Below are 72,089 nucleotides of genomic sequence, written 5' to 3' on the forward strand. Positions count from 1 at the left end.
AATGAAGGTCTCCGCGGAGACTGATGCATTGATGTTGAGTAGTTATCGTTGCTGCCAACTTAAAAAATGTTGGCTAAGTTGTTTCCTAAAGTAAACTGTTTTATTTAAGAAACGTGAAGATGGATTTTTCTGCTCTTCTAATGTTTAATATTATTCGATAACATTGTTCTTTAAATACATTTATTTCTTTTAGTGAAATAATTAGTGCAGGGCTAACCATAAGCTTAACATCAATAAAGAATGTGGGACAAACAAGATTACTGCCAAGTATTAGAAAATAGCTTATGCTTCTCGCTGCAGAAAGGAGTTTGTTGCTCAGTTTAAACTAAATAAACATGGAACTAACACTTCCTTCCAATAGCTTTGTGCAATTTTCGCTGTCAGGATCTGCCGTTCATCTATTTAATTCATTGAGGAGGTGACTAACCACATGTAAAACTTCTGAGTAAATGATGTGAAATAAAAGTAATTGAGCAAAAACAGCAGGATATCAAACTAATATTACAGTGTACATTGTATTGCCTTGACAGCCTGCATTTATCAGATGACAGTCATATGGTGCTAACAGAATTAGAATCCTAGGGGAAGATTTTCTCTGTGCACTAAAGTCCTGATTTTCTGAGCTCCTGCCGGTGGTGTGGCACCTTGCTGGCGGTGGTGGTGGGTGGTGATTTTGGGGCAGGCGAAGTGGCCATGCGGTCGGCAAGTGCAAGCCTCAATTAAATGGAAATTTGATGCAAATCAAATCCCATGCAGAATTTCATGGCTCTAGCGGGGCTCGGCCCCAGTGAACAGCTCATGCATATAAAATGGGCAAATCACAGGGAGGCAGGCCTAACCTGTTTTGGAGTTTTTCCTGCAGCAGAGTTGTTGTTGTTTCATGGACTATTGGGCCTGGATTTTCCAACATTTTTATATCAGATATCAGGTGTTTTTTGGGGTGGGCAAGAGCACATCATGGGGTGGGGAGGAATAACACCATGATCCCCAACCTTGGAAAAAACACTAAAGAGGGCATTTTAACTCCCTGTACAAGAAGTCCGCCCAGAAGTCTCCAAGGGATGTCCGGCCGATATTAACGGATGGACCTCATTTACACCCCACCGGCACCTATAGCAGAAGTGCATGCCGAATATGAAATCTGGATTCAAACCAACATTTAGATATGGCTGCAATCTAGAGCTGGAACAGTGTAAATAGCTACACAGTCTCAACAGTAATTATTCTTCTGGGCCTCATGACCATGAACATGAAAGGAAATTGCAGTAATGCCTGAAAGTGAGATACAGAGACAGAATTGTGTCTTGCTATACCATTAATAAATCATTAAGATATGGTGATTTTAAGAGCATTATATAGACTAGTGAAATAGAACAGGCAGGAATGTAATTTGGTATCACTAAACTAACAATTTTTAATGCTTGGAGGTGGCATTTACATATTTACTGGGGGCGATTTTCCCCAGATACTTTAGGTGCTAAAGAGCCTCCGAGGAGGCCAAGATGGGGTCTTAAGCCGAAACATCGGCTTAGCTTTGTAAGGGGTGGTGTTTGGGTTCAGTCAGCTTCACCTCTGACTCCCTGAGTGGTTCGAATCGTTCCCACTCCCTTTGGTTCTAGACTTTGGACTTATTTGGGGGTTGTAATGAATTGCAACAGACACCTGGGTTGGTCAAAAAGAATTGAGATTTTTATTTTGAGACAGGAAAATATACAATACAATAAAAACTTATGCTCTAAAAGGGTGGGGAACACTCGGAATAAGCAAGGGAGAATTACAATATACAAAATCCCTTACCCTCCCAACCCCACTACACTAACTAGGCTGGAATCCAGAGGACCAGGAAATGCTCACCAAAACGACTTTCTTGACAGATTGTAGAGGTTCGCGATTTTGGGGTTCTCCTTAGTTGTGGCGGTTGGGGCCTGCCGTACCCCGGACGTGGTAGAAGACTGCATCTGCATTGGGTCTTCAGTTTGGGTTGGTCCACTGATGCGGTTAGTCATGCAGTTGGATGTATCGGGTAAGGACCCAATTTTCTTTGGTTAGGGCAAGTTTTAGGGTCTTTTTTGTCCAAATCTTACCCAGGGGTAAGTCAGACTAGCCTGTAGAGTGGAAACAATGCTTTGGTTTGTGAATTTTCGGCGGTTGGTTTCTTGTTGGTCGCGGTGGCCCAATATTACCTGGTTGTGGTAATATTGGTGGTTGTTGGTTTCTGTAGGCCTTTGGTTGCCGCGATCTCCATTTCTTCTTCCTTCCTTCAAGTCTCCGATCTGGTCTTGGTGATCCATTGAACTGTACTATGCTGTTTCTTGAACTCTCGCTGACTGAACTGAACCGTTTCTTGAACTGAACTGCCTCTGAAAAAGCAGGCCTCAATTATACTAGTTTGAGGCCTGGCTTATCTGACTGCCAAATCTCGGGTTTCTTTGTTAAATTTGGCAGGCTCATTATTTTTAATAGGTTTTTAAAAATTTAACGAGCTTCGGGGATGGCCCCTCTAAACTTAACGAGTTTCGGGGACTGTCCATCTAACCCTTAATCAGCCTTTAACTGGTTCCGGGATTGCCTTGAAACTAGTTTAAAATGCAAAATGTTTGTCACTCTCTTTGATTGGTTTTTGGACTGCTGTTTGATTGTTGTATCCTGTTGGGCTATGTTCTTTCCTTTGTGTTGCTGGGGGTATGTACTGTTTTATTCATGTGCCTTGGCTCTGTGTTTTTCAGCGGGAGACAGGTTTTATTGTCCTTATATAAAAGCTGAGGTGGCCCAAGACATTCCCAGACTGTCCAATATCCAAACTCGGGGGCCCACCCCACCTTCCCTGTGTCACAGCCTTTTGCAAGTCTGAACATGCCTTTTAAACCTGCCAAATCTTCCTGGGATTTTTATTTTTAAATCCCTTTGGCCCAATAATTCCTTAAAACAGTCCAAAATCTCTTCGTTCCTTACATTTAGAGAAAATGTGTAATTTAACTCTTTGAATTCTTCTGTTAGGCCCAACCATACATTTTATCATTTTTACAGATTTCTTCTGTGATGGTCCAAAATCGTTTTAAATAAGATTATTCTTCTGTTTTGGGGTTTTGCAGAATTTTGCGAACCTTACAGCTTACATTTAGCGCAAGACGTCATCTTGGTAAAGGAGTAGGAATGGCCACCCAGAGGATTGTTAAGCAGCTGATTGCAATGTAAATTGCCTGCTAGCGCTCAGCAAGGAGGCAGCACAGTATTTTAGTGGCTCGCCCTTGACCCAATGCCCTCTCCCAACAGTGACCAGCTGATGGGGAGTAAACGAGGATTTTGAGTGCTACTTAAAGGTACATCACCGTATACTGTTCACTTGCTTCTAGAGGTTTAAAAAGGACTTTTAAAACAAATCGGGAGACTTTCTGCGACACATTGTCAAGGCTTCACCAACATTCTATCAACATTTATTCTGGAAATTCTCTGAGGACTTCACCTCAAAAGAGTAAGTGCTGTGCTATTCCACCTTATTGGATACCTCATAGAAGTCACCAGGAGATAGGGAGTGCTTGATCATGGGCATCTTGCTAGGGGCCCCCCTTGGTCTGGAGGTGGACTGGGAGGAGGACATGAGGCCAGGCTGAGCAGCACCAGCTGCTGCAAGAGAGAAGGACAGGAGGGACAGGAGGGCGAGGTGGACTCTTTCTCTGCTGTGGGTACAGAGCATCCCTCCTCCTCTGGACCACTTCCACCAGGATCTCCAGTACTGTGTCTGAGAACTTGTGCACCCTCTCACTCGGTCCCTCAGCCATTCTGAAATGTGCTGCTGTGTGTCAGCCAGCACACTCCACACCTTCAGTGGAAGTGGGTGCGTGGAGTCCACAAAAATGGTGTCTAATCAGCGCTTGAGTGCTAAACCTGCAGGTGTCTGTTTTCACACCTCCAGGCAAGTTCAAATTATGGTAATCAGCAATTAGGATACAAATTAAGTGCTAAAACCAGACTTTCAAACAGGCGTGTCTTATTAGCACCCATTTTGCACCTGTTTTCACTCTTTCACCAAAATAACCCCCTCTGTGTTTTAACTACGTGTAGCTACTGCAATTCTTTACTATTCAACAAGGCCATAGTGCATTTCCCCGATTATCAAAATATACAACAAGGCCTTGGACAATGTGGACCACTTTCCATACCTCGGGAGCCAACTGTCAACAAGGGCAGACGTCAATGATGAAGTCCAACACCACCTTCAGTGTGCCAGTGCAGCCTTTGGTTGCCTGAGGAAGAGAGTGTTTGAAGACCAGGACCTCAAACCCGGCACCAAGCTCATGGTCTACAGAGCAGCAGTGATACCCGTCCTCCTGTATGCTTCAGAGACATGGACCATGTACAGCAGGCACCTCAAAGCACTGGAGAGGCACCACCAATGCTGCCTCCGCAAGATCCTGCAAATCCATTGACAGGATAGGTGCAACAACGTCAGTGTTCTTGCTCAGGCCAACATCCCCAGCATCGAAGCTTTGATCACGCTCGATCAGCTCCGATGGACGGGTCACATCGTCCGCATGCCCGATATGAGACTCCCAAAACAAGCACTCTACTCGGAGCTCTGACATGGCAAGAGAGCCCCAGGTGGGCAGAGGAAACGCTTCAAGGATACCCTCAAAGCCACCTTGAAAAAGTGCAACATCCCCACCGACACCTGGGAATCCCTGGCCCAAGACCGCACAAAGTGAAGGAGAAGCATGGGGGAAGGCACCGAACATCTCGAGTCTCTTCACCGGGAGCAAGCGGAAGCCAAGCGCAAGCAGCCCAAGGAGCGCACATCAACCGAAGCACTCCACCCACCCGCCCCTTCAACCACCGTCTGTCCCACCTGTGACAGAGACTGTAGGTCCCGCATTGGACTCATCAAAAAAGCTCATTTTTAATGTGGGAGTAAGTCATCCTCAGTTCCGAGGGACTGCCTAAGAGAAGAAAGAAGAAGAAAAGTGCATTTTCCATCCTGTCAGTGCAGCAGAGAAGACAAAAGTCTAACTGTCAGGGAACTAGTGGAAATGAAATCGTTTGTTATGGTAAAAAACTGATCATAATATTAGGACATAGGTAAGCACCAGTTATAAGCTCAAAAATTATGAGTTTCTGCTCCCAGCATGGAGTCTTGCTCAATGAAAGCAGAAGTCAGAAAATCAGGTATGGAAATCAACACCTCCAATTAACGGCACTCACAAGTTACTGGCCATGCTGATGGCTGCACCCAATTCACTGGTCTGCTCTCCCGTAGACCAGGACTCCCTGGCGGAAGCAGAGTGAGCAGCCTGTGGTAGCATCCATTCTGGTTATTTATGGCCTTAGAGTCAAGGCTGGGCTATACCAACTTTGTAAAACCACAATGTCCATTTATTATCCCATGAAGGAGGCACATATCTTAAGTGTTATGTTTATATTATAATCCCTGTGTGGATGCCATAAATTACATATACAGTATACAGGCCGGACTGGTTGCACCGCAACAGAGCCGGGACCAATATCCTCGCCGGGGGTGGGGGGGAGGGGGGGTGGGCGGGGGGACAGGGGTGGAAGGGGGGTTTGCTAGTGCTGTTGGGGAGGGTTTAAACTAATTTGGCAGGGGGATGGGCACCAGGATGTAGCATTAGAAGTGAGAAACAAGGTGCACAAAGGATTGGGAGAGACAGATAGCACCAGAATAAGAAATAGTATGGCATTGGTGGAGTCAGACTAAGAGAGAATACAAGAAGGTCTAAGACAGGTTTAAAGTGCATGTGTGTAAATGCATGATGCGTGGTAAATAAGGCTGGTGAGCTGCAGGCGCAAATAGACACATGGGAATATGATGCGGTGATAATGGAGACCTGGCTCAAAAATGGGCAGGATTGGGTACTAAATATTCCTGGATATAAGGTGTTCAGGAAAGATAGGGAAAGAAAGTTGGTGGGGTGGCGATATTGATTAAGGAGAATATTACAGTGCTGGAGAGAGAGGATGTCCTGGAGGGGTGAAGGACAGAATCTATTTGGCTAGAGTTGAGAAACAATAGAGGTGCCATTACACTACTAGGTGTATTCTATAGGTCACCAACTAGTGGGGAGGATATAGAGGAGCAAATTTGCAGGAAATTACAGAGAGGTGCAAGAACTATAGAGTAGTGATAATGGGGGACTTCAACTATCCTAATATAGACTGGGATAGTAATAGTGCAAAGGGCAGAGAGGGGGAAGCATTTCTGAAGTGTGTTCAGAAGAACTTTTTTGATCAGTATGGCTCCAGCCCAACGAGGGAGGAGGCATTGCTGGATCTGGTTCTGGGGAATGAGGTGGGTCGAGTGGAGCAGGTGTCAATAGGGGAACATTTAGGGAACAGTGATCACAGTAACATAAGGCTTAGATTAGCTATGGAAAAGGAAATGGAGCAGCCTAGAGTAAAAATACTTCATTGGAGGAAGGACAATTTCAGTGGGTTAAAATTGATCTGGCCCAGGTAAATTGGAATCAAAGATTGGCAGGCAAAACTGTAATTGAACAATGGGCTACCTTTAAAGAGGAGGTGGTTCGAGGTACAGTCGAAGTACATTCCCATGAGGGGGAAAGGTTCGGCAACCAAAAGTCAGAGCTCCGTGGATGATGAAATAGATAGAGAGTAACATGAAGCAGAAAAAGGGGGCGTATGACAGATGTCAGGTTGAGAATACAAGTGAGAACTAGGCTGAATATAGAAAGTTCAGAGGGGAAGTGAAAAAGGAAAGAAGAGGGGCAAAGAGAGAGTATGAGAATAGATTGGCAGCTAACATAAAAGAGAATCCAAAAGTCTTCTATAGGCATATAAATAGTAAACAGGTAGTAAGAGGAGGGGTGGGGCCAATTAGGGACCAAAATGGAAACTTAAGCATGGAGGCAGAGGGCATAGCTAAGGTACCAAATGAGTACTTTGCATCTGTCTTTACCAAGGAAGAAGGTGCTGCCAAAGTCATAGTGAAAGAGGAGGTAGTTGAGATACAGGATGGGCTAAAAATTGATAAAGAGGAGGTACTAGAAAGGTTGGCTGCACTTAAAGTAGAGAAGTCACCAGGACCGGATGGGATGCGTCCTAGGACACTGAGGGAAGTAAAGGTGGAAATTGCGGAGGTACTGGCCTTAATCTTCCAATCCTCCTTAGATACAGGGGTGGTGCCAGAGGACTGGTGAATTGCAAATATTTACACTCTTGTTCAAAAAAGGGTGTAAAGATAAACCCAGCAACCATAGGCTGGTCAGCTTAACCTCCGTGATGGGGAAGCTTTTAGAAACGATAATCAGGGACAAAATTAACAGCCACTTGGACAAGTGTGGATTAATTAAGGAAAGCCAGCATGGATTTGTTAAAGGCAAGTTGTGTTCAACTAACTTGATTGTGTTTTTTAATGAGGTAACAGAGAGGGTTGATAAGGGCAATGCGGTTGATGTGGTGTACATGGACTTCCAAAAACTGTTTGATAAAGTGCCACATAATAGGCTTTCCAGCAAAGTTGAAGCCCATGGAATAAAAGGGACAATGGCAGCATGGATACAAAATTGGCTAAGTGACAGGAAACAGAGAGCAGTGGTGAATGGTTATTTTTCAGACTGGAGGAAGGTGTATAGTGGTGTTCCCCAGGGGTCGGTACTAGGACAACTGCTTTTCTTAATATATATTAATTACTTGGACTTGGGTGTACAGGGCATAATTTCAAAATTTGCAGATGACACAAAACTTGTAAGTATAGTGAACAGTGAGGGGGATAGTGATAGACTTCAAGAGGACATAGACAGGCTGGTGAAATGGGCGGACACGTGGCAGATGAAATTTAACGCAGAAAAGTGAGAAGTGATACATTTTGGTAGGAAGAATGAGAAGAGGCAGTATAAACTAAAGGGTACAATTCTAAAGTGGGTGCATGAACAAAGAGACCTGGGGGTATAGGTGCACAAATCGTTGAAGGTGGCAGGGCAGGTTGAGAAAACGATTAAATAAGCATACGGGATCCTGGGCTTCATAAATAGAGGCATAGAGTACAAAAGCAAGGAAGCTATGATGAATCTTTATAAAACACTGGTCCGACCTCAAATGGAGTATTGTGTCCAATTCTGGGAACCGCACTTCAGGAAGGATGTGAAGGCCTCAGAGAGAGTGCAGAAAAGATTTACAAGATTGGTTCCAGGGATGAGGGACTTCAGTTATGTGGATAGGCTGGAGAAGCTGGGGTTTGTTCTCCTTAGAGCAGAGAAAGTTGAGAGATTTGGCAGAGGTGTTCAAAATCATGAGGGATCTGGACAGAGTAGATAGAGAGAAATTGTTGCCATTGGTGGAAGGGTTTGAGAACCAGAGGACACAAATTTAAGGTGATTAGCAGAAGAACCAAAGGCGACATGAGGAAAAACTTTTTTATGCAGCGAGTGGTTAGGATCTTGGATACAATGCCTGAAAGTGTGGTGGAGAAAGATTCAATCATGGCTTTCAAAATGGAATTAGATAAGTACATGAAGGGAAAAAATTTGCAGGGCTACGGGGAAAGGGCAGGGGAATGGGACTATCTGAAGTGCATGGGCTCGATGGGCTGAATGGCCTCCTTCTGTGCTGCAACCATTCTATGATTCTGTGATTTTATTCTAATAGTAAGTATAAGGACTGAGTGGTCCATCCTCTTTCCTGTTAGGCACAGATTCACATCTAGCCCAGACAGATGGAGGTGTCCTCTGTCTCTCTCTCTCTCTCTTGGGTGTAAGGGTTGTATGTGAAATGAATTTGGCCAGTTTAAACCCAATCTACAACATAACCTACCCATATTATTAATTGCTACTCTCACTTTGGTCACAAGGAAAGATGAGGTATGAACATAATTACTATTTTAAGGCTTGTTAATATGTGAAATCAAGGAGTTTTATGGGCAAGTTTTGTCTCACTGCTACCCTGTTTTTCAGCATGATCAGGATGGCAGCAAACCAAAATCTGGGGAAAAAGACTCATTGCCGAGATTCTGCCCGAAGCCCTGCTGTTGCAGTTTTCGAGCAGGCCTCTATTTAAGCGACCAGCGACCAGCTGGAAATAGGGGTCCTAGGATGTATTTAGGACCACGATGTAAATTTGGGCTTTTACTAGGTGGAGTATGTGCTGCACAAGTCCCGTCCAGCAGAACTGAACTTTAAGTGGTCAAACCAGTGGTTCACAAAAAGACCGATGGAGGCTGCTTGGAAAACATGAATCTGCTTTCTGCTGCTCCTGGCCCCACAGAAATTGCCGTGCCCACTGCCAATCACTCTACAGCCCAATGCCCGCAATTGCATGCCCCCCTTTTAGGTGTCCCCACCGGCTTGGCTTGTGAGAAGCCCCTGGACATCCCATACCACTCGCCCTCCCCACTCGGTGAGCTGCTCGGCAGTGCTCACTTAGCGCTGGCATCTTGCCGATTTTACTTAAGCGAGGCCTGATCACCAAAATCGAACTGGCCATCTGCTGATGACACCTTGTGGGCAGTGTGATTGTTCCATGCACTGCCCAGCCAATGTACACTCCAAGTGAATATCGCCCCCTTTTAATCTAGGCCACTGTAGAGCAAAGAAAACCACATTGAACAGGAACTGGGCAAAGGATGAAAGTGGCATTTAAGGTGTAGTTGCAGATGTCTGCATGTACGTAACTATTTTGATGCACGGCGTCAACCACATACCAAAAAAAATAAAAATGTACAAATATTATAGGCTGTCCAGTTTATCTTCCAATATTTTTTGGGTGTTTAGGACTGGTGTTAGTCTTGGCGCAGTGGCTGAAGTCACGCCTCTGAGTCAGAAGATTGTAGGTTTATATCCCACATAATCTAGGCTAATGCTTCAGTGCATTACTGAGGGAGTGCTGCACTGTCGGAGATGCTGCCTTTTGGATGAGATGTTACTCTGAGGTCCTGTCTGCCCTCTTCAGTGGATGTAAAAGATCCCATGGCACTATTCAAAGAAGAACAGGGGAGTTATCCCGTTGTCCTGGCCAATATTTATCCCTTAGTTTACATCACTAAAAAACAAATGATTTGATAATTATTTCATTGCTGTTTATGAGACCTTGCTGTGTGCAAATTGGCTGCCACATTTCCCTCCATTACAACAGTGACATTTCAAAAGTACTTGATTGGCTGTAAAGTGCTTTGGGACGTCCTGAGGTCATGAAAGGCGCTATATAAATGCAAGTTCTTTCTTTAGGGCTTGTTTCATTCACATTGTTTCACTATTAAGCGCACCTATTGTGCCTCTACTCTTATGATTCAACACTGTTGCTGATAGACTTTATATTCTATTCTGTCATTTCTATTACTATGGAAAATATGACTGACATGATGTTAGAAGACTGCATTTATATTAATGGTTATTTATTTTATGGAAACAATTCCATTTAATTTACAATTTAACCTTCCTTTTAAAATAAATTAGTACAGATAAGACAGCCTTTGACTGCTTGTCTTCTTTAGTTTATAGTTTGCAGAATCTGTAATATATAAAGTGAAGCAGTAGAATGCAAAACAACCCCATGTTCTTTAAACAAGATGAACAAACGCACTTGTCAGTTGAATAAACTAACTGCTAATTGAAGCTTTTATTGAAACAGCTTGGACAAATAGTTGCTTTAGAGGAAATACCTTGTTGCTTGCCAGGGCCCAATGTTAGTTTTATGAATACTTGTCCAAAATGCCTTACCTGCAGTTATGTATGCATTAACACAATTATTTATTTTACATTTTCCAATTAAATCCTATTGTTCAAATGTAGCTTACAGTTGTAGCGCCATCTAGAGGATAATATCAGTCATGCTGAGCAGTATCCTGGATTCATAATGTTTCAAATTGTTTTCCTGTTTTGTTTCTGAAATTGGAAATATCAGGTGACCACACTATATAAGACTGCAGTGTATGTACCTTGGCGTGGCACTGCAGAAAGTGGCAGCATTTGAACTTTGGGATTTAACTTATATGGGGAAAATTAATAATAGGCAATAGAGTCGACCCATAATTGTTCTTCCTTCTCCACCACCTCTAATCTCTTCCCTCAGTTACATTATGGTTCTATGTGAATCCTTCATGAATTTGTCCCAGATTCTCATGTATGTCCTGCTTCTGATTCATCAACCCAGGATTTCATCGGAACTGTTCCTGCCCTGCCACTGTAATGTCGCCAGACGTGCAGTGGAAACCCCGTTTACCGCAGCTCTGAGGAAATTCTGGGCCATCTCTTCCTCGTGTTTGCCTCTGATTCCTTCCACTATATCTGACACAGAACCATAGATGTTTACAGCCCCGAATGTGTAGAACCATATAAGTTTGCAGCACAGAAAGGGGCCATTGTGTTTGTACTGGCTCTTTTCTAGAGCAATCCAAAAATAATCCTTCTGTCCAGCTCTCTTTCCATAGTCCTGTTCCTTACTCTGTTTCAAATATTTATCCACTTTTGCGTTAAGAGATGCAACTGTCTTTGCCTCAACTCCCTGTGGCAAGGCAGTCTGTGCTCTAACAGCCCTTGGTCTAAAAACAATCTCTCTTAGCCTCTCTCTTCATTCTCTTGGTGACAATTTTAAGTTGATGTCCCTCTTTATTATTGACTCCCCAACCAGAGGAAATATTCTGACCCTGTTCATCTTATCAAAAATCTCCATAATTTTGCAAACTTCTATTAAATTTCCTCTTAGCCTTCTCTGCTCCAGTGGAAAATGTCCCAGCAGTTCAAGTCTCCCAACTATAGTTTCTCATCCTTTGTGTCACCCTGACAAATCTACGCTGTGCGCGCTCTTTGGATTTAATGTCCTTTTTATAATAGGGCACCCAATACATTAACTGTGGCCTCTCCATTGCCTCCTACAAATGTATTATTACCTCTTTACTTTTGTACTCTATGGCTCCTTTTATAAAACCCAACATGCCATTATGGCTTTATCTACCCGCTCTCGCATTTGCAAGGGATTCTGAGGTCATTTTCAACCTCACCGCCTGTGCAGTAATATGGCGGAACGGATCACCCGCCCATTCTGGAAATTGTCTGATTTTCATTCCATTCTTCTTTCTTGAACAGAGGTGTTACATTATCTACCCTCTAGTCCCGGTAAAATTTGCATATCCAAGGAAGATTGGAAAGTTGTGATCAGATTATCTGTTATCTCCTCTCTGACTTCCTTTGACAGCCTAAGGTGTAATGGAATCAGTCCCAATGACTTATTCATCAAGAGTTCTGCTGTTTTATATTCAGAACCAGATCCTTTCTTACCTTTAATATTTTTTCCACCTGGGTCTAGTCCTAACTCCCAGAATTTAGAGAGGGTGCAGTAGAGATTTACTAGAATGGTACCAGGGATGAAGGACTTCAGTTATGTGGTGAGACTGAAGAAGCTGGGGTTGTTCTCAATAGAGCAGTGAAGGTCAAGAGGAGATTTTATAGAGGTATTCAAAATCACGAAGGGTTTTAATAGAGGATAAGGAGAAACTGTTTCCAGTGGCAGAAGGGTCGGTAACCAAGAGGACAGATTTAAGGTAATTGGCAAAAGAACCAGAGGCGACATGAGGAAATATTTTTTTACACAGTGAGTTGTTGTGATCTGGAATATACTGCCTGAAAGGGTGGTGGAAGCAGATTCAATAACAACTTTCAAAATGGAATTGGATAAGTACTTGAAGCGAAAAAATTTACAGGGCTATGGGGAAAGACCTGAACCCGCCCACTTCCGGTTTTAACAGAGGCTCGATGGGAAGCAGGAGGGGGGTGGGCAACCAACCCGCCCCCAGGAGGTGGGACATCAATTTAAATGTAATAGTGAGGCAGGAAGCCTCTTTTTTAACCTCCATTTTGTTTTTTATTGCATGCGGACGTGTTTTACATACTTCGTAAAACCCGGCAGTTACAGCAAGGTGGGGACTGCTGCATCCAGGAGGTAAGTGCCTTTATAACAACCTCCTGGATCAAGGGTCTTTTCTAACACACTCCCTGCGTTCGGAGACCCCCCTCACGAGGCCTCCAATTACCGCCCCACCCAGGCCTCCACACCCCCCACTGATGATGCTGAGGCCGACCACGACCCTCTGGTGGCTGGCCACGATCTTCGCTTCATCCCCTCGCCTCCAACCACCCCCCCCCACCCGATCCTCTGCCCAACACCCCTCCCCACCCGATCCTTTTAACAGCCCGGCCCGACCCCTGATCCTCTACCCGCTCCCCCCCCCACCCGATCCTTTTAATGGCCCGACCCCTGATCCTCGACCCGCTACCCCCCCACCCGATCCTTTTAATGGCCCAACCCCTGATCCTCTACCAGCTCCCCCTCCCCACCTGGTCCTTTTAATGGCCCGGCCCCCAGGCGAACCCTCCCTCCCTCCCTCCTCTGTGTAGCCTAGTGCTGCAGGCCTACCTGCCCGCAACAAACTTCTCAATCTGGCTGGCTGCGGGCGAGAAACCAAGGCCTTACATGTAAATCAGGCCCTGCCATTAAAGTTGGCAGGGCCTGCGGGAAACCCGGCCTCCTGGGTTTCCCGGCTGCCTCAGAGCCCCACGCCCCCGACCCTCCTTTCTCCTTAAAATCTAGGTCAAAGTGTCTGTTCTTATATAATTCTGCGCCTGTAGTGAACTCGAATTTGCCTCTTTTCCCTTGATTGGATTCCTTCTGTCACCTGACTTAGCATGGCCTCTTCCCTCCAGTACATTTCCATTACAGCCAGCCGAGCCCAAAGACTAAGCTTCATGGCATGTAACATGTCCCTTATCTCATCTGCTCCAAGCTCTTAATTGGCCTGCTTTTCTGTGTGAACAATGGAGTCTTACTTATTATACTGTTTGCAGCTGTATGTCCAATTAGGTTTCCCACGCAACTATCCAAAAAGCTCTTCTTTGGCAAGGTTTTTTAAAGTCCAGGTACAATGTCTTTTGTTCAATTAACTGTTGCTAACAAGTTTACACACACATTATCTATGGATTATTATGATGGTGCTAATTAGACAGAGACAAGGCTTAGGCTCCCCTTATCTTTGTTTTTACCTTCCTACAAACTTTCTTTATTCAACAGTTATGAACATACGAACATACAAACAATGGCGGACAGATAAAGACCCTTTGGTCCATCAAGCCCGTCCCACACAATTGCGATACCTTGTACATCACAATATACAAGGTATCGCAGGGGGTTGAAAATTGCAGGGTGGTAAGGGAAGATCATGGGGGTGTCGAAGATCATGGGAGGGTCGGGGAAGGTCGTGCGGGGTCGAAGATTGTGGGGGGATCAGGGAGGATCGCGTGGGTTGGCGGGAGATCAGATTGGAGGGAGTGATGGGGGGGTCAGGGGTAGAGTTGGAGATCGCGGGGGAGATCCAGGGGCTGGTGATAGGGGGTGTCGGGAGGGAGATCATGGAGGTGGGTCTTTACAGTACAGTTTGTTGGGCCTGGAGGAAACACTTCCACTCCCCCTGGCTCACAAACGGTACTGTAAAGGCACTTACCTGATGGATCCATCCCTTCTCGCCTCCTTTTGCCTGCCGGGTATCCTGAGCTCTGAGGAACCAGGCCAACATGGGTTAAAAATAGAAACCCTGTAAAAATAGAAGCACGCAGCCTCCTTAAATGGTTTCAATGAACAACCCGCCTCCTGGGAGTGGATTGGTTGCCCGCCCCTCATCCTGCCTCCGTTAAAACCGGAAGTGGGCACGTTCGAGGCGGGCTGGGTTCCTGTTTCAGATCTTTAACATTTTAACCTCCCACTCGACCTAAACCCACCCTTTTTGGGGGTTAAAATTACCTCCTGCTTGTTTCAGTAAGGATTCTTCATTCTGATTGGTTAAGGAGACACACCATTCCTTGCCCTGTTCGCACAGGTCCCAGATCCCCTGTAGCGAGCCCAGCACTGTTTTTGCTCTCTAATAATTGCAAGTTCTAGTGCAAAAGCCCACAGAAATTTTGTGTGGCAAGTGTAAGTGTAATGAACGGCATGTGCACCGATCGTTCACCACTGACTGTGAAATCCGGGCCAATACTGTAGCCTGCACTGTCTCCTCATTGATGTCACCCTCCCCTTTCTCAACCACATGCTCAGTTTATGTGGTTCCTGGAGGTTGTTCAATACTTCTATTCTTTTAATTATCTATTGATTTTCTCAGCTTTCTTACCACTTCCCCATATTTTTAAGCAACCACTTCCCTTCTGCCTCCTGTATAAGTTCTCGAACAGACACTATTTACTCGTCTCCATTACTTCTATACGTTTGCTCAGAATCTTAATTAACTGACAGTGCTCACCACAAAATTTTGTGTTTGACCTCCACAGCACTGACCAGAGCAAACATGCCACAACAAACACAAATCATGAGGCAGATTTCATGTTGCATCTCCTATATTACTATTCCATCTGTTGTTTATACATTTACACATCAGTTCAGTCATTGCTTACAGGTCTGTCGCTGTGCTAATTGTCTCTTCACTCATTAATAAGCAGGTAAAGGTTAAGAATAAATTATATAGAAAATAAATTACCTGTAGTGTCCCTGCTCCACACAGGTAGCTGTAATTTGAAACAAAGCTGTGTGTTGCAATTACTCATGGTCTATTGAATAACTTTGTATCACAATATAACATCACATTGTGTGATGTTGGTTTGTTTGCAAATGCTGCAGTTGAGTTAAATGTAAAAGCTCTCTCAATGCACATCGGCACAGACACCAGTAAAACAAGGTTGCTGAACATTCTTGCAGTTGCATCATAATTACATCATAGCGTTGCATTTAGAGCTGAACCAATTTATAACCTAAAGTGATTTACACTGGGTCATTTAGAGTTCAGCCACAATTGGCTGTGTTTCACACAATTCAAATCAGACTGGGTTTGGCTTCAGCTTTGTGTTCAGTTTCAGGATTGGGTTCATCTGGCGCTTTTTTAAGAAGTGTTGGTGAGCATGCAGAAAAGATGACGGGTACGATTTTCAACACTAGCCATATGTTCTTGCCTGAAAAATGGCCGCCTTATACCCCCAAGGCCCATCTGATGCGATTTGCAAACGTGCCTGTAAATGGGCGGACAGCATGTCCACCTGTTTAGGGCAGGAGGGTGTTCAGATATGCAAATTAGTGTCCTACGCCAATGTAAGGCCCGATTATAACTCTGAAGCATATACATGCAGGGCATATGTGTACAAGACAGTGAGCAGCCTAACCAGGTGCCCTTTAAGGGACGGCTGGTGGCTGCTCCAGAAAAGGGCCTCTGTCTTGTTTTTTATGTTTGTGGGGCCAGAGGGAGCAGGAGTGCTCTTCCGCCAAAATTGCCAATAATAGCACCCATGATAAGCAGATAGAGCTTACTGAGGTTAAGTGAGGCAAAAAATATCAGGAAGAAGCAATCTGAAAGCTGAAAACTCTCCTGGCAATCACAACAGCACACAGATCCTATGATCCAATTAGCTGCAGGTGAGCACCCCTTTTAAATACCGCTTTAGTGGCTCTGAGATTCCAATCGAATTAAGTATTACAGGAGTGTTGGGGGCTGGGCATTTTGCATTAAAATGGCGTTGGGGTCTTAATTGCATTATAGAAGCCCGATTCGCACGTGTTCTATGCCTCTGGTGGCCTCCGATGTCTGCTGAAAAAACTGTGTGCTTTAAATGACCTTGTTCTTCAGTCCTTGTTCTAGGCCCTTCAGCCAATTCAGGTCCTGCAGCTGCTCAGAAAAACGGGGGCAACCCTCCTGAAGAGCCACCATCACTCACTCATTCCCTTCTATGCTCCACCACAGAAATTGGCACCCTGGGTGGTATAGAGAGTGAGTTAGAGCGATTCCGTGAGCACAAACTGTGTCAGGTGGAAAGGACAACCCAGGAAACAGATAGAAAGATAGATAGATATGCACCTGGGAACAATTAAAATGCACTAGGACAGCGCAATAAATGTGTAGAAAAAAAATCAGGAATGAGCATTCATTTGTTTTGCAAATCTTCAAAGTCAGAATGCTAATCCTTACATTTGATTATATTGAATCCAAAGTCAGCCTTCTGTGCATATCCAAATGCAATTTTAAGATACCATTGAAACCAATGTGAGATGCAGTGGAGGAATCTGGCCATCAGAGGGCAGCAGTCATTTCCACTGTGCTGTGATACTGCTGCTGAGTAGGGGGAAATTTCCTCTGTGTGCAGAGTGTAATGAAATCATAAAACCATTCTTTGTAAATGGAATTATAATTTCACTACAGCAGCACGCAGATAAAAATGTTTTCTCCAATCTCATCTTGAAACAAGTGCCTTCTCTGTAGACATTTTCTTCAAATCCATTTAAGATTTTGACATTGAAGCGTTCAACTTTCATGAAAAAAGTGTTTGTCCGTCCTCTTTTATTAGGGAGAGGGGAGGAGGGAGTTTGGAGGGAGAGAATAGATGAACCGCTGAATATTATTTTCATCACAATGATGGTACAGGAAACTTTCTGGTATCCGGCACGGATGGGACCGAGCTGGTGCCGGTCTATCAACAATGCCAGAGAATCGAGCGCTATAGTTAAAAGATATGGAGCTCAGCGCTCCGTCTAAAGCAACAAACCCTGCAACAGCTTCAAAACTATCAGCACAGCTTGCAAGCGTCTCTGTAGCTTAGCAACAGCTTCAGTTAGACGCTTGCACAGCCAGAAATGAGTTAAAAAAAAGTAACTAAAAGTAAAAAAAGTTATCTGAACCGACTCCTGAATTTTGCCGGTTAACTGACATTTCCGGTTATTTAGTGGCCGGTTAATCGAAAGTTTCCTGTATTCTCAAATTGTATCATCACAAACAGGAAAGGATTTATCATACTCGATTTCTCCATAGTTAATGTCTTTCCTCCTCTTCTGTAGCCACTAATTCACATGAGGGTGTAGCTTCATGGGAACGGATGCCGTGTAGCACCTAAATCAAAATGGACAGCCTTCATATGTTTATGCCGTTTACTCTGTCGTTTCTCGGGGGATCTTCTGCCAAATTCATGGCGGATGATCAGGAGAAACCCCCCAGATGTTCAACCCCAATGTGCCTCTATGCTTGTGTGCCACCATTTTATCTAACCTGCTATAAATTTCTTCACCACTGTGGTCGCTGGCAGGCAAAGGATATTGCCAGTGGCTGCAGCTGCAGCAACAACAGAGCTTAGTTTATTTGACATTTACAAGCTTAGTTCATTTTCTGGCAGCCCAGCAATGGGCATTTGGCTCCGTATCATTCAGCCTTACTTTATTGGTGATGCGTCTGTGATTCCTGGCAGTCTCCAAAGGCTAGTGAAGAAGCCTGCTGTAATCAGAATTGGTCTTTAGCTTCATAAATATTTGACCCTTTGGGGGAATTTTAACCCCCAAAAACAGATGGGTTGGGGTTGGGTGGAAAGTTAAAATGCTAAAAATTTCAAATCCGAACCCAACCCGCCTCAAACCCATCTACTTCCGGTTTTAACAGAGGCGGGGCAAGCGGCAGGCAACAAATCCACTCTCAGGAGGTGGGTCGGTCGGTAAAACCTTCCAAGGAGGCTCCTTTTTTTAAAAATTTGTTCTTGGATGTGGACATCGCTGGCAAGGCCAGCATTTATTGCCCACCCCTAATTGCCCTTGAGAAAGTGGTGGTGAGCTGCCTTCTTCAACCGCTGCAGTCCGTGTAGTGAAGGTACTCCCACAGTGCTGTTATGGAGAGCATTCTAGGATTTTGACCCAGCGACGATGAAGGATCAGCAATACACTTCTAAGTCAAGATGGTGTGTAACTTGGAGGGGAACTTGCAGGTGGTGGTGTTCCTTGTCCTTCTAGGTGGTAGAGGTTGCGGGTTTGGGAGGTGCTGCCAAAGAAGCCTTGGCGAGTTGCTGCAGTACATCTTGTGGATGGTACACACTGCAGCCACAGTGTGTCGGTGTTGGAGGGAGTGACTGTTTAAGGTGATGGATGGAGTGCCAATCAAGCAGGCTGCTTTGTCCTGGTGGATGGTGTCGAGCTTCTTGAGTGTTGTTGGAGCTGCACTCATCCAGGCAAGTGGAGAGTATTCGATCACACTCCTGGCTTGTGCCTTATAGATGGTGGAAAGGCTTTGGGGAGTCAGGAGGTGAGACACTCGCCACAGAATACCCAGCCTCTGAACTGCTCTTGTTGCCACAGTATTTATATGGCTGGTCCAGTTAAGTTTCTGGTCAATGATGACCCCCAGGATATTGATGGTGGGGTATTCAGCAATGTTGCATGAACGTCGTCCAGGTCTTGCTGCATGTGGGCATGGACTGCTTCATTATTTGAGGAGTCGCGAATGGCACTAAACACTGTGCAGTCATCAGCGAACATCCCCACTTCTGTCCTTATGATGGAAGGAAGGTCATTGATGAAGCAGCTGAAGATGGTTGGGCCTAAGACACTGTCCTGAGGAACTCCTGCAGCGATGTCCTGGGGCTGAGATGATTGACCTCCAGCAACCACAGCCATCTTCCTTTGTGCTAGGTATGACTCCAGCCAGTGGAGAGTTTTCCCTCCGATTCCCATTGACTTCAGTTTTACTAGGGCTCCTTGATGCCACACTCAGTCAAATGCTGCCTTGATGTCTGGGGCAGTCAATCTCACCTCACCTCTGGAGCTCAGCTCTATGTTCCATGATTGGACCAAAGCTGTAATGTGGCCTGAAGCCGAGTGGTCTTGGCGGAACCCAAACTGAGCATCAGTGAGCAGGTTATTGGTGAATAAATACCATTTGATAGCACTGTCGATAATACCTTCCATAACTTTGTTGATGATTGAGAGTAGAATGATGGGGTGTTAATTGGACAGACGGGATTTGACCTGCTTTTTGTGTATATCACATACCTGGGCAGTTTTGCACATTTTCAGGATGCCTGCCTCCATTTTAACAAGATTTCTTTTTTTAACTTGTCGGCTGAGTCTCCCTAGCCTCGGGAAACACGACAGGTAAAAGCAGGTGAGAAGTGCTTGATCCATTAACTAATTGCCTTTAGTGCACTGCTTGTGGGCCAGGCGAGCATCCGCCCCGACAATCTCTCCCCCCCACAATCTCTCTCCCCCCACAATCTCTCCCCCCCACAATCTCTCCCCCCGCACAATCTCTCCCCCACAATCTCACCCCCACAATCTCCCCCCCACAATCTCTCCCCCCCACAATCTCTCCCCCCCACAATCTCTCCCCCCCACAATCTCTCCCCCCCACAATCTCTCTCCCCCCACAATCTTCACCCCCACAATCTCTCCCCCCGCACAATCTCTCCCCCCCACAATCTCACCCCCACAATCTCCCCCCCACAATCTCTCCCCCCCACAATCTCTCCCCCCCCACAATCTCTCCCCCCCACAATCTCTCCCCCCCACAATCACTCCCCCCACAATCTCTCCCCCCACAATCTCCCCCCCACAATCTCTCCCCCCACAATCTATCCCCCACAATCTCTCCCCCCACAATCTCTCCCCCCACAATCTCTCCCCCCCACAATCTCTCCCCCCCACAATCTCACCCCCACAATCTCCCCCCACAATCTCTCCCCCCCACAATCTCTCCCCCCGCACAATCTCTCCCCCCACAATCTCACCTCCACAATCTCCCCCCCACAATCTCTCCCCCCCACAATCACTCCCCCCACAATCTCTCCCCCCACAATCTCCCCCCCACAATCTCACCCCCACAATCTCTCCCCCCCACAATCTCTCCCCCCCACAATCTATCCCCCACAATCTATCCCCCACAATCTCTCCCCCCACAATCTCTCTCCCCCACAATCTCCCCCCCCACAATCTCTCCCCCCCACAATCTCTCCCCCCCACAATCTCTCCCCCCCACAATCTCCCCCCCACAATCTCTCCCCCCACAATCTCTCCCCCCACAATCTCTCCCCCCACAATCTCTCCCCCCCACAATCTCTCCCCCCATAATCTCTCCCCCCACAATCTCTCACCCCCACAAACTCTCCCCCCACAATCTCTCCCCCCACAATCTCTCCCCCCACAATCTCTCCCCCCCACAATCTCCCCCCCACAATCTCTCCCCCCACAATCTCTCCCCCCACAATCTCTCCCCCCCACAATCTCTCCCCCTCCACAATCTCCCCCCCACAATCTCTCCCCCCCACAATCTCTCCCCCACAATCTCTCCCCCCCACAATCTCTCCCCCCACAATCTCTCCCCCTCCACAATCTCCCCCCCCCCCACAATCTCTCCCCCCCACAATCTCTCCCCCCCACAATCTCTCCCCCCCCACAATCTCTCCCCCCCACAATCTCTCCCCCCCCACAATCTCTCCCCCCCCACAATCTCCCCCCCACAATCTCTCCCCCCACAATCTCTCCCCCCACAATCTCTCCCCCCCACAATCTCTCCCCCCACAATCTCTCCCCCCCACAATCTCTCCCCCCACAATCTCTCCCCCCCCACAATCTCTCCCCCCACAATCTCTCCCCCCACAATCTCTCCCCCCCACAATCTCTCCCCCCCACAATCTCTCCCCCCACAATCTCTCCCCCCCACAATCTCTCTCCCCCCACAATCTCTCCCCCCCACAATCTCTCCCCCCACAATCTCTCCCCCCACAATCTCTCCCCCCCACAATCTCCCCCCCACAATCTCTCCCCCCCCCACAATCTCTCCCCCACAGTCTCTCACCCCCACAATCTCCCCCCCACAATCTCTCCCCCCACAATCTTCCCCCCCACAATCTCTCCCCCCCACAATCTCTCCCCCCCACAATCTCTCCCCCCCACTATCTCTCCCCCCCACAATCTCTACCCCCACAATCTCTCCCCCCCACAATCTCTCCCCCCACAATCTCTCCCCCCCACAATCCCTCCCCCCCACAATCTCTCCCCCCCACAATCTCTCCCCCCCACTATCTCTCCCCCCCACAATCTCTCCCCCCACAATCTCTCCCCCCCCACAATCTCTCCCCTCCACAATCTCTCCTCCCCCCCACAATCTCTCCCCCCCACATTCTCTCCTCCCCCCCACAATCTCTCCTCCCCCCCACAATCTCTCCTCCCCCCCACAATCTCTCCCCCCACAACCTCTCCTCCCCCCCACAATCTCTCCCCCCGACAATCTCTCCTCTCCCCCCCACAATCTCTCCTCTCCCCCCACAATCTCTCCTCCCCCCCACAATCTCTCCTCTCCCCCCCACAATCTCTCCTCTCCCCCCCACAATCTCTCCTCTCCCCCCACAATCTCTCCTCCCCCCTACAATCTCTCCTCCCCCCCACAATCTCTCCTCCCCCCGCAATCTCTCCTCCCCCCACAATCTCTCCCCCCCACAATCTCTCCCCTCCACAATCTCTCCCCCCCACAATCTCTCCCCTCCACAATCTCTCCTCCCCCCCACAATCTCTCCCCCCCACATTCTCTCCTCCCCCCACAATCTCTCCTCCCCCCCACAATCTCTCCTCCCCCGCGCAATCTCTCCTCCCCCCACAATCTCTCCCCCCCACAATCTCTCCTCCCCCCCACAATCTCTCCCCTCCACAATCTCTCCTCCCCCCACAATCTCTCCCCCCCACAATCTCTCCCCCCCACAATCTCTCCCCTCCACAATCTCTCCTCCCCCACAATCTCTCCCCCCCACAATCTCTCCTCCCCCCCACAATCTCTCCTCCCCCCACAATCTCTCCTCCCCCCACAATCTCTCCCCCCACAATCTCTCCCCCCCACAATCTCCCCCCCACAATCTCTCCTCCCCCCACAATCTCTCCTCTCCTCCACAATCTCTCCTCTCCTCCACAATCTCTCCTCCCCCCCACAATCTCTCCTCCCCCCCACAATCTCTCCTCCCCCCACCATTACACCTCCCTGCTCCTCGGTTGCGGCCGTGTGCCGTAGGATTTCATGCCCAATAGGCAGCCAGCCTGGCAATCAGAAGTGCTGGAGAAACAAATTAAAACACTCCCTGGAGTTAAACTCCATGGGGGAAACATTCGGTTGCTTTGCCCCTCTTAGGGCGCTAACGGGGTGCAAAGCAACTAGCGCCCGGGGGCGGCAATGTTTTCGCCGCTCGCGAAATTGACCAGACATTTTGCGGCGGTGCTAAACACTACCACCATGATCTCCTGCGCCCGCAGACCGTGACGTCAGTTGAGCGTGTGACGCCCCAGACCAGATATTGAGTGGCACCCCCTGCCTTTCTGCCTGCCACTAGCAATGACAGGTTGAGGGGAGCATTTTGCAGTCGGGAACAGACTGGGGGAGTGCTATTTGAAGGTGGCCGCTTCTGTCTTTTATTGTCGCTGACATTTTTGCACCATGCATTCTGAGAGAGAGAGAGAGACTTCTGGAGAGATCCAACACTGTGTGAAGGCGTTTTGGGTACTGAGCAGCACTTTGCAGGTTCATTTTGATTTGCACTTCCTTGCATCGATTTAGAAGAGACTATGGGGGCTGCACTCTGAGCTCTTTCCCTGGGCCTCTCCATTGTTCTTTCCAGCAGAATTGATGTACAGGTCGAGATTCAAGGTTACAATGAGCAGGGTGTGGATGGAGAGCAAGATCGACCCTTCCCTTTAAGAACTGACCGGCGCCATTGTGTCTGTGTTCCATTGCTAACTGACATCACATGAGCTTCGCCAGCGCTCTGAGGTAGCACCTCACTCCTCAGCATTAGTGCCTTAAGAGAGGTGTGTGGCGCCTGATTTAGCACTCCAATCACATCCAGGGGCGGGCGCCAGGTGCTAAACTTTGCACCCGTCCGATAATTGCACCCCGAGTGGGGAGATACCAAATTTCTCTCCCCACGACTTGTGAAGGAATGAGCCATACATATTCAGAAAAATACACCTATGAAAGAAAAAGCCTTATTAAAACATGACATAATGGGTTTGAAAATCTAAAAAGCCTCAATGATGGAAAACCTGTAAACAGCATACAAGCTTTTGAGATAAGATCAGTTGTTGACACTGAAACAATAGCCCTATTGAAGCAGAGGGTTAGAGCTTCCAGAAAGTCTGAGCTTTGGAGGGAACACAATGGTTGTTAACAGTTAAAGGGGGAGAAATTCGGTTGATAGCGCCACCGATTAATGCCTAAAGAGGCCGAGAAGTGGGACGCTAGCCAATTTCCGGGCGGGCGCAACGCCCCATATTGAGCATGCATTTAGCGCCGGTGCTAAATCTTAGCGCCTGCTCATGGGCGCAGGCTGATTATGACATCATTTGAGTGTGCAATGCCTTTTGGGTGCCCCGGACCGGAAATTCAGTGGCGCCCCCCTCCGTAGCGCCTGGCGCTAATAGTGACAGCTTACCTGGGCCTTACCAAGTCGCTCTCGGGCTGGAGGAGCGTTATTTAAAGGGGACTGGTGTGGTTTAAAAGCGGCAGCTATTTTTGGATCACAACTTCCTCGAGAGCTACAAAGAGTTGCTGAGCTGCACACTGAGAGCCATTTGACCACTGAGCCAGCGCAGGCAGACGATCTTCAGCCTTCTGACCATCACCTTGCTGTTGGTGAGCCTTGACAACGGGGAACCTTCCTGTGGGCACTTATTATGGGGGCTGCATTGGAGGGGAACGTCCTGCTGCTGAATCATCTGGAAAGGGCACTGAGACGCAGGGAGAGGGGGGCGGGCATGGCCAGATGGAGGAGGGCCAACAGACGTCGCCACAGCAGACCTTACGCTGGCAGGGTTATCCGACAGCAGTTTTCCTACATGAACATGCCGGAGGAACAGTGTGTCAGAAGGCTGCGATTTAGAAAGGAGGTGGTGACTGAGCTGTGCCAGCTGCTTCAGCCAGATCTGCAGCCTCAGATAAGGTGCAGGACATCTCTGTCGGCGGCTGAGAAGATGGCTGTTGGCCTGAACTTCTACGCGAGCGGCTCTTCTCAGGCTGCGCGTCAGAGGCTGATCAGAAGTAGCTTCTAGGCCCCTCTCACGGAATGCTTGCTGCCATTCCTATAACAGGAACGGAACCAGTCTGATACCCCCAAGCCTGCGAAGGGCAAGATGCATGTAAATAGCAGGCATGGCCATTGTAAATGAAGAAAGTGTTTCATTACACAAAATGTGGTTCCTTCAAACATGAGAAAGCTATGGCAACAGAAAGCAAAACTAATACACTGACACATAACTGCCTCTCACACCCGGGAGACTGTCCAAAACATAAATCACATTCCAACCATCTTCCTTGGCCTTGATTCCACTGTGCCAACCAAAGCATCCAATGCCCCATCAGTGAGGCGTTCCACCCTCTGCCTCACCCTTTCCATGTCTTGCTAGGCTGGTGCGCCACAGGTAGGCTCCCACCGCTTTGAAGGCCTACAAGGCAGTGAGTGTGTCTGGTGATGCCAATTGACCTGCCCCTTTAAGAGCTGGCTGGCGCCACTGTGTCTCAGGGAAAGTGATTATTGACAGCACCCTCGCTGTGCCCCGCCGCCGCAAAATTGGGTTGCGCCGCCGGGTTAGCGCCTTAAGAGTAGTGTGCAGCGCCTGATTTAGCGCCGCAATCACCTTTAGGGGCGCTGCAACCCAATATCGCACTTGGTGGCGCTAAATTGCGCCTGGCACTAAACTTTGCGCATCGCCAGGACTAGCGCCCCAAACGCGGCTATACCGAATTTCTAGGCCAAAGTGTCATAAACCAACACTTTGAAATAAATCATATAAATTAAAGAAACATGCCTTCATAAACATGACATCAAATGAAAGAAGGGAACATAATTCTTAATGCAACCAACCGAGATGGCTAGGGGGACAGTGGTGCATCCGGCTGAAGTGTTTTTAATTTACATGTTGTACAAAGATACAAACAGAAGACTTTGTAAATATGACATCAATAGATGCACCAAGCAATCACATTGTTTTTGTGTTGACCCTGGAACACCTAGGAGACGCGAAGTCTGCCTACAACCAGCTGAGGTGACTTAAGAATTGAACAGGAGACCTTCGTAAAAATGACATCAAATAGAACTACTGCTGTCACATTGTTTTTATGATAAGCTTGAGACACTTACATAGCAGACATAGCAAGCTAAAGCTGATCTGACAGTAAGAATAGAAAGAAGTCAACAGAAAAATGACTAGAGATAATTACCTTACATCAGCAGAAAACTTCAAAGGATATACCACTGCAGAAAGAGTATAAATAGAGAACTTTCAAATGGGAAGACAGAATTTGCTGGAAGGGGCAAAGTGATTCACAGCTTCAGAGGCTCTGTAAGCCTACAACTCTTTGGGGGAGAAATTCAGTATCGCCATGTTTGGGGCGTAATACTCGAGCGGGCGCGAAATTTAGCGCCCGGCGCAAATTATCGCCACCTACTGCTAAATTTACCTGCTTCACCCCAGGAGGTGCTTGGAGCGCTAAAACAGGCGCTGCACGACTGTCTTAAGGCGCTAAGCCGGAGAAGCGAGGCGCTGCCACCGAGGGCGGGCGCAGCGCAGGTGCGGCCAGTTAGCGATTGCACGCAGACACGCTGGCGCCGGTCAGCTCTTAAAGGGGAGGGTTGATTTTGGATTGCAGCCACACCCTGTGCATCGGAGCCCTGATTCTCGGCCTGGACAGACCTGCTGCCACATTCTAACGCCTAGGACCATGGAGAGGGCCAGGGAGCGAGCGCAGCGGTTCAGTGAGGGGGCCTTGCAGGTTCTAGTTGGCGCAGTGGAGCGCAGGCGATCTATCCTGTTTCCGGGCAGTGGCAGGAGGCCGCTGCCCAACGACTATCGCAATGCTTGGAGGGAGGTGGCTCACAGAGTGACCTACAGCAGCATGGTGCCCAGGACCCCTGTGCAATGCAGGAAGGAGTTCAACGACCTCACTCGGGTCGTCAGGGTGAGTACCCTTTTCAGTATCCTCTTCATCCCTGCATGTCCACCTCACTTTATGGCCAAAGGGCCCTGAAAGCCCCAATGCCCAGCCCTCATCCAACACCTATGGGCATTTCATGAAACTCACACGCTCATTCAGCACTTTACACACTGTAAGGGCTAATCGACCATGGGAGGCAGTGCAGCCAAGATCAGGGCTTAATAATAATAATAATCAACTTTATTGTCATTGTTAGTGCACAAGTGCAGTACAACGAAATGTAGGCTTGCGGCTCCCGAGAGTGTACATTTAGATTAAGACATTTAAACATTCAACATACATTTGGCTTGTAATACATTAACATAAACATAACCATGATAAAGTGCATTGGCAGATGTGCAGGCTTTAGAGTTTATTTGTGGAGTTCAGTAGGATGACAGCCCTGGGAAAGAAGCTGTTCCTAAATCTGGTCGTACGGGTGCGAATGCATCTGTAGCGTCTCCCAGATGGCAGGAGGGCGAACAGACTGTGGCTGGGGTGGGTAGGGTCTTTGATGATGGTCCGTGACCTCTGTAAACAGCGTTTCTGGTATATGTGCTCTATGGTCGGCAGCCGGGTGCCGGTAATGCGTTGGGCAGTTTTGACTACCCGCTGCAGGGCTTTCCGGTCATAGTAGCTACAGCTGCCATACCATACTGTGATACAGTTCGTCAGGATGCTCTCTATTGTGCAGCGGTAAAAGTTAGAGAGGATCAGGGGTGACAGGTTACATCCCTTCAGCCTTCTTAGGAAATATAGGCGCTGCTGGGCCTTCTTCACCAGAGAGGAGGTATTGAGGGACCAGGAGAGGTCTTCCGTGATGTGGACTCCGAGGAACTTAAAGCTGTCCACCCTTTCCACCACAGCCCATTGATCTGGATGGGGGTGTGACTTCCGCCTTTAGACTTCCTGAAGTCCACAATGATTTCTTTGGTTTTCTTGATGTTAAGGGCCAGGTTGTTATCGGCGCACCACTTCACGAGAGGCTGGACCTCCTCCCTGTAGGCTGACTCATCGTTGTTGGTGATCTGGCCTACTACCGTGTACCTACTTCACACTGTAAGGGCTATTCTACCATGGGAGGCAGTGCAGCCAAGATCAGGGCTTCACACTGTAAGGGCTATTCCACCATGGGAGGTAGTGCAGCCAAGATCAGGGCTTCACACTGTAAGGGCTATTCCACCATGGGAGGCAGTGCAGCCAAGATCAGGGCTTCACACTGTACTCAGAGCCCGTCCTTTCTCTTGCAGGGCAAGCTGGCCCATAACAGGAGGCAGCAGCAACGGACCGGGGGAGGCCGGCCTCACCTTCAAGCCCTCACCGATCTGGAGCAGCGAGTCCAGCGGATTATGGCAGGCCGGATGATTGGCCCCGTCACCACTGGAGATGCCGACCCCGTTCTGGACAGCAATGGTAAGGTCATCATCATTTTGACCTCTCTCCTTCCACTTGTGCCTCAGACCAGCATCCTTTGCCACTATCGAACCAATACAGTGCACTGCAGCACTCATGCCTCCCTCGCTGCCGCCCTGTCCTCACGCTAAAGCAACTCTTGTACCGCCCTGCTTTCAGATGCTGATTCGCCAGGTGAGGAGGCGGGCCCTCAAGCTGCCACTGTGAGTGACTCTGAAGGCGAGGAGGAAGAGGAAGCCGGACCATCAGTGCCACCCTCAGCCGAGGCAGCCCATGGCCATAATGGGGACACGTCTTCCCTGGAGGGGAGCAGGGGGGAATGGTCTGAAGAGGGTGAAGTTCCAGCGGGCTTCAGCAACGCGCGGGGGGGTGGGGTAGGGAAGCTTGGCGGCCTTCTCCCCGGAGGGAGAGTCTGGCCTCGAGTCCTGCTACAGTGAGCGCAGAAGAGGTGCGGATCCTCACTGAAATGAGCGCCCAGGCGGAACAGAGGCACACTGAGCTCATGGCTGCAGTGGCAAGGATGCCCAAATCCATTGAGTCACTGGCAAGGAGTGTCCAGGACTTTGGCACAGCACTGGCAAGGAGTCTGCAGGACTTTGGCGCAGCACAGGCAGCACAGGCGGCTTCCACGCAAGTGCTTAGTGGTGCAATGCAGTCAGTGGCTGGTCTGATGCAGACGCAGATTGAGGGCACACGAGCACTGACTGCTGCCACCCTCGCTGGATTGGGCACGAATTGCCGGGGCCCTCACCGCGCCACAGCAGGCCAGCAGTCTGTGCTTCAGCAGATTGCTCCGCATGCTGCAGTGCTGCCCCGTGGGAGTGCCAGTGTGTCGTCCGACCAGGGAGTGGCTGTCCTCTGTCAGGATGGCAGCATTCCTGCTGCCAACACTGTCACTTCTCCACTGCAGCTGCCACCACCTGTAGGACAGACTGCTGCCACCCATGCAGAGTTGGAGCAGTCAGCAGCCGGGCCCTCCAGGCCCAGAGCTGGTCCAGGCCGTACCTCAAGGGCATCTGCCGACTCAGTTTCTGACACTCAGCAGCCTTCCCCCAGCCTTGCTGCAGCCACTGGGGTCCCATTGCAGAGGAGCTGCAGGGTGGGAAGGGGCCAATCTCGCAAGCGAAGCAGATCACCCTCGAAGGGCAAAAAGTAGGAGGTGTGGCAAAATGCTGTTAAATTTTTTATTGAAGGCCAAGGATCGTGGTCATTTTTTGGTTACTCTTTTGTTCATTGTCTCCAGGTTGTGAGAGCTAGTTATGTGTCTGACTGCTTTTTTGGGGGTTTCTCTCTATTACTTTGTCATGCGGGAAGGGCAGACAGTTTGTTAAATAAAGAAGTGTCTTTATTCAGATTGTGCATGTTTGCTCTTTGAACTATTTGTTGCCTTGACTGGCTCAGGGGTTGTGGAACGGTTCCATTCATGTTCTTTCAATGGAACAAGCCATTCCCTCAGAGGGGGCCTAGAACCGACTTGCAATAAGCCGCTGACGGATGGCCCTTGCACTTTGTGCCTCCCTCCCATCTTGGTGCTCCTCCTCCTCCTCTGCTGGTGCTCCAATATCTGGTGGCAGTGGCTGAGTCCTGAGGATTGCCAGGTTGTGCAGCATGCAGCACACTACAACGAAATGGGAGACTCGCTTAGGCGAATACTGAAGGGCTCCCCCGGAATGGTCCAGACAGTGGAACCATTGCTTGAGCACGCTGATTGTGTGCTCAATGATGTTCCTGGTCACTTGATGGCTCTCATTGTATCATTCTTCAGCAGGGGTGCTGAGCGCACGGAGCGGGGTCAGCAGCCAGGTGCACAGAGGATAGCCCTTGTCCCCAAGAAGCCAGCCTCCTGGGTGAGCCGGGGCTTCAAAAAGGTCTGCCACAGAAGTCTGGCGCAGGATGAAGGCGTCGTGGCTGCTGCCTGTAAAGCGGGCATTGACAGCGAGTATCAGCTGTCTGTGGTCACACACCAACTGACATTCAACGAATGGAACCCCTTCCGGTTGCGGTAATCCTCGGCATTCTCTTGCGGTGCCTGCAAAGCCAAATGCATGCTGTCAATGGCGCCCTGGACCATGGGGAAGCCCGGTATTCTTGCAAAGCCCATTGCACGCTCTTGCTGCTTGTCCAGGGTCATGGGGAAGGAAATGTACTGACGTCTCCATTTAAAGAGGGCATTTGTGACTTGACGGATGCAGCAATGCACTGTGAACTGGGAGATATTGGCAATGTCCCCAGTAGCGGATTGGAAGGAGCCGCTGGCATAGAAGTTGAGAGCCACTGTGACCTTCACTGCCACCGACAGAGACGTCCTGCTCCTCATCTGAGGCTGCAGATCTGGCTGAAGCAGGTGGCAGAGCTCAGTGACCACCTCCCTGCTGAATCGCAGCCTCTGAAAACACTGCTCCTCAGACATGTTGAGGTATGAGAACTGTTGGCGAAAAACCCTGGGACGGTAAGGTCTCGTGTGCCGCCGCCTGTTGGCCCTCCTCCATCTGGCCATGATTGGCACTCTCTCTCGGCGTCTCTGTACCCTCTCAATGTAATGGAGAAGCCCTACGTTTCCACCCATTGCAGCCCCCATAGTATGTGGCCACTCAAGGTTATGCCAGTGAAAAAGCAAACCAACTACAAAGTTCTGGTCAGAAGCCAGAAGTACCTCTGCGAGCGCTGACTCAAGGCAGAAAGCTCTCTCCCTTTGTCTCTCTGCAAATCTCTCTCTCTCTCACAGAAGGAGTGGTCCAAAAATGGCTACCACAAAGAAGCCAGGAAGAGCCCCCTTTAAATAGCACCCCCCCAGCCCCACAGCGACTGGGAACCATTCCAGTCAACCAGTCGCTGGGAGCGCCAGGCGGAAAGGAGGGGGGCGCCACTGAATTTCCGGTTCGGGGTGCCCCAAGAGCGTTGCACCATGAAATGACATCAGGAGCTGCATGCGCAGCTGAGCGGGCATTGCGGTTTTGCGCCGCCACTAAATGTCCACTCAATTTCGCGAGAGGCGCAGCTCTCACCGCGCCTGGGCACTAGCCGCCTCATGTCCCACTTATCGCCCTCTTAAGGCACTAACGGGTGGCGCAAACAACTGAATTTCTCCCCATTTTGAGTCTCGGGGGATCAAAGGTATTTGATTTTGGTGGATATTCTGGAATAAGATTAAGAAATGTAAAAATGTAATGAAGTTAACATAGAAACATAGAAACATAGACGATAGGAGCAGGAGTAGGCCATTCGTCCCTCGAGCCTGCTCCGCCATTCAATGCGATCATGGTTGATCATCCAAATTCAGTACCCTGTCCCTGCTTTCTCCCCATATCCCTTGATCCCTTTAGCCTTAAGAAATATATCCAACTCCTTCTTGAACATATTTAATGAATTGGCCTCTACTGCCTTCTGTGGTAGATAATTCCACAGGTTCACCACTCTCTGGGTGAAGAAATTCCTCCTCATCTCTGTCCTAAATGGCTTACCCCTTATCCTTAGACTGTGACCCCTGGTTCTGGACTCCCCGACCATCGGGAACATCCTTCCTGCATCTAGTCTGTCTAGTCCTGTTAGAATTTTATAAGTTTCAATGAGATCCCCTCTCATTCTTCTAAACTCCAGTGAGTACAAGCCCAATCGTCCCAATCTCTCCTCATACGTCATTCCTGCCATCCCAGGTATCAGCCTGGTGAATCTTCGCTGCACTCCTTCCATGGCAAGAACATCCTTCCTCAGATAAGGCGACCAAAACTGCACACAATACTCAAGATGTGGTCTCACCACGGCCCTGTACAACTGCAGCAAGACATCCTTGTTCCTGTACTCAAACCCTCTCGCTACGAAGGCCAACATACCAATTGCCTTCTTAACCGCCTACTGCACCTGCATGCTTACCTTCGGCGACTGGTGCACAAGGACACCCAGGTCTCGTTGCACTTCCCCTTCTCCCAATCTATTGCCATTCAGATAATAATCTGCCTTCTTGTTTTTGACACCAAAGTGGATAACCTCACATTTATCCATGTTATATTGCATCTGCCATGCTTCTGCCCAATCACCCAAGCTGCCCAAATCATACTGGAGTTTCTCAGCATCCTCCTCACAGCACAGATTTGAGAATAAGGATCTCTAATAATAAGAATTGTAAGTTTTCTGTATTTTGAACTGTTAATGTTGCGATTGAATCACCAGCTGTAAGTTACATGTTGGTTCTTAATAAATCTATATTTTTTTAGAAATGTCTCACATAATACTTCTGTATCAAACTTGCGAACTCAATCTCTGTACACTCTTTGGTGAGGAGTTGCAGAATTCTGGAGGAGTTTTCCGGACCCTCATAATATCCGGAAGGTTACAGTGTAGTTAAACTTATTAAAAGTGCTATCTGGAGGACGGTAACATCTTCAGGTCGTTCCTTTCCTTTAGGGAGAGATAGTCTGGACCTTTAGACCCAATTAAGTGTTGCTAGGATTCGGCTACCTCTAACTTTAGTTGATGGTGAACGTCTGGGGAATACACCTGATCCGGGGTAGCCCGAAAAGGGCTAGGACTAGTAACAATCCTTTCAGGCTTTCGGGTTTCCCGAACATATCTTCCCCACACCCCCACCCCCACACCGAACTCGTGCTAGATAAATAGTGGGGTCTTTGTCTCTAGTAAGCACACAATGAAGTATTAATTTCATCCAGTGCTGAGACAAATGGAATTTCTCTCGGGTTACTCCAGTCACACATCATTTAGTTTTTATTTAGAACTACTACAGAATTGGCTACATCATTGACCACAGTCTTTTATGGGTAAATATTTCCTTTAAGCAAAAAAACAAAAGATAGCTTTTTGATGTGGTTAGAAGCTCAAACCAACTTAAATGAAAGTGAATTCTGTACTCTATAAGGCATCATCAAGACACTGCTAACTTTTTTGTGGAAACGGCAGTTTTCTGCAAATGGTACCTGCTTCATGATGAATATTAGTAAAAACTTCTGTAGAATGCATCGCTGTCTTAAGCATTCATAGTGAAGGCTCTTTTAGATATGTAATATTACAATAATTACTAAGATTGATATTGAAACAAAAGCAAAATACTGCGGATGCTGGAAATCTAAAATAGAAACAGAAAATGCTGGAAATACTCAGCAAGTTAGGCAGCATCTGTGGAGAGAGAAATGGAGTTAATGGGGGTGAACTTCGATTAAGCTGAAAAACATGCGCGGGGATTACTATGCACGATCTGTCTGCGCCAGGTGAAAGGAGTTCTACTTTACGTGATTGTAGCGCACAGCCCAGCGCGGAACACGCTGCTGACAGGCTGTGCACTCAGCAGGGGTCTGATACTCACGATGTTCGCATGAGGTTAGCTTTACTTAAAGCTAGTCTGCACCTCTTAAAGGTGAAATTAAAACAGAAAATGTTGCAAATACTCAGCAGGTCAGGCAGCATCTGCGGAGAGAAAAACAAGTTAATGTTTCAGGCGACCTGAAATGTTAACTCTGTTTCTCTCTCTACAGATGCTGCCTGACATACGAACATACGAATTAGGAGCAGGAGTAGGCCACTCGGCCCCTCGGCCCCTCGAGCCTGCTCCATCAATCAATTAGATCATGGCTGATCTGATTACTCCACTTTCCCGCCTACCCCCGATAATCTTTCACCCCCTTGCTTATCAAGAATCTATCTATCTGACCTGCTGAGTATTTCCAGCATTTTCTGGTTTTATTTCAGATTTCCAGCATCCGTAGTATTTTGCTATCCTCTTAAAGGTGAGCTGCCTTCTGGTGATGAAAAATGTTAAAACTGCTTCAGCACAAACCCAAATGGCTCAACTGGCCAGGGAAAGGGCACCCAGTGTCTCGGAGGCAGCACTTGAGCCCTTTGTGCAGGGGGTTAACACTCGAAGGGAGGTCCTCTACCTAGAGGGGGTCAGGAGCCCCTCCAGAAAGAAGGATGTGGGACCAGATCACCGAGTCACAGTGTCACTCCCAGGATGTGGCTCCCATGCTGAAAGAAGTTTAATGACCCCAGATGAGTGGTCAAGGTCAGTGAATACATCTTCAAAAGCCATCTCCTACCAACTGCACCACTAGCCTCACACACTGCTCAATGCACGAACACCCTCATCACTCACATACCAACAATTTCTACCAACCAGTAGGCACACCTCACATTCCTAGCTTTACCTCACCCTTACACACTTACCACTGCTGCAAGCCTCATACCCACATCTCACAACCTGAACACACTGTCAAATCTGTAAGACTTCACTTTTGTGTTCAGACCCCGAGACTTATTGAAATACTACAAGGTCAAACAAGATCCGATCAAATGGTACTTTATTGAATTCAATCAATAATATTTGCAATAACTATGCACTTAACTGTGGATTATTTTGCAATATCTATGTATTTACATGCAATATCTATGCGCTCACATGCAATATCTGTTATATTTGGCCAATACATACAATCACCCTCAGTTGATCAATCCGAGTTGGTTGTAGGTCAATGGGTCTGATTCACCCGGCAGGATCCTGTCTTCCTATTGGCTGCCGATCCCGTCTTCCTGTTGGCTGTGTTTCCCATCTCTGTCCAGAGTTCAGAATTCATTACTTTTTATAGGGTCTCTGTGTGCATGATCACTCACTGATCTGCTCAGAGATGATTTGGTTAGCAAACCCTTAGGTCACCTCCCATTGTGTTCTGGTTCCTTGATTAACTGCCTTGCTTGCTGTGTCCACAAAGTTCAATTAGGCCAGACTGTTTGCATAGCTTCAGCATTTTCGCCAGCCTCGTAGGCTTATGATTTAAAAAAATATATATTATTTCATACAATCCTGCCATGTCTCCTTACAATTATTCAACCATGACAGGCTCATCACCCAAACACATTACACTGGCACACTTCCCTTTCTCTTGCAGAAGAAGGTGGCGCATAACCGGCGCCAGCAGATCATAAGCGGCAGGGGTTAGGATCACCTGCATCACCTCACCCCCTTGGAGGAGACAGTGCTTGGCAGGGGCATGGCTGAGCCCGTAGCCAGCGGCAGGACTGAAAGAATAAAAAATGGCAGTATCCTCATACGTTATCTTCCTTCTCACATTCCATTTCCCCCTCATTCCACAATCTCTTCTGATTTACTAACTACACATGGTATACGTATGCACCTCTTGCTTTACCCCCCTCCCCTCACCACAACCCTACCCTTGTACCTTCCTCATTCCAGACACCCAAGAAATCCAGCCTGCCCAGCCAGTGGTTGAACAAGAAGAGGGAGAGGAGATTGCATGCAGCAAGACCTGGATGACATTCAGGCTTGGGCTGATAAGTAGCAAGTAACATTCACACCATACAAGTGCCAGTCAATGACTATCTCCAACAAGAGACAGTCTAACGACCGTCCCTTGCCATTCAATGGCATTACCATCGCTGAATCCCCCACCATCAACATCCTGGGGGGTCACCATTGACCAGAAACTTAACTGAACCAGCCACATAAATACTGCAGCTACAAGAGCAGGTCAGAGACTGGATATTCTGCAGCAAATGTCTCATCTCCTGACTCCCCAAAGCCTTTCCACCATCTACAAGGCAAAAGTCAGATGTGTGATGGAATGCTCTCCACTTGCCTGGATGAATGCAGCTCCAACCACACTCAAGAAGCTCGATACCATCCAGGACAAAGCAGCCTGCTTGATTGGTACCCCATCCACCATTTAAACATTCACTCCCTCCACCAGCGGTGTACCGTGGCTGCAGTGTGTACCATCTACAAGATGCATTGCACCTCAAAGCTGCATATGTCCCTTTAAGTAGCGCTGGTGGAGAGTCCATTGTGCAGCTGAACACACATTCAGCTGTGCGTGCTTTGGAGAGGGCGTTGATTGGGGTGGTGACATCCAAAATAGCAGGTCGTGCGTCAATTCAGTGTTGCACGCTGATTAACGTCACAATCTGCCTCCTTACCATTTTTGTAGCAAACACAGGCAACAGCCACGTTGTCGACCTGCCCAAAATGGCAGCCGCCATTTTTTAAATGTAACCAACCTTAACAGGCGGCGGTATGAGGTGCAATTTTGCGGCCAACGTGTCAGGTCAATGAGCTTTCATCAGAACTCCATCAGAAGATTTACACTAAACTAGGTGAAATTCTTTTTGGAATGTACGTATAAACTAAATTGAATAAGAATTACATTTATTATCTCTCAACCTTTGGTGGTCGTGCCCTCAGCTGCTTAGGTCCTAAGCTCTGGAATTCCCTGCCTAAACCTCTCCGCCTCACTGCCTCTCTTTCCTCCTTTAAGACATTCCTTAAAACCTACCTCTTTGACCAAGTTTTGGTCATCTGCCCAAATTTCTCCTTATGTGTCTTGGTGTCAAATTTTGTTTTATAATAACACTCCTGTGAAGTGACTTGGGATGTTTTACTACGTTAAAGGCGTCATATAACTACAAGTTGTTGTTGTTGTTATTATTTAAGAAACGAAGGTTTGATGATGGAAGATATAAGTGGGTTAATAATTATAATATGAGTCATGAGCATCAGCCCCACACATACTTAAGATCTTATTTTGAAGTTCAAATGAACACAGGCACATGCTTACATCGGAAAATCCTCCTTCTTATGGTGTCAGCGTGGCTCAGCTCGTAACACTCTTATCTCTGAGTCAGTAAGCTGTGGGTTGCATAATCTAAGCTGACTCTTCAGTGCAGTACAGTGCATTGCAGGAGGTGCATTCCTTCAGGTGAGATGTTAACGCTCACATGGAACTATTCAAAGAGCAGAGAAATCTCCTGGTATGATGAACTGTATTCTTACTCCAACCAGCACCATCAAAAGTAACTAACTGGTTATCTGCCGCATTGCTGTTAGTGAGATCTCGTGTGCAAAATGGCTGTCACATTTGCCTTCATAACAATAATCACTACATTTCTAACTAATTTATCATATGTAAAGCACTTTGGGACATTTCCGAGAGATGCAATTAGGTGATATATAAATACAAGTCTTTCTTTTTTCTTACTCCTTCTCTCACAAGCCTGGGTATTGTTGACAGAGTAAAGCATTATGCCAACAATAACTTAAGAGACAATGGACAACAATTTTAAGAGTTTGAAGTTTCACAAAAGCACTTACTGAGCACTGGTCATAAAATTTCTGCAGGGAATATTATGAATTCTGGATATTATCCATACATAAAGTGTTATGTCAGGCTAGCTGTACTCTTTAATTACTGGCATTCAATCAAACATCCTGGTCACCAAAGCGTAGAAATTGCTATAGGTATACAGCGTCACAAGAGTGGCGATTGAGACAAGAATGAGGAGGAGCAGAAAAGCTGAGATATTAGATGTCACCAGAGGCGTTACTTTCTGCACCTGCCACTATGCTACTCATTGTACTTACAGACCTAGCTCAGCTACCTGCCAATGACTGAGGAGCTTTATTTCTGGAGGCTCAGGTTTAGCAGGGAGGCATTACACAACTATGCTATCTGGTTCAAGAAGACTTGTAGATAACTTTGCATATAAGCTGGCACTGATATACAGTATAAGGCTTTTCCAGAGTTCAGGGAGTCAGTATTTGCACCCATGTTGCCTTTTGGCCCACATACATTTTGCTTTGCCAATCATAACTTGGAATGGCTTTTATTTAAATCTCAGTGCGCACTTGGTATGCAGCCATCATTACAGAATCATGAGGGCTATTGGCCTAGAAATTCAGTTGGGCGCGCCAGCCATTAGCGCCTTAGGAGGAGTAGATCTCGAGCGCTAGGCGCTTAGCGCCCGGGCGCAGCGCGATCTGCGCCTCGCCCCAACTTCAGTACACATTTAGCGCTGGCGCAAGGTCTTAGCGCGCGCCCTGCTGCGCGCGCAGATCATGACGTCATTTACTAGTGCAACGCCCTTTGTGCCCCCCGAACCGGAACTTCACTCGCGCCGGGCCATTGTGCGCCGGGCGGCCCTAACGACTGTGAAGTGGAACGGTACACAGCCGAGGTGGGCCGCGGGGAGCGCTAATTAAAGGGCACTTACCCTGCACTATAAAGGGCAGCCATTTTGCAGCATTCACTCTTGTGCAACGGTTTTTTGGAGAGAGACCAAGGAGGAGAGCTTACTGGTTTGGACCAACACTAGGACAGGTATTTTTGGCTCAGGCCAGAGCTTATCAATTATCTTTGCCTTCATTGAGAGCTCATTGTTTGGCAGCATATAATGGGGGCTGCATTGGGTGCCAACGCTGACTTTCAGCCTTATGCCAGAAGGGCTTACAGACGCCGTGAGAGAGTGGCAGCCCTGGCTAGACGCAGAGGGGGCAACAAGCGTCGCCAACTGAGGCCTTACCCACCCAGGGTATACCGCCAGCAGTCCTCCTATCTGACCATGTCTGCCGCGATGTGTGTAAGGAGGCTGCGATTCAGAAGGGAGGTGGTTGCAGACATCTGCCAGCTGCTTCAGAGAGATCTGCAGCCACAGCTGATGCGCAGGACGTCTCTGTCGGTGGCAGTGAAGGTGACGGTGGCTCTCAACTTCTATGCCACCGGCTCCTTCCAATCCGCTGCTGGGGACATCGCTAACATCTCCCAGTTCGCCGTGCATTGCTGCATCCGCCAGGTGACCGAAGCCCTTTTCAGAAGGAGACATCAATTCATCTCCTTCCCCATGACCCTGGACAAGCAGCAGCAGCGTGCAGTGGGATTTGCAAGAATAGCGGGCTTCCCCATGGTGCAGGGCGCCATTGACTGCACGCATGTGGCTTTGCGGGCACCTCTGGAGCATGCCAAGGATTACCGCAACCGGAAGGGCTACCATTCCCTCAACGTACAGCTGGTGTGTGACCACAGGCAGCGCATCCTAGCTGTCAATGCCCGCTTTCCAGGCAGCAGCCACGATGCCTTTATCCTGCGACAGACAACTGTGGCTGACATGTTCCAGGCACAGCCTCCCCCAAGAGGATGGCTTATCGGGGACAAAGGCTATCCTTTGTGTACCTGGCTCATGACCCCGCTCCGCGCGCCCACGACCCCTGCTGAAGAGGCATACAACGAGAGCCATTAAGCGACTAGGAACATCATAGAACAAACAATCGGCATCCTCAAGCAACGGTTCCGCTGTCTCGATCGCTCCGGGGGAGCCCTCCAGTATTCGCAGGACCGAGTCTCCCAATTCGTCGTCGTTTGCTGCATGCTGCACAACCTGGCTATCCGCAGGACTCAGGCACTGCCACCTCACGTTGGACCCCCACCTCAGGAGGAGGAGCAGGAGGAGCATGAGGAGGAGGAGGACGAGGAGTACCAGCCCAGGAGGGAGGCACAAGGTCCAAGGGCCGCCCGTCGGCGGCTTATTGAACGTCACTTCTAGGCCCCCTGTCAGGGAATGGCTTGTGCCAATGAAAGAACATGATTGCAGCCGCTCCGCAAGCCCTCAGCCGGTTAAGGCAACAAACACTTCAAAGATCAAGCATGGACAATGTTAATAAATAAAATGCTTTATTGTACAAACTCAGGGCCCTTCCCACATGAAAACCAAAAACAGACGAAACCCCCAAAAAACACTCAAACACATTACTCGCTCCCACAACCTGGAGAGGATTAACAAAACAGTGCAACTAAAATGGCCGTCATCCTCGGACTTTGTAAAATACAAACATCACATCCTCGGCCTTCAAAAAACAAACATCACATCCTCGGCCTTCAAAAAACAAACATCCAATTCTCGGCCTCAAAAAACAAACATCCAATTCTCGGCCTCAAAAAACAAACATCCAATTCTCGGCCTCAAAAAACAAACACAACTGGCCACACATTCGACTTTTTGGCCCGCTAGGGCGATGCCTTGGCCATCTTTGTGTGGCCCCTGCCCGCCCTGCTGCTCCTTCTCAAAGTAAGGCCATTGGCTGCTGCAAGGCTGGGGGCAGGCTCCAGAGGGGCACATGTCGTGACGGCAGATGCCCTTGGGGGTCGGCCTAGTCGAGGTCTGGCCGTCGAGCGGGCGGCTGTTGAATGCTGCAGCTGTGGCTGGCCAGCATCAGTCGCTGCAGCAGCTCCTGGCAGCTCCACTGGGGGAGTGGCAGTGGTGGCTGGAGGAATGGGGGCAAGCTGGCGGATGGCAGGCGCTCGCTGGTCGCCTGAGACACTGGCACTCGCCTGGGCCAGCACTGCAGCATGCGCACCAATCTGCCGAGGGACAGACCGCTGTGCTGCTGCAGCGCGCCGGGTGCCCTGGCGATGCCTGGCTGACACAGCGAGTGTGGCAGCAGTGAGTGCCCGTGTTGACCTGTTCAGTGACCTCATCAGAGCACCCAGTGACTGCATGGCACCACTGATCAGCTGCCCACTCACTGCCTGAGCTGCCCCGAATGCCGCCCGACTTGCTGCCTGATCTGCCCCGAATGCCGCCCGACTCGCTGCCTGCTCTGCCCCGAATTCCGCCAAACTGATGGCCTGTGAGGCCCCGACGTCGGTGACAGTCCGAGAGAGGGACTCGATGGCCTCAGGCAACCGTGCCACTACCCCCATGAGCTCCGTGTGCCGGTGCTCCGAGTCCGCGGACAAGTCCTCGAGGCGTTCCATCTCCTCGGCGAAGACCATCTCCGGACTGGAAGCCAGACTCTCCCTCTGGGGAGAAGGCCGCCGAGCTGGCCGACCCTTCCTGCGTTGCTGGACGCCGCTGGGCCCAGCAATTGGACTCCCCTCCGACCCTTCCCCCCTCTGGGGAGAAGGCCGCCGAGCTGGCACCCCCCTCCCGCATTTCTGCAGTCCGCAGGTCCCATGAGCTCCCCTCCCCTCCGACACTTCCGCGACGCTCCCCTCCAGGGAAGACGTGTCCCCTACATTGGCATGGGTTGCCACGGCTGAGGATTCCCCTGATGGGCCGCCTTCCTCTTGCTCCTCCTCCTCTGAGGGGCTGTCACTGGCAAGTTCAGGGACCTCCTCCTCACCATCTGAAAGCAGGAAGGCACAAGAGTAGCTTTAGAGTGAGGAGAGGGCGTCAGCGAGGGATGCATGAGTGGTGGCATTCAGCGCATTGGTCGGACAGTGGCAAAGGATGTAGATCTGATGCGCAAGTGGGATGAGAGAGGTCCAAACGTTGATGTCCTTACCATTGGTGCCCAGAACAGGGTCAGCATCTCCACATGCAACGGGGCCAATCACCCGGCCACCCATGATGCGCTCCACGCGATGTTGCAGCTCGGTGAGCAGCTGGATCTGGGGTCGGCCTCCCCCGGTCGCAGTCCGGCTCTTCATGTTATTGGCCAGCTTGGCCTGCAAGAGAAAGGACGGCCTCTAAGTATAGTGTGTTGCCCTGATCTTGTGTGCACTGCCTCCCATGGTGGAATAGCCTGGCCAGTGTGTCGCCCTGATCTTGTGTGCACTGCCTCCCATGGTGGAATAGCCTGGCCAGTGTGTCGCCCTGATCTTGTGTGCACTGCCTCCCATGGTGGAATAGCCTGGCCAGTGTGTCGCCCTGATCTTGTGTGCACTGCCTCCCATGGTGGAATAGCTTGGCCAGTGTGTTAAGTGCAGAATGTGCAATTGATGTTCATGCCTGTTCCATAGCTGCTGGATGAGGGCTGGCCATTAGGGCTTTCAGGTCCCTTTGCCCATAATGTGAGGTGCACATGCAAGGATGAGGAGGTCACGGGAAAGGGTACTCACCCTGACAATCCGCGTGAGGTCATTAAACTTTTTGCAGCATTGGACACCGGTCCTGGGGACCTCGCTGTTGGCTGACACCTTGCTGGCGACATGCCTCCAGGCTCTTCGGTAGGCGCGGACCGGCGCCTTCCTGCCATTGTCCGGGTACAAAATATGGCGCCTCTTCTCCACACCACCAACCAGCACACTCAGATCACGCTCTGAGAAGCGCTGCGCTCGTTCACGGGCCCTCTGCATGGCTTCAGGCGCTATTTGGGTCCAGCAGCAGTGTTCAGGCCTAGCTGGAGGGCTCCACTATCCAGGGCGTGGCAGCAGACAAAGTCGACCCTTCCCCCTTAAGAGCTGGCCGGCGCCAGGGTGTCTGCTGTCAATCACGAGATGGCCGCACCCGCGCTGCGCCCGGCCTGGGCGCTCTCGCTCAGCACCTCCGGCTTAGCGCCTAAAGAGAGGCATCCAGCACCAGTTTTAGCGCTCAAGCAAACTCTTAGGGCGAAGCTAATGAATATCGGAGAAGTGGCCTCGATTTGGCGGCGGGCGCAAACTTTAGCGGCCGCCCGACTTTAACGCCCCAAAAGTGGCTACAATGAATTTCTAGGCCATTATGTGATACCTTTATTTGAAGGGAAATAAAAAATAAAAGGATAAACATCAGGGAGGCCAATGTTACTCTGTGCAGCCATGGCTGATGGCACCCATGTGGCAAGCATGGACAATTAGGACTTGGTTATGTGCCTGAAATAGAAATGGGGAAGCAAAGCAAATGGATTACTTGTAAAATGAGTGAGAAAAGCTAGTTGGAGCCACAAGGCATTCTGCAAGGATGCAGGGAGAGAAAGCACATACAGGAAACTTTTTTTTATCCGGCACCGACGGGACCGACGTGGTGTCGGTTCATCAAAAATAACCGAGAGCTATAGTAAAAGATACGGAGAGCTGAGAGCTCCGTATAAAGCAACAAACCCTGTTGCTTAGCAACAAGTGCAGAACAATGGCCACAAGTTCCAAGCGTCTCTGTAGCTTAGCAACAACTGCAGCCACACCCAATTGCACAGCAACAGATCGAGGAAGGCAAGTAATATGAAGTAAAACTTACCTGAACCTACTCCTGAATTTTGCCGGTTAATTGAGATTTCCGGTTATTTAGGTGCCGGTAAATTGAAAGTTTCCTGTACTTAGATGAGGTGTGGTAGGAAATAATTTAAAGCGATCAACATCAGTCAGCCATCACGGTCCTAGAGGTGGCTGAGGTTGAAGACCTCAAGCTTATCAAATCATTCCTCATAGCTCTTCCCTCTGACTCTGGAGATCAGCCTCTTTCCTCTCCTATTACCCCTGGAGCCACTTATATGGGGGCAACCAGAACAGTAGTCTAAGTGTAGCCTGCTTACAGTAGTTCAATATGCTAGTCATAGCATGAAGTAACATTACAAGAAGCAATTCCTGCACAGGTTGGTTTCTATTTTAAATTCCACTGACAAAACTATTGTTTCACAGGTTATGAAAAACTGTTGCATGTTGGATGCTATGCAATTATCCTGTAGAGATTGTAATATACTCCAAGCTGCATCATGTAACTGCTTTAGAATTTCCTTTTTGTTTTCTAGCAAGGAAAACAATGAGCCAGGTAAAGTTGTGGAGGTTGATGAAGGTATGAGTGAGTCTAATTCAATCTTTTTGTCTCAGTAGATGGTGACTTGACATCTGTGAAGAGACAATTGAGCCAGAAATTGTTTCTTCTCTGAAAGACTCGGAATCAGAGGCTGCAGAGGATGTAAATGAGGATTTGTTAGATCTGGAAATTTCCGAAGTTAGAGGGGTAGATTCTGCACTGTGCCTTCTGCATTGATTCATTGAATGAAAAGATAGTGAAATGTTTGATACATTTAATGCACTGGAAGGGAAAGTGTGGAGGTTGCTGACTTCTGATCTCCACCAAAAAGAAGTCACAGAATTCTTCGCAGCATAAAAATACTCATGAGATGTGATCATTTATTTTTCAGTTTTAAGATGCTATACAATATTCAACTTTTTAAAGATGTCATAAGAAATTTAGACAAGTCATACATTTTGGTAGGAAGAATGAGGCGAGGCAATATAAATGAAATGGTACAATTTTATAGGGGGTGCAGGAACAGAGAGACCTTGGGGTGTATGTACACAAATCTTTGAAGATGGCAGGAGAAATTGGGGTGGTTGTTTAAAAAAAGCATACGGGACCCTTGGCTTTATTAATAGAGGAATAGAGTACAAAAGCAAGCAAGTTATGCTAAACCTTTACAAAACATTGGTTAGGCCTCAGATGGAGAACTGTGTTCATTTCTGGGCACCATTTCTGGGCAGGATGTCAAGGCCTTAGAGCGGATGCAAAAGAGATTTACAAGAATGGTACCAGGGAAGAGGGACTTCAGTTATGTGGAGCGACTGGAGAAGCTGGGGTTGTTCTCCTTAGAGCAGAGAAGGTTAAGAGGAGATTTGATAGAGGTGTTCAAAATCATGAGGGATTTTGATGGAGTAAATAAGGATAAACTGTTTCCTGTGGCAGAAGGGTCAGTAACTAGAGGACATGGATTTAAGGTGATTGGCAGAAGAACCAGAGGAAACATATGGAAACATTTTTTTAAACAGCAAGTTGTTGTGATCTGGAATGCACTGGCTGAAAGGGTGGTGGAAGCAGATTCAATAGTAACATTCAAAAGAGAATTGGATAAATACTTGAAAGGAAAAAATTTACAGGGCAATGGGGAAAGAGCAGGGGAGTGGGATTAATTGGATAGCTGTATCAAAGAGCCGGCACAGGCACGATGGGCTGACTGGCCTCCTTTTGTGCTGCAGCATTCTATGATTGAGTGATTCTATAAAATAAAGATTATTATGCACCAAACCATGCTTGATTTTTGCTGCTTTCTACTTTATTGAAAATCCCAGTTTATGACCCAGTTCTGTGGAAAGTTGCCAGTTTTGCGATGAATATTGAACTCTTCTAGAGAAATCATGTTTAACAAATCTGTTAGAGTTTTTCGAGGTTGTAACTAGCAGAATAGATAAGGGGGAACCAGTGGATATGGTGTATTTGGATTTACAGAAGGCATTCGATAAGGTGCCACACAAGAGGTTATTAAACAAAATTAGGGTTCATGGGATTGGGGGTAATATACTAGTATGGATTGAGGATTGGTTAGCGGACAGAAAACAGTGAATAGGAAGAAACGGGTAATTTTCGGGTTGGCAGGCTGTAACTAGTGGGGTACTGCAAGGATCAGTGCTTGGGCCTCAGCTATTCACAATCTATATCAATGATTTGGATGAGGGGACCAAATGTAATATATCCAAGTTTGCTGATGATACAAAGCTGGGTGGGAATGTAAGTTGTGAGGAGGATGCATGGAGGCTTCAAGGGGATACAGACAGGCTAAGTGAGTGGGCAAGAACATGGCAAATGGAATATAATGTGGAGAAATTGTAGGGGGTGGCGTGTGCCCAGTCAGTTATGCCCCTGACTGCCTGTGAGCGGTTCGAATCGCTCCCACACCCCTGGGTTCTCGACACCGGACTTAGGTACAGGCGGCGATACAGAAAATGAGTAGACAATTGGTTTGGTGCAAGAAACCGTAAACTTTATTAAAACAGGAATAAAAATTACAAATACTGAAAAATCACTATGTAGTTACAGGCTTATCAAAAGAATACACTTAAATGGAAATGGGGAACACATGGCACATCGAGGGAACAACACACATTAATAAAATCCCTTAACCCTTATCCCACCTATAATACCTAACTAGATTAAGCTAAGAGGGGCCAGGAATTCATGCTCACCAATGGGGTTCCTTTGACAGTTCGAAAACCTGTCGATTAAGCCGGTTGCGTTTTTTTTGGGGTTCGCTCTTTGTGCTCTCTGGGGCCTGCCATCGTCACATGGTCTCAGGGCGCTGCAATGGCGTCATCCCGGTAAAGTACCCCGAGATTAAAGTCTTTGCTTGGGTACTTTACCTCACAGGGATGATGGTTCTTCTTCTTCAGGTGGCAGTTGAATTTTGCATGAAGATATTCGCAAGTACGCTGGATTGAAGGCCCGATTATTCGAAGCATCTTCAATCTTCTTCCAATTCGCCTCGTCTCATCTCATCTCATCTCGTCTCGTCTCGTCTGGCCTGGTCTGCCCGTGTTCGCCTGGTGCTGTACAGGGTGTCCCTGATGGATTTGGGGAAGACACGGGCAGTGGCCAGGTAGCAAGCGCAGGAGGAAGAGAGCGTGGCTACCACTGGGCCTACAATTATACTCCCGTTGAAGGCCCTTATCTGCGTGCCAAATCAGGTCAGTCCATTGTTTCACTTTTGGCGAGCTGTTTTAAATGATTACAACCATTTACTTTAACTACCTTAGGAGTGGGTATCTCGGGGTCTAATGGCCCCGATGTCCTGGTTGCTTTGTCATGGATGAGACTTGATTGTCCTCATCCTACCTTGATGGCTACTGTGAGCTGTTATCGATTAAACATGCAGGAAGCTAATGGCCACCATTATAGGCCCATCTAGCTTGATTCAATTTGATTCAAACAAATGCGTATTCTGTGTTTACTTTATCTGGCTGGGCTCCACAGAGTCTCTGTTCACCCAGATCCCTGCATTTTAATGTTTCATCTCCAGGCCTGCTTGCTGGCAGAGCCTTGCTTTTAAAAATCCTGTCAATATCGGTCACGAGGTTTACAGAAGCCATTTTGGGTACCCTGCTTTTAATAACTTGTCCAAAAACAGGGTCCCTTGACCCATAACTTGGGGAGTGCAGGAATTTTGAGAACCCTGCACTTACAAAATGTAAAGTTATCAACGTTGGCAGGAAAAATAGAAAAGCAGAGTATTTTCTAAATGGTGAGAGATTGGGAAATGTTGGTGTTCAGAGAGACCTGGGTGTTCTTGTACACGAATCACTGAATGTTACCATTTGCTTTCCTAATTGCTTGCTGTGCCTGCATGTTATGTTGGCCTTTATTACAAGAGGATTTGAGTATAAGAGTAAAGCCGTCTCACTGCAATTATTTCTTCTCTTCTCTTAGGCAGTCCCTCGGAACCGAGGATGACTTGCTTCCACAACTAAAAATGAGTTCTCAGGTGATTGATGAGTTAATGCAGGACCTACAGTCTCTGTCACAAGTGGGGCAGATGGTAGTTAATGGGGTGGGTTGGTGGGGTGCTTGGGTTGACGTGCGCTCCTTCCGCTGTTTGCGCTTGGCTTCTGCTTGCTTCCGGCGAAGAGACTCAAGGTGTTCGGCGCCTTCCCGGTAGCTTCTCCTCCACTTTGTGCAGTCTTGGGCCAGGGATTCCCAGGAATCAGTGGGGATGTTGCACTTTTTCAAGGAGGCTTTGAGGGTGTCCTTAAAATGTTTCCTCTGCCCACCTGGGGCTCTCTTGCCATGTCGAAGCTCCGAGTGGAGTGCTTGCTTTGGAAGTCTCATATCGGGCATGCAGACGATGTGGCCCATCCATCGGAGCTGATCGAGCGTAGTCAAAGCTTCGTGCTGGGGATGTTGGCCTGAGCAAGAACAATGGCGTTGGTGCGCCTTCCTGGCTGCAATGCTCCATCTCACCCTCAGTAAGCTCCCCACTGGAGTGGTGCTAATCTACAGAACAAATGGGAAACTGTTCAACCTCTGTCGCCTCCAGTCCCGCTCCAAGGTCGTCCCATCCTCTGTCATCGAATTACAGTATGCAGGCGATGCTTGTGTCTGCGCACACTCTGAGGTCGAATTCCAAACCATCGTCAACACCTTCACTGAAGCATACGAGAGCATGGGCCTTACACTAAACATCCGTAAGACAAAGGTCCTCTACCAACCTGCCCCCGCCACACAGTACTGCTCTCTGATTATCAAAATTCATGACGAGGCCTTGGACAACGTGGACCACTATCCATACCTCGGGAGCCTACTGTCAACAAGGGCAGACATTGATGACGAAGTCCAATACTGCCTTCAGTGTGCCAGTGCAGCCTTCGGTCGCCTGAGGGAGAGAGTGTTTGAAGATCAGGACCTCAAACCCAGCACCAAGCTCATGGTCTACAGAGCAGTAGTGATACCTGCCCTCCTGTAGGCTTCAGAGACATGGACCATATACAGCAGGCACCTCAAAGCACTGGAGAGATACCACCAATGCTGCAATTATATAAGGCCCTGGTGAGACCACACCTGGAGTATTGTGTACAGTTTTGGTCTCCTTACCTAAGGAAGGATATACTTGCCATAGAGGGTGTGCAACGAAGGTTCACCAGGCTGATTCCTGGGATAGGGGAATTGTCCTATGAGGAGAGATTGAGTAGACTAGGCCTATATTCTCTAGAGTTTAGAAAATGATAGGTGATCTCATTAAAACATACAAAATTCTTACAGGGTTTGACAGGGTAGATGCAGGGAGGATGTTTCACCTGGCTGGGGAGTCTAGAACCAGGGGTCACAGTCTCTGAATAAGGGGTCGGCCATTTAAGACTGAGATGAGGAGAAATTTCTTCACTCAGAGGGCGGTGAATCTTTGGAATTCTCTACCCCAGAGGGCTGTGGAGGCTCAGTCATTGAGTATATTCAAGACAGAGATTGATAGATCTTTGGATATTAGGGGAAGCAAGGGATATGGGGATAGTGCAGGAAAGTGGAGATGAGGTAGAAGATCAGCCATGATCTTATTGAATGGCAGAGCAGGCTCGAAGGGCCAAATGGCCTACTCCTGCTCCTATTTCTTATGTTCTTATCTTATTTTGCACTGCGGAGAGTTTTAGTAAAAACATTTTCACAAGGCATACCTATCCCAGCATTGGCAGAGCAAACAAAAACATTTTATTAAAATCAAATAATTTAATACGCCTATCGACCTTGTATTTTTTAAATTGTTGTGGAGACAACTGCCTCGGTCTTACATTTAAACTTAGAAACTAAGGGCTGGATTTTACCAATCTCGGCGGGTTCATGGCAGGTGACGTCGGTGATGGGTCACAGGTTTGCTGCTGGCTCCAGACCGCTGTCCAAAATGATTTTCACGATTGGGTTTGGTAATCCAACCCAGCGCGTTTGCCGGCCAATTAAAGGAAGCGGGTCTGATGATGACATTTGATGACACGTCATCAGCCGGTTTCCTTAAAGGGACCACAGCCACATTGATTTTGACAGTTGTGCTGTCAGTGTTCTGCAGCACTGCGGTGCTGTAAACACTGACAAGCACTGCACATGCTTATGGCTGGAGTCACAGCACGCAGGGCAGAAGAGACCTCCCCAGGAGATCAACACAGCCTGGTTGCACATTGCACAGGAAGGCACAAGCAGGGATGTCGTCAGGAGGACCAGGCTGCAGTGGCGCAAACCTTTCAATGATCTCAGTAGATCACAAAATGTTACTGTAAAGCCACACACAACCTCATCCTGCTGTGCAACTCATATCCCCATCACTCTGCCTTCCCTACCCTACACCTGCACATCCTTACTCACACCAACTTACCTTGCACCACCACCCATCCCTCTCTATCTACATTATCACTTCCCCATCTCACTAGCCACCCCTCACACTCACCCTCATCCTAGTCCAATCATACCAACTAACAATACGCAAGGGTAGGCACTTGGGTGTCTTATGCAATTTTCATGTAAAGTTTCTGTTAATGTGGTGTCAAACATTGAAACCTTTATTTTGAACACTTTGTATTCTTGGACAGATTTGTGTGCACCTTTGGAAGTTGCTTTGGGAGTTGCAGTGAATGGTGAGACATAACGGTACCCCCCACAATGGTGTTGAGTGTGAAAGGAATGCCTTGCGCATTGTAGGGATGCTTTATGGTGTTGATGTGGGGTGGTACCAACCTGATGCATCGTGTGGCAGCCAGGGGGCACAGTGTCAAGTGAAGTAAACCTGGCCATCTCTGGTGTCCCGGGCAGCAATGTGGTCGAGTGCTGATGCCCTGTGTCCTGTGCAGCATCATTTGATTGTGGAGAAGGTTGGCGTTGTTGTTGGTGCTGTGGGTGTGCCTCATGCTGCTGGTGTTGGGGCTGATCGTGGTTGGATTCTGAGGACCAAGGTGAGGTAGTTTCAAGGGCACCGAAGCTAATGTAAGGTGAACTTGAGATGACAGCAGCTATCTGTCAATGGTGAGTGAGGTTGTTCCAATGAGGTGACACTGGATAGAGTGTTTGCTCCAAATGCTTACAACCTGCATAAAGCTCAATCTGTCTTCCAAATGCAGTAAGCAACAGCTTCTGAGCTTGGAAAGTGGACAGCTGTGAGATGGGAGCTTTTATAGCACATTTCCAGCTGTCAACAAATGAGATAATTCCATGGCCATTCAACTCCCGCCCTGCTTACCTGACGTGATCCCCGAGTAGCGTAGACTCTGTGGGCGACCTGGTAGCCTCTGAAGGTGAGCGCAAATTAATTCTCAATGGTCTGTTAACAATGTCATATTGACCTGAATTGGCTCTCCTGCCGCTGCGTGTCAAGTCTGCTCAGTGTTCACATACCCAACACTTGAGAAAGGCGCGGGGTGGCGCATGGTCCCGACCCACTGTCAAAATGTTTTTATCCCACCTGACCTGCCACCGATCGCACCTGCTGACCCCCCACAAAATTCCCTCCTAAATATATGGGGAATTATGGGGACAAACTTGCATTCCATGAATATTTGGAGCAGTGTGCTGAAACATTCCTGAGAGTTTTCTTTCAGCCATTAGAAACAAGTTGGTGCATGATACTGACATGTAGGCCTGAATTTTCCTCTTGATTACCACCCAATTATAGGCAGCACTGCAGTTGTCAAAGAAGGACAATGGGCCAGGGAAGCATTCCACTGAAACCCTTCTCTCTATCTGCTATAGAGTTCAGTCGCTGGTCCTGAACCCGTCCCTTTGTATGTAAAAGCTGGAAGTTTTCTACTTTGCAGCATTTTTTGTATATCTAGGGCTAAAAATTCAAGCAGGCCTAAAAACAGGCATGGGAAGCACAATGCGCGATCAACCTGTGCCCGTTGAAAGTAGTGCAGGCAGCACACAACAATCGTGCTGCCTGCTAATTAACATTATAGAACATAAGAAATAGGAGCAGGAGTAGGCCACAAGGCCTCTCGAGCCTGCTCCGCCATTCAATATGATCATGTCTGAACAGCAACCTCAACTCCACTTTCCCACCTGATCTCCACAGCCCTTGATTTCCCCTAGTATCCAAAAATCTATCTCTCTCAGCCTTGAATATACTCAAAGGCTCAGCATCCACAGCCCTCTGGGGCAGAGAATTCCAAAGATTCACAACCCTCTGAGTGAAAAAAATTCCTCCTCATTTGAGGAACTTAATGTAATTAATATATTGTAGGAATTGTCAGATTCCTAATCAAAAGACTGAGATCGAGTCAGTCTGTTAACCAAACAAAGTTTAATACTGTTTTGCAGAAGTAACAATCAAATGCAGGAGAACTAACAAACAGGTCTATGCTCAATGCTGGCTCCACGAGGACTGAGAGAGAGAGAGCTCCTCCCTCTGACATCATGATGTCATCACGTTTCCCACCCTTGGGAACGTCACGTGAACCATGTGGTGACGTCATCGCGTTTGGTCTTAACCCTCTAGGGACCGCGCTATTTACATGTAGTAAAACGAATACAGGTACAGATTCATTCTGTTACAGATAATTATGTACATCGATATAAGAGTCCCTTGGTGGCTCTGCCACATGCGCCCCCCAGAATTGTCTTTAACAGTGAAAGTCAATCGAAGAGGAGGTTGGACAAGTCTGTTCGAACGACTCCTATATTCCCGGAGAGGAATTTGTTGGGCGGTAGATGGGCTGACAGGTGGAACGAGCCGTTCGGACGTAGTAGCAGCGGGCGGTCGACCACGGCGTGGTGGCAGTGCAGTTTCGACTGGCCGGTCGAGGTCCAGGTGCGCGGGCTTGAGACGGTCAATCGAAATGTAGTCGGGTTTGCCCCCAATGTCGACCAAAAAACTCCGCCTGCCTCCCGCACCCGGAAGGGGCCCGTATAAGGAGGCTGGAGTGGACCGCAATGGGCATCATGGCAAACGAAGACAAACTCGGCCTGCCTTAACTCCGTTGGAATATGAGAGGAAGGAAAGCCGTGGTGAGACGTCGGAATCGGCTTAAAGGAGTCGGCCGTTTCTCGGTGGGTGCTGAGTTGATTAGCCATGGACCACAGCTTAGTTGGCGATGGCAAGAAATCGCCCAGCACCCGGAGTGGTTGGCAGTACACCAGTTCCGCGGAAGATGACTGCAGGTCTTCTTTAGGCGCTGTGCGCAAACCAAGCAGAACCCACGGGAGTCGATCTACCCATGCAGTGCCCTGAAGGGTGGCCCTTAGCGACGCTTTTAGCGACCGATGGAAACGCTCACACAATCCGTTCGCCTGCGGGTGGTAGGCCATGGTGCGATGGAGATGGTGCCCAAACCTGAGGCTACAGCGTTCCAAAGTTCAGACGAAAACTGTGGACCGCGGTCGGATGAAATATCTGATGGGACACTGAAACGTGCGACCCACGAGGAGATAAAAACCCTGGCGACATCAGCTGAGGTAGTAGACGCCAAAGGAACCGCCTCTGGCCATCTTGTAGTGCGGTCGACCATGGTCAGGAGGTGTGTGAACCCTTGTGACGGCGGAAGCGGCCCAACGAGGTCTACGTGGGCATGGTCGAAACGGCGTTCTGGCACTTCGAAAGTGGCCAAGGGGGCTTTTACATGTTGTTGAACCTTAGATTTTTGACACACGACACAGGTGTTAGCCCAGTCGCGAATATCTTTACGCATCCCTCTCCAGACGAATTTAGATGCCAGTAATCTTTGAGATGCCTTCACGCCAGGATGCGAAAGTCCGTGTATGGCATCGAAAACTTTGCGACTCCAGGAGGTCGGAACGATCGGGCGGGGATCCCCCAAGGAGACGTCGCAGAGCACGGAGGTGCCTGCTGAGTGGAACTGCACATCTGCTGGCTGGAGGCAGGAGGAGTCGGAACGGAACACCTGTGTTTCTGGATCGGTGGCTTGGTCGGCAGCCAGTTGGGAATAGTCGATCCCCAGCTGAACGGCTTGGACGGTCGCACGCGAAAGACAATCAGCCACCACGTTGTCCTTTCCGGCCACATGCTGGATGTCGGTCGTAAACTCTGAAATAAAGGTAAGTTGTCGCTGCTGTCGAGCCGACCATGGTTCGGCGGTCTTGGCCATAGCAAACGTCAGTGGCTTGTGATCCACGAATGCGGTGAAGTGGCGTCCCTCTAATAAAAATCGAAAATGGCGGATAGACAGAAACAGCGCCAACAACTCCCTGTCAAACGTGCTGTATTTGCGCTCATTACGTCGTAGTTGGCGACTAAAAAACGCCAGTGGCTGCCACGTGCCGCTGACCCACTGTTCTTGCACGGCGCCTATGGCGTAGTCCAAAGCGTCGGTCGTGAGAGCGATAGTGGCACCTGGCAGTGGGTGTGCCAACATAGTTGCGTTTGCAAGAGTGGTCTTTGTGTCGCTGAAGGCGCAGTCCATCTCGGGCGTCCAAACCATGGGCCCTTTACCCGGCTTTCCCCTGAGAGCCTCGTAGAGTGGTTGCATAAGTTGAGCAGCCCTGGGAACGAAACGGTGGTAAAAATTTACCATACCCAGGAACTCCTGGAGGGCCTTGATGGACTGCAGCTGTGGGAACGCTGTAATCGCCTCTACCTTCGACTGAAGCGGCATCGCACCCTCCGAAGTGATGCGGTGGCCCAAGAAGTTGATATGTGGTAGGCCGAACTGACATTTGGCTGGGTTGATTATCAAACCATGTTGATGGAGGCGGCGAAAGAGGGTGCGCAACTGGCAGATGTGTTCCTCTTTGGTGGAGCTGGCAATCAGAATATCGCCAAGGTAGACGAATAAAAAGGGAAGGTCCCACAGCATCGAATCCATCAGACGCTGAAACGCCTGCGCCGCATTCTTAAGCCCAAACGGCATCCGGAGGAACTTGAAGAGGCCAAAAGGAGTAATGACCGCCGTCTTTTGGATGTCTTGGGGGTGTACAGGCACTTGATGGTATCCCCGTACGAGGTCGACCTTCGAGAATATTGACTTTCCCGCCAAATGCGCGGAGAAATCCTGTATATGCGGTATTGGGTACCGATCGGGAGTTGTAATGTCATTAAGGCGTCGGTAGTCACCGCATGGCCGCCATCCGCCACCGGGTTTCGGGATGATATGGAGTGGCGAGGACCAGGGACTATTTGACCGGCGAATAATCCCCAACCGCTCCATTACGGCGAATTTTGCCTTAGCGGCCGCGAGTTTGATGGCTTCCAGGCGCCAAGCTCGTGCGTAAACCGGAGAGCTGGTCGTTACAATGTGGTGCTCCACGTCGTGTTTGGTGGCGGATGAGAAGAAAGAAGGCTTGGTTAGCTCCGGAAATTCCCCGAGCAGGCGAGTGAATTCATTAGGCGCGGGCGAAGCACAAGAGACCGTGTGCGACACAACTGTGCTGCGGAAACAAGGGATGGAGTTGAAAGTGGCCGCGTTAATCAGACGGCGATTTCTCACGTCCACCAAAAGGCTGTTGGCGCATAAACAATCTGCGCCGAGGATGGCTTGCGAGATCTTGGCGGTGATGAAGTCCCATTGAAAACGCGTCCGCCGAAACACACCTGGGCTCGCCGTTTACCGAAAGTACGGATAGCACCGCCGTTGGCGGCCTGGAGGGGAAAACCACGCCTCCCAGTCCGGAGGTCGAGGACGGAGGCGGGCAGGATGCTACACTGCGCCCCTGTGTCGCATAAAAACCGTCGGCTGGAGATGGAATCAGTAATATAAAGGAGCTTCCCGGAATTGCCGATCACCATTGCGGCCATGGGACATCCCTCAAGCTCGGGCTTCCTTTCCCGGACTTGGCGCTGGTGTTTTTTCTTCGGTTGAGGCGTGAAGCTGCAGGGAGGCCGGCAGCATCTGGCTCTCACGCCGAAACGGGCATGGTAAAAGCACAAGCCGGGCGATGGAGGTGTCGGGGCGGGATCCGCGAGGGGGGGTCGCCTCGTGGCGGCGCAGTGCTGCTGCGTGACCGCATAAATGGTGTCTGCCTCAGCGGCAAGTGCGACGCAATACGTAGCATCCGATCTTGCGAGGGCTGCCTGTACCTGCTCGGGCAATTGGCTCAAAAACAACTCTCGAAAGAGGAAGCATTGCAGTTCAGAGCCAAGGTGTGTGAGCATCTGGCACATTAACTCCGATGGCTTGGAGTCACCTAACCCGGGCAGCGTAAGTAAACGGCGTGCGCGTTCGGGGTCACCACTGTAGGAATTGTCAGATTCCTAATCAAAAGACTGAGATCGAGTCAGTCTGTTAACCAAACGAAGTTTAATACTGTTTTGCAGAAGTAACAATCAAACGCAGGAGAACTAACAAACAGGTCTATGCTCAATGCTGGCTCCACGAGGACTGAGAGAGAGAGCTCCTCCCTCTGACATCATGATGTCATCACGTTTCCCGCCATTGGGAACGTCACGTGAACCACGTGGTGACGTCATCGCGTTTGGTCTTAACCCTCTAGGGACCGCGCTATTTACATGTAGTAAAACGAATACAGGTACAGATTCATTCTGTTACAGATAATTATGTGCATCGATATAAGAGTCCCTTGGTGGCTCTGCCACAATATAAAGCAGAGAAAAGGTACTAGAGAAACTAATGGGACTAAAAGCCTACTAAAAGCCTTGTTTCAATGAGATCACCTCACATTCTTCTAAATTCCAGGGAGTATTGGCCCACTCTACACAATCTCTCATCATAGGACAGCCCTCTCATCCCAGGAACCAATCTAGTGAACCTTTGTTGCACCGCATCTGTTGTGTATGTACCTTTAAGGGAATAACTGGTCTTAGACTGCAGTACCGGCAGTGACCACCCCTGTATAAAAGGCCCTAACAAGCTTCTGTAGTTTCAGTTTCAAGCTGCCTCTTGTTCAGTAAAGTACCTGTTAAACTGTTCTCCCGAAGTCCGTGTATTATTAAGGCGCGGACTTTACAGTGGCGGCAAGTAAGTTCGAACTCACCTGCAGTGTGGCATCATCTCACAGGGATCTCGCCTGAAAGGAAGGTCCTGGAAGGTCGTAGTCTGAGCAACGGGCGTCGACCGAGGGCACCCGCCCAAAGAATCCATCGGTGTTTGGAGAATTGCGGGAGAGACTGGTTCCAGCGAATTGTGCTGGTAGCAGGTAGCGCGCTGACCTTTCCGGACTGCGGCGGGCTCAAGCTCGATCGAGCGGCTCTACAAATCGGGCCGCGCAGCGTTGCCGGGAAAAGAAAACAAGAGAGAGAGGGTGGAGCGCACAGTGCACGGTCGGTGCTCGAGAACAGGACAGCGGCGAGAAACCAAACGGGGGGGGAAGGAAAGCGAGACGCGATGAAGCTGCGGGTCGCCGCCATTACCCTGTAGAATGCTAGGAGCAGCGTGGCAGTAAGGGGAAGAAGCAAAAGCACGGGAGGCGCCATTTTATCCTGTTGGGGAAGAAGCAAAAACGCGGGAGGCGCCATTTTATTCCATTGGGGAAGAAGCAAAAGCGCGGGAGGCGCCATTTTAAATCGCCCAAGATGCCGAAAAGTGGCAGTATCACTGCTTTCGACAACGAGGTAGAAGACTGGACCACGTATGTAGAAAGAATCGAAGTGTACTGCAAGGCAAATGAGGTGGCCGATGGAAAGAGGGCGTCGGTATTATTAAATCTGATGGGTGCGAATACATGCGGCCTATTGCGGAATTTAATTACCCCAGCTAAACCAATGGAGAAAACTTTTGAGGAGATTGTTCATATCTTACAGGAACACCTAAGCCCTACACCACTGCTGATAGCGGAAAGATTCAAGTTCCATAAAAGAAACCAGCACAAAGATGAGAGCGATGCTGACTATCTTACGGAACTACGCAAGTTATCGAGGCACTGCCAGTTCGGAGCAGGACTGGCAGACACCTTACGGGATAAGTTTGCCTGCGGGCTCCAGAGTGAAGGAACCCAGAAACGACTACTTTCCAAAAAGGACCTGACGCTAGAACAGGCTTTCAGCGTGGCAGTATCCTACGAAGCAGCAGCACGGGGAGCTGCGGAAATACAACAGAAACCACAAGAATACAGTGCTAACGAAATGGCGTATGGAGCCGAAAAGTGCTATCGCTGCGGCAGAACAACCCATGAGCAGAAGGACTGCTAGTTTAAAGACAAAATATGCAGGCAATGCGGAAAAATGGGACACATAGCAAGAGTCTGCAGGTCGGGAAAGAAGACCAACATGACAAGAACTACTAAGGAACAGTACAGGAAAGTAAAGAAACTGACAGATAGTAATTCCGAAGATCAGGAGAGTGATAAGGACTCTGGGAGCAGGCGGCTAAGTTGTTTAAAATTACACAACGTGATCGTAAAAGAAGATCACCGAACCATTTGGGTCACCCTCATGATAGCAGGGTCCCCAGTGAAGATGGAATTGGACACAGGATCAGCCCTAACTGTCATGAATCGACGAGACTATGAGCGGCTATTCTCACACATACCCTTAAAGGACACGTCCATTGTATTGAAGACATACACGGGGCAAAAGGTCTACCCCAGAGGAAAAATAAGGGTGCCAGTTGAATATAACGGAAAGGAAACACAGAAACTATACTTGTATATACTACGAGATGGAGGACCACCATTATTGGGATGTGAATGGATCCGAAGACTACAATTGGATTGGCATTCCATTCTGGCATTAACTGTGACTGGCAAGAAAGATGATGATGTCGCACCTGGACGTCTGTCACAAATTCTATCTGACGCGGAAGAGGTGTTCCAACAAGGACTTGGGACTCTAAAAAGGAGTAAAGGCAACCATAAAGATTGAGGATAACGCAACCCCAAAATTTTTCAAGTCCAGACCGGTGCCGTACGCGATACGCCCAGCTGTGGAAGCTGAACTGGAGAGTCTGGAGCGTTCGGGTGTGCTGTTTAAGGTGGACTGGAGCGAGTGGGCCACACCCATCGTTCCTGTAATGAAGAAAGCATTGAGCAGCACGCCTGGGGAGCCAAGGAAGGTTCGCATCCGTGGGGACGTCAAGGTGACTGTGAACCCAGTCCTGCACACAGTACAGTATCCGCTTCCGCGGATAGAAGATATTTTCGCCTCACTATCTGGAGGGAAACATTTTACAAAGATTGACCTGGCTCAAGCGTATCCACAAATGGAGGTGGAAGAAGCATCTAGGAAATACCTCACGATAAACACTCACAAAGGCCTTTACCAGTACAATCGACTGGTATTTGGGGTAGCATCGGCCCCGGCTATGTGGCAGAGGGCAATGGAACAAGTCCTGCAAGGGATCCCGGGGACCCAGTGTTATTTGGACGACATCCTGGTTACGGGCGAAAATGACAATCAACACCTTGCCAACCTGGAACAGGTGCTCACGAGATTGCAGGAATATGGGCTACGAGCCAACCGTCACAAATGCGAGTTCTTCAGGAGACAAATCTCATATTGTGGCCACATGATTGATGAGGAAGGGTTGCATAAGTCGCCGGACAAGATTGAGGCTGTAGTCAAGGCTCCAGCACCAGAAAATGTGCCGCAACTGAGGTCGTTCCTCGGGTTGGTGAACTACTACCATAAGTTCTTGCCGAATTTATCTACAATTCTGCACCCACTGAATGCCCTCCTTCAAACTGGTGTAACATGGAAATGGAGTGATGAGTGTAAGAGTGCCTTTCAGGAATGTAAATGCCAAATCACTTCCAAAGAAGTATTGACTCACTGCAACCCAACACTACCGATTCGGTTGGCATGTGATGCGTCACCTTACGGCATTGGAGCGGTGCTGTCACACAAATTCTGTGATGGTTCAGAGAGGCCAATAGCCTTTGCATCGTGCTCGCTAACCTCAGCCAAGCGTAACTACGCCCAGATTGACAGGGAGGCCCTCAGCCTGGTGTGGGGGGTGAAGAAGTTCAATCACTATCTGCACGGGCAGAAATTCCCCATACTGACTGATCATCAACCCCTGGTCTCAATTTTTAACCCAAAGAAGGGTGTTCCGGTGATGATGGCGCAACGGCTGCAGAGATGGTCACTTTTTCTAGGGGCACATCAGTATGACATATAGTACAAAGGTACGAAACAACATGGAAACGTTGATGGGCTGTCGCGCCTACCGTTGCCTATGGCGGAAGAAGCATCTGCAGTGGACCCTGTGGAGATATTCCATGCGACCATAGTCGAATGTTTGCCTGTTACAAACGCAACTTTTGAGAAGGAAACCCAAAATGACCCGACACTCTCTCGGGTCTATGATTTGACGGTGAAGGGATGGCCAGCATATGGCGACTCACTGTTGCCAGCATTCTCGCCAAGGAGGGAACAGCTGTCAGTGTGCCGGGGAACCTTGATGTGTGGATCCCGAGTGGTAATTCCACCCAAGTTGAGAGATAGAGTACTCAATGAGCTTCACGAAGGTCATCTGGGAGGGGTAAAAATGAAGAGCCTAGCCAGGGCGTTTGTGTGGTGGCCGGGAATCGATAAAGAAATCGAGGATATGACCAAGAGATGTACAGGATGCCAGAAGGTCCAAAACGCTCCACCACAGGCCCCGCTACATCCATGGGAGTGGCCCTCATCTCCATGGCAACGGGTACACATTGATTTCGCTGGTCCATTTATGGACTCAATGTTTCTAATCGCTGTGGACGCCCATTCGAAATGGCCAGAGGTCATTAAAATGTCCTCCACCACCACGGAGAAAACTATTGCAGTCCTAAGGACAATCTTCGCCAGGAATGGGTTACCAGAACAGATCTGTTCCGACAATGGCCCACAGTTTGTGTCTGAGGATTTCCGGAGGTTCCTGAAGAATAATGGGGTGAAACATTACACATCTGCCCCCTATCATCCAGCCACAAATGGATTGGCTGAGAGGTTTGTTCAGACCTTTAAAAAGGCCATAAAGGCAATGCATAATGATGACATACCACTGCAACACAAGGTGGATAACTTCCTGTTTGCTTACCGGAATGCGACACATGCAGTAACCAACAAAACTCCAGCCGTACTGTTTTTCAACCGGAGACTAAGATGTCGCTTGGATTTGCTCAAACCAAACATAAGACGAGATGTTGAGGATAAGCAGTTCCAGCACATAAATGAGAAGCCAACCAGGAGCTTCAAGATAGGGCAACCAGTCTTGGCCCGCGACTACCGAACAGAAAAATGGCAGCCAGGCACGATATGCACACAGTAGGGACCACTAATGTACACAGTGGACGTTGGAGAGAGCATCGTGAGACGCCATGCTGACCAGATTCTAGAGTCACAGGAACAAGCCAAACCTTTACCACAAGCATATGCACCTGGTAATGAGCCCGAAGTACAGATTGCGTCTACCTCAGAAGCAGGGGTATTGGAAGCTGACGAACCAACCAATGACAATGAGCCAGAATTGACTCCACCGCCAGAACAGGATACTCGAGAAAGGCGCTATCCAGTCCGGATCAGGAAGCCTCCTCAAAGATTGAACTTATAAATGACTATTTCAGTTGATGTATATATTACTGAGGAAATTGTAATTGTAATTAGTTATTATTTAGTTGTTAAATGAATGTTATGTACTGTTTATCTAAAAGGGGAGGAATTGTTGTGTATGTACCTTTAAGGGAATAACTGGTCTTAGACTGCAGTACCGGCAGTGACCACCCCTGTATAAAAGGCCCTAGCGAGCTTCTGTAGTTTCAGTTTCAAGCTGCCTCTTGTTCAGTAAAGTACCTGTTAAACTGTTCTCCCGAAGTCCGTGTATTATTGAGGCGCGGACTTTACAGCATCCAAGGCAAGTATATCCTTCCTTAGATAAGGAGAACAAAACTGTGCTCAGTACTCCAGGTGTGGTCTCACCAAGGCCCTGTACAATTGTAGCAAGACTTCCTTACTCCAACCCCCTTGCAATAAAGGCTAACATGCCATTTGCCTTCCTTATTGCTTGCTGTACCTGCATGCTAGCTTTCTGTGATTCTTGCACGAGGACACCCAAATCTCTCTGAACCCCAACATTTGAAAGTTTCTCACCATTTAAAAAATATTCTATTTCCCTACATTATACTCCATCTGCCACCTTACTGCCCACTCACTTAGTCTATCTATATCCCTTTGCAGATTCTTTGGGCTGGATTTTCTCAGCCTGGAGGAGGCGGGACTGCCGGAAAAGTTGCAGAATGTGGGGGCGGGTGGCAAACCTGCCCCCAACCCGCCTCCGTGCCCTCTTGCCAGGAGGCGGGAAGCCATCCTGCCCTGGCTCCCATCTCCTTGGCGGCGGGAAGGGATTAAAGCCTACTCTCTTATTGATGCATGCAGCCCAGGGAGCTCTATTTAAAGCTGGTCTCCACTTTTAATGCAGCCTGCACCTCTTAAAGGGGAGGTGCATTCTGCATTCAGCACCTCATTGAACTGGTTGTCAAGGCAACTGTCAGGCATTTATGCCTCAACAGGGCAGAGAAAGGGCACTTCGGTTCTCAGATGCAGCACTGGAAGCCTTAGTGCAGGGGGTAGAATGGAGGAAACAGGTCCTCTACCCGCAGGGGGCTAGGGGGCCCTCCAGACTCACAGTAAGAAGGCAGTGGGAGCAGATAGCTGAAGCGGTCAATGCCAGAAGTCTTGCCCCGAGGAACTGGATTCAGTGCCGAAAGAAGATTAATGACCTCACACGAGTGGTGAAGGTCAGTGAATGCATCTTCAAAAGCTGTCTCCCACCAACTGCACCACTAGCCTCAACACTTTTCAATGCACCACACCACCATCACTCACCTACCAACAATCTCCAGCAATCACGACTCATACCTCACAATCATAGCTTCACTTTACCCTCACACACTTAGCACTGCTGCAAGCCTCACGCCCACATCTCACACCTTGCATACACTGCCAGCTATTCAACCATGACAGGCACACCACCCAAACACATTGCACCACATTCACTGACACACTTTCCTTTCTCTTGCAGGGCAAGGTGGCATATAACAGGAAATAGCAGCAGCTAACTGGCAGGGACAGGCACAGTTGCATATCCTGACCCAGCTGGAGAAAACTGTGCTTGACATTATTGGAGGGGCCATCACTGAGGCCGTGGAGATCGGCGAGGCAGAAAACATTGAAGATGATGGTATGCACATGCCTAATCCCCCTTCTCATATCCCACTTCCCCCTCATCCCACAATTTCTTCTCACTTACAAGCTGCTGATGGTATAAGCACATCTTGCTTTCCCCCCAACCCCTCACCACAACCCTATCCTTGTGCCTTTCTCCTTTCAGATACCCAAGGACTCTAAGCTTCCCAGCCAATGCAAGAAGAGCAAGAGGAGAGTGATGGAGAAGAGACACCATCACTTGATCTCACACTCACAGGCACCAGCTCAGAAACTGGCACTGCGTGTAATTTAGAGGGTAGTATAGAGGCAGAATCTGCACTTGGTGAATCACCAGGCACAAGTGGCCTGCAGGCAGGGCAGGGGGATACGCTAGTGTAGATGCCAACTTTCTGGAGGGCAAGGTCGCACATGAGTTCTGCTGCAGAGGACTCAGATGAGGACTTCGATGGGGCGGCCTTCAGAAGAAGGGTGTTGGGCATGCACATAGAAATGCTTGGTGCATTGGCAGGCCTGCCAGAGAGCCTGATGTGACCATCAAGGACCATGGAGGAGTCCGGCTCCAACCTGGCACAGGGCTTTGCACGGAGCTTGGAGCCCATGATTTCCTGGATGGAAGTGACAGGCAACTCCAGGAGAGACCTTATGGACCAATCTTCCCTATAATTTTTTTTTGGTGAGCGGTCCCTTTAAATTTGCTGCGTGGGATCTTTTCCAGCGGCAGCAGCTGGTGAGCGGTCTGCATGGGACCTCCCAAATGGTGCGCGTCTGCTCACCTCAGAGGGAACATTGTTGTGGACCCAACAATGTCCAGAGCGATGCAGGGTCCGATGGGTGATGTTACAGCTTCCATTGCAGCACAGGTGGAAGTGAGTGCTGCAGTGGACACTTAGGGGGAGAAATTCGGTTGTTAGCGCCACCAATTAATGCCTAAAGAGGCCGAGAAGTGGGGCGCTAGCCAATATCCGGGCGGGCGCAAGCGCCCCATATTGAGCATGCATTTAGCGCCGGCGCTAAATCTTAGCGCCCGCTCATGGGCGCAGGCTGATTATGACGTCATTTGAGTGTGCAACGCCTTTTCGGCGCCCCGGACCGGAAATTCAGTGGCGCCCCCCTCCGTAGCGCCTGGTGCTAATAGTGATAGCTTACCTGGACCTTACCAAGTCGCTCTCGGGCTGGAGGAGCGTTATTTAAAGGGGACTGGTGTGGTTTAAAAGAGGCAGCCATTTTTGGAGCACAACTTCCTCGAGAGCTACAAAGAGTTGCTGAGCTGCACACTGAGAGCCATTTGACCACTGAGCCAGCGCAGGCAGATGATCTTCAGCCTTCTGACCATCACCTTGCTGTTGGTGAGCCTTGACAACGGGGAACCTTCCTGTGGGCACTTATTATGGGGGCTGCATTGGAGGGGAACGTCCTGCTGCTGAATCATCTGGAAAGGGCACGGAGACGCTGGGAGAGGGGGGCGGGCATGGCCAGACGGAGGAGGGCCAACAGACGTCGCCACAGCAGACCTTATGTTGGCAGGGTTTTCCGACAGCAGTTTTCCTACATGAACATGCCAGAGGAGCAGTGTGTCAGAAGGCTGCGATTTAGAAAGGAGGTGGTGACTGAGCTGTGCCAGCTGCTTCAGCCAGATCTGCAGCCTCAGATAAGGTGCAGGACATCTCTGTCGGTGGCTGAGAAGATGCCTGCTGGCCTGAACTTTTACGCGAGCGGCTCTTCTCAGGCTACGCGTCAGAGGCTGATCAGAAGTAGCTTCTAGGCCCCTCTCACGGAATGCTTGCTGCCATTCCAAGAAGAGGAATGGAACCGGTCTGATACCCCCAAGCCTGTGAAGGGCAAGATGCATGTAAATAGCAGGCATGGCCATTGTAAATGAAGAAAGTGTTTCATTACACAAAATGTGGTTCCTTCAAACATGAGAAAGCTATGGCAACAGAAAGCAAAATGAATACACTGACACATAACTGCCTCTCACGCCCGGGAGACTGTCCAAAACATAAATCACATTCCGACCATCTTCCTTGGCCTTCATTCCACTGCGCCAACCAAAGCCCCATCAGTGAGGCGTTCCGTCCTCTGCCTCACCCTTTCCATGTCTTGCTAGGCTGGTGTGCCACAGGTAGGCTCCCACTGCTTTGAAGGCCTACAAGGCAGTGAGTGTGTCTGGTGATGCCAATTGACCTGCCCCTTTAAGAGCTGGCCGGCGTCAGTGTGTCTCAGGGAAAGTGATTATTGACAGCACCTTCGCTGCGCCCCGCCACCGCTAAATTGGGTTGCGCCCCCGGGATAGCGCCTTAAGAGCCTCGCGCAGCGCCTGATTCAGCGCCACAATCACCTTCAGGGGCGCAACGACACAATATCGCGCCAGGTGGCGCTAAATCGTAACTGGCGCTAGGCTTTGCGCTTCGCCAGAACTAGCGCCCCAAACGGGGCTATACCCAATTTCTCCCCCTTAGACTTCTGTCATGCAAGCTCATACTGCTCTCATGAAGGCTCAGCTTGCTGCCATGCAAGGTCCGAGTGCTGCCACGCAAGCTCAGAGTGCTGCCACACAAGCTCTGAGTGCTGCCATCATGTCTGCATTTACCAATGTGGGAAGGGGCTTCCAGGATGTCACAGCAGTCCAGCAATTCTGTCCTCTAAAGATGGCTAGGAATGCTGAGGCACCGCCCCAGGGGAGTGATATTGGCTCTGTGGAGTTCGAACCAGCTGTCCTCTCTCAGGATGACATCATTCATACTTCTAACACTGCCACTCCACCAGTGCCATTGCATTTTCCTGGCAGCCAGCCAGCCCAGACTGCTGCTGCCCATGCCGAGGTGGTGCAGTCTACAGCCAAGTCTTCTAGTTCCAGAGCTGTTCGAGGTCGTCCTGGAAGACCACGTGCAGTCTCCTCCATGGAAAGTCAGTAGCGTTCCACCAGCCATGCTGCAGCCACTGGGGCAGCACTCCGTAGGAGCACTAGGACAGGCAAAGGCACATGGAAGACAGGCACTAAGGGAAGGCACCAGGGTGATGAGTTGACTTTGTAATGTAATATTGGATTGAATGATTTATAAATGTGGTTTGGAATAGAAACATAGAAACAATGTTTGTTTTGTGGTGGCTTTCATTTCAGCATTGTGACCAAGAGGACGTTAAGATGTTCCGAGACAGGAATGGTAAGTGTTGAGCAATGGGGGGAGTGAGCTGGAGGGAGTGAGCTGGGGGGAGTGATCTGGGGACGGGAGTGAGCTGGGGGGGAGTGAGCATGGGGAGTGATCTTGGTGGTAGAGAGCTGTGGGGGAGTGATATGGGGGGAGGAGTGAGTGGGGTTTCATTGAGGGGAACCGGAGTCTGATGATGCACTCACAGAGAGCCCATCCGAAACATGGATGTGCAGGTTGCCTCTTCCCTTCCTCCTCTTCCTCCTCCTCCTGAAGTGGTCGCAGAACCTGTGGTGGCTAGGGCTGCGTCCTCATGATGGCCAAGTTGTGGAGGGCTCCTCCCGAGCAGTCACAGCAGTGGAACTGTTGCTTGAGCACCCCAGTGGTCGATGACATTCCTTGTGGCAGCATGGCTCTTATTATAGGAGTGCTGGCCACGAGTGGTGGGGCGGAGGGGAGTCATCAGCCAGGTGTAGAGTAGACAGCCCTTGTCTCCAAGCAGCCACCCTCGGGTTCGGCGTGGTGGCTGGAAGATTGACGGCATAGCAGACTGGCAAAGGATGAAGGCATCATGACTGCAGCCAGGATACTGGACATTCACCATCATGATTTGTGCTGGGCGTGATCGCACACCAACTGTACATTAAGCGAGTGGTACCTTTTGCGATTACAGAACATCTCACCATTGAGATGCGGCGCTCGCAAAACCACGTGTATGGAATCGATAGCACCCTTTTTAAAAGCATTTTTTAATTCATTTATGGGATGTGGGCATCGCTAGCAAGGCCAGCATTTATTGCCCATGCCTAATTGCCCTTGAGAAGGTGGTGGTGAGCTGCCTTCTTGAACCGCTGCAGTCCATGTGGTGAAGGTACTCCCACAGTGCTGTTAGGGAGAGAGTTCCAGGATTTTGACCCAGCGACGGTGAAGGATTGGCGATATACTTCTAAGACAGGATGGTGTGCGACTTGGAGGGGAAGTTGGAGGTAGTGGTGTTCCCATGCGCCTGCTGCCCTTGTCCTTCTAGGTTGCAGAGGTTGTGGGTTTGGGAGGTGCTGCCAAAGAAGCCTTGGCGAGTTGCTGCAGTGCATCTGGTAGATGGTACTCACTGCAGCCACGGTACGCCAGTGGTGGAGGGAGTGAATGTTTAAAGTGGTGGATGGGGTGCCAATCAAGTGGGCTGCTTTGTCCTGGATGGTGTTGAGCTTCTTGAGTGTTGTTGGAGCTGCACTCATCCAGGCAAGTGGAGAGTATTCCATCACATTCCTTACTTGTACCTTGTAGATGGTGGAAAGGCTTTGGGGAGTCAGGAGGTGAGACACTCACCGCAGAATACCTAGCCTCTGACCTGCTCTTGTTACCACAATATTTATGTGGCTGGTCCAGTTAAGTTTTTGGTCAATGGTTTCCCCGAGGATGTGGATGGTGGGTGATTCGGTGATGGTAATTGTAATGTCCGCGTCTTACTAATACACGGACTGCAGGAGAACAATAAAACAGGTATTTACTGAACAGAGGGTACTCTTTTATTTGGACCCAAAACTGAACGGAGGGTACTCTTTTTGTTCGTACTAAAAAAAAACAAATTGACTGTAAACAAAAGTTCAACTAAAACTTAACAAATCATATTAAAATTTGGTTATCCGGGTTGATGATGCACTCCAGTCCCCGCAGCGCCCACCGGTCGCGGAAATACTCAAGCGCACCGGCGGACACCGCGTGCTCCATCTCCAGGGCCACCCGGGCGTGAACATGGCCGCGGAAGAGAGGCAGGCAATCCGGCTGGACGACCCCCTCGACCGCCCGCTGCCTGGACCAATTGATGGCTCTTTTAGCCAGGCCCAGGAGCAGGCCCACAAGGAGGTCCTCCAACCTGTCCGCTCCCCTCCGCACCAGGTGACCGTAGATCAAGAGCGTGGGACTGAAGTGCAACCAAAAATTGAGGAGCAGCCCCTTCAAGTAGTGAAAGAGGGGCTGCAACCTCTCACACTCCATATAAACATGAAACACGGACTCCTCCAGGCCGCAAAAAATGCAGGCGGCCTGGGAGTCCGTGAACCTACTTAAAACCTTATTGCACGGGACCGCTCCGTGCAACACCCTCCAGGCCAAGTCCCCGATCGAACAAGGGAGGACTCCCGCGTAGAGAGCCCTCCATTGGGGACCTCCGCCACCGCCAGTCGGCAAGACGCCATGCCAAGGCGAGTCCGGACGGTACACGAAGATGGCAAAGTGGAGAGTGTGCAGGAGCAGCCCGTACAGGAAACCCCTCCGCGCGGAATGAAAAGGCACGGAGGGTATTTCCTCGAGACGGCTCAAGTTGTGAGGCGCCGGTTCCCGAGGGGAGTTTCAGGGCCGGGCGCCGATGAGGTATTCCGTCCGAACGGGGGTAAGCTCGGACAGGATCGCCCCACATGCTTGAGCCGCCTCGATACACCTAGTGGAGTCGGGGCCCAGTGCCGCTTTCACCGATTCGATGGCTTCGACCGCGAGCCGGACGTTGGCCCAGGACAGGCGCCGCGCCAGCTCCTCCGGCGCCATCCAGCCCGCTCCTCCGCCATCGAGTAGGTCCCCGACTCTGGTCACCTTGCCAGGCACAGCCCTGCCCTCCGTCAGTCGCCCGAAACCGCATTCGTGGAGGTGCGGATTCCTGAGCAGCGGCTCCCGAAGGAGAGCCGCCGCTCCTGACGGGGGAGAGCTCCGCCTGGAAGCGACGTAGTTCCAAACCCATAGTAGTTCCTGGTAGAAGACAGGCAGCTCCTGCAGGCCGGCACGCCTGCCGCCCACTTTCGCGAACAGGAGCTACGTGTCGTAATTGAGGCCGTGCAGCTGGCGGAAGAAAAACGTCGCCAGCGCACACCATCTCGGAGGATTCTCGACGTACAGGTATCTCTGCAGTGTCTGAAGACGGAAAGTCGCAGCGTGGGTGCGAAGGCACACCAGCGCCTGACCGCCCTCCCTAAGCGGGAGACACAGAACCGCGGCAGAGACCCAGTGCTTCCTTTTGTCCCAGAAGAAGTCGATGAGCTTCTTCTGCATCTTGGCGACAAACGCAGGGGGAGGGATCAAAGTGACCAACCGGTACCACAACATGGCGGCCACCAGCTGGTTTATGACCAGCGCTCGACCCCTGTAGGACAACACTCGGAGCAGTCCTGTCCAGCGTCCTAGGCGAGCGGTGACTTTGGCCTCCAGCTCTTGCCAGTTCGCCGGCCAGGCGTCCTCGGCAGGGCTAAGGTAGACCCCCAAATAGAGGAGGTGCGTGGTGCTCCAGGCGAAAGGCCTGAACTCCTCCGGCAGGGAGTCCACCCGCCACTGACCCACCAGGAGTCCGGAACATTTCTCCCAGTTGATCTTGGCGGAGGATGCGTCCGAGTAAATCTGCTGGCATTCCCGCATCCTCCGCAAGTCAGCGGGATCCGTGACCGTGAGGAGCACGTCATCGGCGTAAGCCGAGAGGACCACCTCCACGCCCGGCCCTTGCAGAGCCAGTCCCATCAACCTCTTCCGCAAGAGGCGCAGGAATGGCTCCACGCAAACGGTGTATAACTGACCGGACATGGGGCATCCCTGACGCACCCCCCTCCCGAAGCGAAGGGGCGCCGTCAAGGACCCGTTAACTTTAATCAGACACTCCGCGGCAGCGTACAGAAGTCGGATCCGGGCGACGAAATGCGTCCCGAACCCAAATGCACGCAGAGTCCCGAAGAGATACTCGTGATCCACCCCGTCGAACGCCTTCTCCTGATCCAGGGAAAGGAAGGCGACCGACAGACCAGCCCTCTGGGAGTGGTGGGCCAGGTCCCGGACCAGATGGATGTTATCGTGGATGGTCCGGCCCGGGACCGTGTAGGACTGGTCGGGGTGGATCATGTGGGCCAGCACGGTGCCAAGGCGAGCAGACATGGCCCTAGCAAAGATTTTATAGTCCGTGCTGAGGAGGGAGACCGGGCGCCAGTTCTTAAGGAGGTGGAGATCACCCTTCTTAGGCAGCAGGACAATGACCACCCTGCGTCAAGAGAGGGGCATCTCCCCAGTCGCCAAACTTTCCCCCAGGACCCGCGCGTAGTCACCCCCCAAGACGGCCCAGAACACCCTGTGGAACTCCACGGTCAGCCCGTCCAGCCCCGGGGACTTTCCTCTGGAGAGCTGGCGGAGGGCGCTGGTCAGCTCCGCCAGGCTTAGCGGATCGTCCAATTTTTCAGCGCCCTCCGGGCTGACCTTCGGCAGGTCCTCCCACAAAATTCTGCGCGCATCCTCGCTGGACGGATCCGGAGAGAACAGAGCCCCGTAGTAGGTGCGGGTCTCCCCGTTGATTCCCTCCAGATCCGAGACCAGAGATCCGTCGTCGGCCAGCAGCCCCAAGAGCTGCTTACGGACCCCCCATCTTTTTTCCAGCGAGTAGAAGAAGGGGGAGCCGCGGTCCAGGTCCCGCAGGAGCTGGATCCGCGACCTCACGTACGCTCCTCGGGACCCGACGAGCTGCAGGTCCTTCAGCGTGCCCTTCTTCTCTTCGTACACCTTCCGCAGGGCTGGGTCCTCGACGACCTGACCGAGAAGGGACTCCAGGTCAAGCACCTCCTTCTCCAACCGCCCAACCCAGGCCTCCCGCCTCTTGGTCGACCCCTTCGCGTACTCCTGACAGAAGAGATGGATGTGAGCCTTGCCCACATCCCACCATAGCCTCAAGGAGGGGAAGCCCCCCCGCTTCCTTCTCCAGTCGGCCCAGAACAGACGAAACGAATCCCGGAACCGCGCGTCCTCCAGCAGCAGGTTGTTAAAATGCCAGTACACGGATCCCCCGCGCGCGCAGCGGAGCGAGCTCCGCCCACACCAGGTGGTGGTCCGTGCACGGCACCGGCCGCATGGAAGCCGCCGGAACGCAGGAGACGTACGCCCGGGAAATGTAAAGGCGGTCGATTCTGGACCTTCCTCCCCCAGACCTCACGCTAGTGAAGGCGCTGGAGTCGGGGTGGAGATTTCGCCAGACGTCCACCAAGTCGAAGGACCCAACCAGGTCCCTCAACTTCTCCATCGCCGCTGGGCTTCGTGGGGGACCCGAACGGTCCCTCGCCTCGAGGGCGCAGTTAAAATCCCCCCCCGAGGATGACGCACTCGCCCATGTCGACGGAGCCCAAAAGAGTGGACACTTCTTCGAAGAAGCGCACTTGCTGCGCACCGGTCTGAGGGGCGTACACGTTCACTAGATGGAGCGGCACGCCCCCCAGGCGAACAGTGACCTGGAGCAAGCGGCCCGGCACGTGCTCCTTGACCCCCAAGATCTCCGGCTGAAAATGCGGGGCCAGCAAGATAGCCACCCCGCCGGAATTGTTGGAGAGGTGACTCATGCTGACCCCTCCTTGCCACTCCAGGAGCCACGTGGCTTCGTCTCCCGGAACGGTGTGGGTTTCTTGCAGGAAGCACACCGCATACTTCCCGTCCCTGCTGCCGTTGATATTGAGGCTGGCTATGGTTATCTTCATGTCAGAAGCATACTGCAACCTCTACCTACACCTAACGGGGGGAGGAAGCGCAGCCGCTAGTCAGCCGCCACTTCCTCAGCAGCCCAGTGAGAAACGTTCTGAGCCGACGCAGCTCAAATGGGTTCACACCCTCGTCCGCGCCCATGATCTTAACGGCGGCGCGGACGGATATGATGAGCAGCGTCAGCTCCGACCACCTGTTGAGGGCCAGCTGGACCTTATTGCGCTGACCCAGGCACGTAGCCATAAAATCCCGGAGTTCCCTTACGGGAATGAGGGGAGACTCAGCAAGGGGCACGAGGTCATCCATTGCCTCGTCGGCGCTGGAATCCGAATCATCCTCCGTGCCCATCACCAAGTCCCCATCCTCCTCCAGGGGGTCGTCACCAGCGGCCGAGCCGTCCGCCGTGCAGTGCGAAGCGAATGGCTCGGCCGCACCAGCCAGCCCCGCCTCCGCCCGGATCCCACCCCCAGGATCGACGGCAGAGGATTTCTCCCTGGGCTCCTCCAGGGGTGCTGGGCCAGAAGACGACGGCGGTTCAGAGCCCCCCTCCGCCCCAGACGCCGGAACAACCGGGGAAGAGAACAATTCCCAGCTCCTCCAGTACGTCCGGCACCAGAGACGCAGCCAGGGGGCCATCCCCCTCCCCGCCACCAACCTCCGACCCAGCAGATGGGGTGTTTTGAATAAAAACCTCTACCAGTCGAGCAGCCCCTGGGAGATGTCCGGGTCGCATTGGGCGAACTCATTATCCTCGAGCTCGCCCGACCCAGACCCCAGGCTGCCCGACCCGGCGAGGGGTAACGGCACCGATAGAACATCTATTTCCGCCGCGGGTTGTTCCACGACCCCCCCCCACGGGCAGGGTCTCGTCTCCGTCCCCGGGAGACACGTGCTGGACAGACACATCTGCCTCAGCCTCCCGAGGGACAGGCGACCCCTGCCGATCGCTGGTGATGGTGACAGCGGGGGTGGTGAGGGCGCAGAACCCGCGGCGGGCGACGACTCCCCCTGCTCGGAGGGACCTTCCTCCTCCCGGTCCTCCTCCTCTTCCAGGGGGTCGCGCCTTCTTTTTAGCACGGAGGGAGCGAGGGAGACCTCCATGTCTGCAAAGGCCTCCTCCTCAGCTCTCGCCGGTGGAGCAGGTTTGTCGGGCTCCTCGGGCCCGAGCCCGGCCGCAGGTAATGGCATTTCCGCCACGGCGGTTGCGGCCACAGGCTCGGGCACGAGGCCCCTCCCGCTCGCGTCTGCCCCGACCAACTCCGCGAGGAGCGCGGGTGTCGGGGGCTCTAAGTTTAGGGGCTGGCCATCCACGGGGGGACCCGCCCTGAGGTGTTTCGATTTTCGCCGCGCCTTCTTTCCGCCCAGACGCGCTCCCTCCCCCCCGCCCGAGGCCCCGATGGCATCGGCCTCCGACCGCGCATCAGTGGCTCCCGACGCGTGGACGGAACCGGGGGGGGAGGAGCGGTGGCGGCGCCAGCCTCGGCCACGCCAGACGATCTGGCGGCCTTGGAGGCGGGGCAGT

Source organism: Somniosus microcephalus, chromosome 14, assembly GCF_052327205.1.
Source record: "Somniosus microcephalus isolate GS21.2 chromosome 14, FLI_Smic_1.0, whole genome shotgun sequence".
NCBI lineage: Eukaryota > Metazoa > Chordata > Chondrichthyes > Squaliformes > Somniosidae > Somniosus > Somniosus microcephalus.